We start from the raw sequence: 54608 nt of genomic DNA, 5'->3' as shown, positions 1-54608 counted from the left end.
CTAAGGTCATTTGGTCAGGGTCTGCAGGGGTGACGCTTTCACTGACAAAAGGCTTTTATTTTTGGTCCTATCCCTAGTGAAGTCCCAGCCAGTCTTTGGTAGTCACCCACTTTTCCTGCTCTGACAGAGATGGGCCAGCCCCTCCCATAGGGGCTGCTCCTGGGAAAGGCTCATCCACAGGCTAGGCCTCTGCCGGGCCTGCTGCCAGCCACTGAGCCTTTGGCAATTGAGAGCTGACTCCCCACTGAGGTGTAGGCCTCCGTCCAGCCAGCACAGAATGAGGCACATCCCTTGTAGCAGTACCCACAGCCCCTGTCACGGCAGGCTGTGGCCAGACCCTGATTGAGTGGCTCCCTCTCAGCCATCTGTTCAGTCACCCAGAAACAAGTCAAAGCTCCCAGTGAGTTCCTGCCTCAGCCATTTGGTGTCACAAGGAAAGCCAGGGCGTTGCCACTTCCTGATTTGGGACAAGATGTGTAAATACATTGAGCCTCAGACTCCTTATCTGTAGAACTTGGGGTAATAACTACTTCATGGTGTTTTAAGGATTCCATGGAATCACAGATGGAAAGAGCCTAGATGTACTATGCCTAACTCGTTGGAGACTTCACATAAAAGGGTTTTCAGCTGCTGCCACCCCAATCTTTTAAGTATTTTCACAATTCCATACACCTGGTCCTGGCAAAAAGAATTTCATTCCCTGTTCACTTACTTGAAAACCCCTCTTCTTTTTTTCGAGAGGGCCTCACTCTGTTGCCCAGGCTGGAGTGCAATGGCCAAATCTCAGCTCACTGCAGCCTCAACCTCCCAAGTAGATGGGACTACACATGTGCACCACCATGCCTGGCTAATTTTATTTTTTTGTGAGATGAGGTCTCACTGTTGCCCAAGCTGGTCTCGAATTCCTGGACTCGAGCAATCCTCAGGCCTTGGCCTCCCAAAGTGCCAGGATTAAGGCGTGAGCCACCACGGCCAGCCTGAAAACCCTTTTTCCTGAGGGAAAACTGTTCTGGAAGTCGACAGCAGAGTCCCTTGCCAGGGCCACTTCTAATACTGATGAGATTCTGGCCTGTGCTCCCCTCCCTCATATCTTGTGTAGCATTGTGACTAGAGATTGGGTAAAAAGGGAAGACCTTGCCAAATGTTGCCCACCTGCTACTCTCTCCAGCTGTCTGCTGACATTGGCCACTTGAGTCTCTTGTCACTGACTGTGCCCACCTTGGACCCTGCTAGCATCCTCCACACACCTTGCCCACAGGAGGACAGCGGGAGCAGGGCCACAGGGGAGGGCATGCAAGGGACCTATCTGACAAGGCCCTGAAACTTCCTTCCCACTGAGGACCCCAGGACCTAGTCATCCCCCACTTTGCTGCCAATACTTTGGGAGCAGGCAGATGTCCAGGAAGCGTCTGTTCCTCTGTACCCTCCCTGCCAAGGAAGGAGCTTGAGAAAAATCTCTTGAAGGTAGAGCCCCTGCTTCTGGCCTAGCTCTCCTGGAGGCGCAGGGCTGACGGGTGCCGCCAAGGTAAGGCCAGCTCTGGAGTGTGGGATATACAGGCCTCCAGTGGCAACACCTGCTCATTAATCAAGCCCTTCCTTTCCAGAACCTGCCCTGGCTTGGGATGGTGGGAAGCAAGGAGGACAGAATCTGTTCCTCCCTTCCTGGCCCTGCGGTGAGAGGCGCTGACACTAGTGTAGGTGGGTGGAGACAGGCCCATCAGAAGGCCTGAGTGAGGCACCCTCTGTACATGCAGCACAAGCAGGTGTGGAGTGTGGGGAGGAATCTGAAGATCTAGAAAAATTTGGCAGCAAAGGGATTTTACCCACACACTGGAGCCCTAGGCATTGTTTCTAAAAGTTTGTATTATTCTTTAGGAAAACTTGGGAAGCACTGGTTTATGAAAATTTTTAGAACTTCATTGCTACGTGGCCTTTCCAAACACATCCCCAGATGGTTTCTTTAAAACCATGCAGTGGGACAAGGTTGATATAAACAGTTGTTCCAGCTGAATCCAACTCACCATAATGGTGCAGGTGAGGCAAATTACTTTTGAGACTGCAAGTACTGTATATGTCCATTAACAAAAACACAGTAAAAGACTTTAAGAAATTGTAAAGGACACTGGCTTGACTGATTCATGCGGCTGCAAATCCCCGGGAGCCAAGATTCAAAGGCAGAAATGTCTGTGGTGACAGCACCACCACTGCCTTTGACCAAATTACAGATCTGTCACACTCAGAGCTTGCTGCTAGCATGGGGCTGCCATTGGCAGCAAAGGGGTCTGTGAGGAGGAACAGCTGAGTTCCTGACTGCCTTTAATTTTCTCTGAGGCTTTGCTGAGTCACCTAATCTCTTGGGGCTGTGGTTTTCTCACCTGTAGAAGGAGGGACAGGGCTGATATCCCTAGAGTGCCTTTCAGCTCTGGGATTCACGCATTCTAAGGAGGGTGGCTAGAGCACAGAACCTCTAAAGATGTTCATTTATTCCTTCAACAAAGTTTACGTGAGCACCTGCCATGTGCTAAGCACCAGGGCCCACCACTGGCCCAAAAGCACAAGCATCTGCTGGCCTGCCCACTGCAGCAGCAGCCATACCTTTGCAGGTCGGTGGAGCCCCCCTTTTACAGCCTGTGGAAAAAATGGTTCTAAATTTGCAGATCCTTTCATCAAATCAGGAAGTCATGAAACATGATAGAATAGAGGAACTGGTCTCAGTTTGCACAGCCCATCAGTTTCACAAGACAGGAATCAAATATCAACAATGGCTGATTATCACACTCAGGAATTGAAAATAATTAGAAAAAGAGGCAAAGATGCTGTGGCAACCATTGGCTCGTCCCCTTTGGTCTCCCGCACCCATTCCCCTTTGGTTTAGTAACAGCACCCTAACTTTCCTCCCTATATCGTGTGATAACAGAAGCACTGTCTCCAGGATACCCTCCCCTGAGCCAGCCAATCAGACTCCTTCCCTGCAAGGATGCACTAGGTGGACAGCATGGTGGGAGCACCTCTCATCCAGGCAGGGGCGATCTGTGGGACTGCAGTCAGTCCTGATGCTTAGAGACCCCAGGACTGCCATAGCTTCTGTTCTGGACTTGATTCTCCAGGCTGACAGAGAACCTGACTGATGCAGATCCAGGGGAGCTGGTTTGTTTAGTTCTCAGTTCCTTTCATGAAATGGCTATGATCTCTGCTAGCTACTATAGCAGAAATCTGGAAAACATGATTTTTCTTGATTTATGAAATTGTTGATGTTTCTTCAGGAATTTCCGCCTGCTTCTCATAAACTGGCAGAAACTTAGAAATGTTACATTTCTTAAAGAGAGTCATTGTAGTTATTATCTGAATAAGATGATAGTGTTTTGAATTTAATGTAATAAACTCTATCTCCTGCCTTAGTGCCTTCACATCTTCATGTTGCCCCTCCCTCTAACAACATTTCTGAAAATTTGAAAGACATGAAGGAAGAAAAAGTGTTTTCCATATCCCCACATTGCCTTAAAGTGGAATTTGCAGAGGAAAATGTTCAAATATACAAGTTTTAGGTACTCTCCACAGCTCTTGGGTTTCTATTATTAGGGTTTGTTTGTTTGTTTGTTTTGAGGCTGAGTCTCGCTCTGTTGCCCAGGCTGGAATGCAATGGTGCAATCTGCTCACTGCAATCTCCACCTCCCGGGTTCGAGCAATTCTCCTGCCTCAGCCTCCTGAGTAGCTGAGATTACAGGTGCCTGCCACCACGCCCAGCTAATTTTTATACTTTTAGTAGAGATGGGGTTCACCATGTTGGCCAGGTTGGTCTCGAACTCCTGACCTCAGGTGATCCACCCACCTTGGCCTCCCAAAGTGTTGGGATTACAGGCGTGTGCCATCGCGCCTGGCCTATTATTAGTTTTAAAAACATACGTTCCTTTATTTTTACTTTCGTATTGTTTAAATACAACAATACATGTTCACTGAAACAATGCAAGAGTGTAAAAAGTCCGAAGTGAAAGACCCCTCTCACCACCACTCCTATTTCCAAGGATAACCACATTGACAGTTTGCGGTTTAAACATACAGATATAGAAATATCTTTAAATAAAAAAACTTATATGAGATTATGCCATCTCATTTTCAAGTTAACATTGATCAACCTGGTCTTTTCGCTCAACTATCGTGGTCATCCTTCCTCATACATACATATGCACATACATACCGGTACACACATAGCTGGTACATACATACCGACTGACCAAACTCATTCATTTTAAGGCTGCAGATACTTCATTGCATGGGGATGTACCATCCTGTATAGATCTGTCACCCAATTAATCTGCCCAATTGATGCACATTTTGGTGGCTTCAAATTCTTTGCAGTTACAAACAGTGCTACCGTGAATATTCTTATACAAATATCTTCAGGCCGATGTGCAACTATTTCTTAACTTGGATTCCTAGAAGTGCATTTGCTGGATCAAGTACATACACATTTTGAAATTTTGGTCAAGGCTGTAAAATTGCCCTCCAAGAAGACTGTACCAATTCACTCTCCCACCTGCCATTTTTTTTCACTGTATAATGACAGGGAGTGTCACATCCCTTTTGTTTTAGTTTGCATTTCCTGGATCATTCATCAGTGAGACAGAGCAGAAGTGGATTATTTGTAAGTTTACACACAAAATTACATTGATATACAAAAAGAAGAAAAATACAGAGTTCCTCTCCAAAGGGAACTGATAGCCTAGTTAAAGGGAAAATGTTTCATAGTGACCACAAATTGAAATTTTTTTTTTTTTTTTTTTTGAGACAGAGTCTCACTCTGTCGCCAGGCTGGAGTACAGTGGCACAATCTTGGCTCACTGCAACCTCCGCCTCCCGGGTTCAAGCAATTCTCTTGCCTCAGCCTCCCAAGTAGCTGGGATTACAGGCACGTGCCACCACACCCAGCTAATTTTTGTATTTTTAGTAGAACGGGGTTTCACCATGTTGGCCAGGCTGGTCTCGATCTCTTGACCTCATGGTCCACCTGGCTCAGCCTCCCAAAGTGCTGGGATTACAGGCGTGAGCCACCGTGCCTGGCCACAAATTGAAATTCTTATGTTTAATGCCATGACATCTAACACTGCGTTCAATCAAAATGTCTACGCATGCAGCTTGAGACCTTGGCACAGAAGGTGCCTGGGGTCATGGTTTGGGAAGATTAATCTGCCATCAGTGGAGGGGTAGATAAAAACTAATGTTTACTGGGATCAAGATGAGCAGTCTCTGTGCCAGAAACTTTATTCACTTAATTTCCACAGCCCTGTGAGGCGGGTGAAATCATCCCCATTTTGTGGATGAGGAAATTGAAGTTCAATTGGTTCAATAACATGCCAAAGGTCACTCAACTGATGAACACGGAGCTGAGATGCGGAAGACTGAAAACTCAGAGCCTGGGCTTTTAACCAAACACAACATGGCTTTGCTACAGAAGAAAATTAGAAAGAGTTTTCAAAAATAAAATGTAGAGCCGAGTGCCACCTTGGATATAAGGGACTGAGGGACGGGAAGAGTCAAGAACTCCCAGGCTTCCCTCTGGCTGTCAATAGCCAGTGGGTCCTGGCAGTGGGAGCTGGGCCATCAGAGGTGGCGCCTGAAGTGGGGCAGGCACAAAATGGGTTTTGGGGCAAGCATTTGCCCAGGTGGTGGTCAAAGCCACAGAAAAAAGGTGTTTGGCGGAGTGGTGGCTGAGTGTGGAGAGAGATGAGCCGAAGACCAAGCCTGGAGCTTGGGCAGCCCACGATTGGACACTAGGAGAAGAAAAGGAGCCAGTGGAGGAGACACTAGGCTAGGGATGGGGAGGGCACTGTGGAAGGCTGGGATCCACCTGGTGCTCCAGGGAGCTGGCAGGGGGGCACATCAAGGAGCTCAAACTGCCTCACCAGCAAATGCCTCTGTTTCTGACCAGGGGCAGTGAAATAAAGGGACCCGGTTGAGTAACTGGTTTCTGGTCCCTGCCAGCCCAGGAAGCCAGCACCCACCCTGCCTTACCTCCCATGTGCCACTCAGCCTTCGAAGCAAAACCAGCTGAGACCAGCACCTGCCAGGTCTGAATGCGCAGCACCAAGTTCTGGGGGGTGGGGGTGGGGGTGAGCCAAGGAGGTCTGGCTTCTCTAGGGCAAGGGTAGGAAGGACAGCAGGGAGGCTCACCCTGAGCCCGGCAGGCAGCCCCTCCTCCTCCTCCCCTTCAGCAAAGAAAGGCAGAGAAAAACGTGTTTTTATAAATAGCTCCAGCCCCAGCTGATTGTAAATTCAGTGGGTTTTTTGTGTCAATGACATCACCTTCCTCCCCATGGCAACCCCCGACGATATCAAAATTGCCAAGCAACGTTGGAGCAGCTCGGCGCCCCAAAGGAGCAGGTCGATGCCTGAGGATTTAATGGAGAAATCCCAAAGTGAGCCGGGGCGCACGGTGGAGGAGGGGCGCGCCGCAGCCGGGGCCGCTGGGCCCTGATGGGCGGGAGCGGGGTGGAGCGGCCTCGCCTGCCAGGCAGCCCTGGGCGCTGGGCTGCGCGGCCACACTCTGGAGACAGCCACGGTCCAGGCAGGTGGGGGAGGGCGCTGCTCCCGTCCTGATGTGCCAGGAGCCGCCAGCAGCCATCCAGGTGACTAAGCCGGCCCACTAGCACTGAGTCACCGCCCGCCTCGAGCTGTTCTTGCTTCTTCTTTGCATCTGATTATTTTGGGAGCTGGAAACTTGGAGCTGCACCTGAGTCCCGCCCCTTCTAGCTCCCTCCTCCCTACCTTGGGCTCCAGGAAGATGGGACTTGCTGTGAGTCTGCTGCCACCCCATAAAGATATGGAAGACGCTGTGGGGGCCAGAGGTGCCCCGGGGGCTGTGGCAGCAGGCAGAGTGCAATAGCAGATATGGTGGTCAGGCTGCCCGTGTGTGTCCTCTGGAGGTGTTGGGACAGAAGGGCAGTCTTGTCCGAGCTGACTGGAGTCCTCCCGGGCTGGCTCTGAACTCATCTCCCACGGGGATGTTTCTGTAAAGGAGTGGCTTCTGGGGTCGGAGTGGCATTTGGAGAGCGAGGCTGGATTGGCTTAGGCTGGCCTGGGCAGGTAGGTGGCTCTGTGCTGGGCGTGGACCCACGTGTGTGTGAGTGCGAGAGTGTGTAAGCCAGTGTGTGTGCCGTCCCCCTGCTGGGGACAGCAGCTGGGTCCAGCAGAGAGCTGGCTGGGGGCTTGATAGGAGTTTATTTTAATTGATGCTGGGTGGGCGCAGGCCCTGAGATGGGCGTCAGGGAGAGGGGACGCCAGACACACGGCCTGAGCAGGGTGAGGAGCAGCTGCTAGCCCTGGCAGGCCCAGGCCCTGTCTGGGTGCACAGGACAGAGACACAGCAAGATGCCCAGGTAGGAAGCCGTCCGGAGGGGCTGGCCAGGGTGAGAGCCCATCACTGGGGGCTGGACAGCCCATCAGCTGCCCTTTCATTCTGGCAGGCCTGGGTACCAAGGAAACAGCTTCCTACCAAGAACCTTGTCACTCTCTTATGCAGGGCCAGGCAGCACCCATGTGCGTATCTGCTGAGCTCACAGGGACACATTCAGTGAGAAGGGTGCTAGCCAGGGCACAGCTTCCCCATGATCAGGACCCAGCGGGTGCCACCTCAAGCCCCTGGTCCCCACAGGGCATGCCCCAGTGTGTGTCAGGAGGAGGGGGGAGGTCCCTTCTCCCCCACACAGCTGGCAGCTTTGCGGGCACCAGTGAGTAAGCTGCCAGAGGGAGGGAGGCTGTGTGCCCACAGTGGCAGGACAACACCAACCAGGAGCCTTCAAGAGAAGAGGCTGGGTGAGAAAAGCACTGAGGTTTTCTTTTCCTTTTTTTTTTTTTTTTTTTTTTTTCTATTTTGCCTGAAGGGAGTGCCGCTTCCTGGGCTAGAGACAAGCACCAGCCTGCAGTGGAGAACACAGGGCCCGCTGCCCAGAAGGAGCAGCCACGGTAAGGTCCCCACTGTTGCTGCATGCTCCGGATTCCTGGGCTAGGGATGGGGGTGCCAAGGTGTCCAGGCTGCCTCCCACCTGGGACAGGGAGGCTAACTTCACAGCTGTGGGTTCCTGGGTCAAGGGGCTCCACTCCCCCCCAGACCTGCCACCTTCTTTCCAGATTGATTGTGAAACAGTCCAATCCCAGCTGGACTCTGGCTCCCTAGCTAGAGGGAGAGGTGCTTGTTTCTGCTCTTCCTGCATGTGCTTCCTGCCCTTTCTGGGCCAAGCCAGTGCCACCAGGACACCCCTATCCAAGGCCCCTCTCACTTTACCACCTCTGGGACATTTCCCTTGTGTATTCATTCCACAAATATTTAGGGAGCACTGCTGGGTCCCAGGCTTCCAGTCACACCCTTTGGCTGGGTTTTACCTGGCACAGATTCTGACTCTGAAACTCAGCATCAGGGCAGGTTCAGGGAGCTGCCTGGCCGAGCCTGGTCACTCCTCACAGGCCTCGGTCTCCCCACCCCTGCTGCAGGGTGGATGACCTGGTCAGCTTCGGGGACATCGGGCCCAGTGAGCTCGGGTTTATAAAGCACTGGGCCCCACCGGGAAGCAAGGCTAATGTCCTGCGGTCTCCAGTTGTCCTTTCCCTGGCATTGTACACCAAGAGGTTTGTGCTGTTCTGCTTGGGGTCTTCCTGAGGCTGGTTCTGGTGGGAACTGGGCTGCAGGAGGAGAGGATGAGCTTAGGAGCCGTGTGGCCCCCAGGCCTGGTGGGCCTGGGACTCAGCCCCACGGGAGCTCATCTAGCTGGGGTTGAGGCCTTTGGGGCAAGCAAGGAGTCCCCTCTAGAGGCAGGCTTCCCTGGCGGTTGTCCTGGCCCAGGCTTGGAGGTGGCACCTGGGAGCCCTAGTGACAGAGCGCCTGGTCAGGGAAGGGTCGGCACCAGAGGCAAGCCCTTCTGGGAGCAGCTGATTTAGATGGAAGCTCCGTGCACCTGAGAGGGGGAGTGTGGGGACTGCACGGCCTGTCCAGTGCCCCGAGGACAAAGTGATGCTTTGTGAGTGCTCTGGGCCCTCCCGGACTTGCCAGACACAGGGAGGGTGCAGTGGGTGGGGTCTCCAGCCAAAGAAAGCCCGCTCTGTGCACAACTCCTAAGGATGACCAAAAAGTCCCCTGCCCTGGAGGAGCACATGTGCTCAGAGTCAGGAGGAACCTATAAGTGTCTCTCATGCCAGTGAATTCCCATACCTGGCTCCTGGATGAGAATGCCCCAGCTGTGGGGGTATCTCCTGCTGCCTCACAAAAGGTGACTCTGTGCCTAGGAGTCTTCCATGCATGCAGAGCTGAGCAGGGGCTGCTGCCCAGCTGGGGGCAGAGGGGCCAAGGCTGTCGAGCACTAGGCAGACAGCAGGCCAGCAGCGGGCAGCAGGTTGGGCCAGGAGGGAGCAGACAGTAGGAGCCAGGGCAGGCTGAGCAGGAAAGGAAAAGGCTGCCTGGGGTCCTGAGGGCTCAGGGAGGACTCCAGACAGCTGGCCTTCTTATGCCAGCCCGCTTCTGTGGGAGAGGCCCTCTGCATAGGTGACTGGGCAGGGAAGAGGCTAAGACACTGAAAGATTGAATTCCTCACCCAAATGGCCCAGAGATGCCCACTGCACACAGTGTCCTGGGTGCAGAAGGCAGGAAGGACTCATGGGACGCTGTCCTGTGGACTGAAGCAGAAAGTCCTTCCCGTAAGATGCCCTCGTCGCCCTGAGCAGGAAGGCCCAGGCTGCGGAAGCAGTGCCTGAGACCTAAGCAGCAGGAAGGATGCCAGTAAAGCTTATCAGGAGGCATCTGGCCGCCTGCACCTACCGGGCCTCAAGGAGAGAGCTTATTTCTGGGAGCCTCCTTGGTAGAAAGAGGTGGACTAGCCAGCGGGTTGGGGAGGAGCATTGCAAATGGAAGCTTCTGAGGGCAGAATGAGTTCTCAACTTGCTGAAGCCAAGGCTGGCCCTCCTGCCCAGGGCGAGCAGTCTGCCTGGGCCTGGGAAGCTGTCCCCTTCTGAGGAGGCGCCCTCCATCCCACCAGAGCTCAGCCCTAGGGCCCAGGAAGGGCTAAGGCAAGAAGAGTGCGATGTGAGATAAAGGGGACCGTGTCTCTTCCTGGCAGGGTGTGGGGTCCAGGCAGCACCTTGTTCTGGCACACAGGCTGCCAAGCAGATGACAGCCATGGCCTGACTACTAGGTGCAAGGACTGGTGGCAGGAAGAGGGCGTGGACAAAGCAGGACAGAGCTCTTGCCCTGGGGATGCTCATAGTCCTGCAGCAGAGCAGTGGAGAGGAAAGCTGAGCTGAGCGTGGGGCCAACCGCGCCAGAAACAAGCAGAGCCACAAAGCCACCATCAGCCGCCGGGTGGCTTCGTCCTTTTGCCCACTCTGGGTCCGACTCATCGCTGAAGTTGGCAGCCATGACCCATCCAGCCCAGATGATTTATAAGTTTACACCAATACTGTGCAATGGTTCTTAACATAGAACTTTATAAAGATGGACAAAAAAGATAAGTTGAGAATGACAAACAAAGGAAGAAGCAGCTTCTATCTGCAGTTGCAGGAGGAGGTGAAGGCTCAGGGAGATAGACCAGGGCGGGAAGAGGCAGGATGGTGGTTGGTTAACATGAAGTCAGCAGTGTGAGCCTCAGGCCTGGTGCTGCCTCTTCCTGGTGACTCGGGCAAGTTACTTCATGTCTCTGGGTCTCAATTTCCTCTCCTGTCCAACAGAGATAATTATAGTACCTATGAGTTAGGGTTGTTGAGAGGATTAAATAAGATAATAAGTGAATGCTCTGAATGGCATGACTGGCACGTACGTACATGTTCAGCAAGAGATAACTATTATCACCATGATGATAACTGGTGTCAGAGGAACAAAGTGCCAGGAGAGACCATACCTTGTTCGGGGGAATCAGGAAAGGCTTCACGGAGGAGGTGACTTTGAAAGAACCCTCCTCTGAGGAGAAACGAAAGCTCTCAGAATGCCCAGGAAAGCTGGGAAGAAACAATAATGCCAGGTGTATTTTTTTCCCAAATAGCACATTGTTTGTCCACTGAGGCTTTCTAAGGAATAACTTGAGACTCCTCCTTCTGGGGTCTAGACTTGGAGGTCTTGAGGACTTGAAGTGGGCTGCCCCTAGTGAAGGGATCGAGAGCCGGGCTGTGGCCCTGGCCCTACTCCTTTTGAGACCTGGAAGCTTTTTTCACACGCTGGTCCTAACTGCATGAGGAACCGTGTTCTGCTAAGCCCCATCTAAAGCATACACTTGGTGATGTGGCAGGCAGAGGGGCCAGGCGGGGCCACGGCAGGCTCCTGGATCACTCTGGCAAGTGGCTTAGAAATGCCTAGTAATCGTGGGCAAGGTGCAGTGGCTCACGCCTGTAATCCCAGCACTTTGGGAGGCCGAGGTGGGCAGATCACGAGATCAAGAGATCGAGACCATCCTGGCCAACACGGTGAAACCCCGTCTCTACTAAAAAATACAAAAAATTAGCCGGACATGGTGGCGCGTGCCTGTAGTCCCAGCTACCCGGGAGGCTGAGGCAGGGGAATTGCTTGAACCCGGGAGGCGGAGGTTGTAGTGAGCTGGGATCGTGCCACTGCACTCCAGCCTGGCCACAGAGCAAGACTCTGTCTCAAAAAAAAAAAAAAAAAAAAAAAAAAAATTGCCAGTAATCGTGAGGCTCCATCTCAGAGACTTTTGTTTTTTCTTTTATTCCTTTTCTTCTTTTTTTTTCTTTTTCTTTTTTTTTCTTTTTTGAGATGGAGTTTCGCTCTTGTTGCCCAGGCTGGAGTGCAGTGGCGCAATCTTGGCTCTCTGCAACCTCCGCCTCCCGGGTTCAAGCGATTCTCCTGCCTCAGCCTCCCAAGTAGGTGGGATTACAAGCACCCACCACCATGCCCGGCTAATTTTTGTATTTTTAGTAGAGACGGGGTTTCACCATGTTGGCCAGGCTAGTCTGGAACTCCTGACCTCGGGTGATCCACTCACCTCAGCCTCCCAAAGTTCTGGGATTACAGATGTGAGCCACCACACCCGGCCTGTTTTTTCTACAAAGGATTATCTGTTCTATGAATTTAGGAAAGGTAATCCTAAAGCTTATTCACCTAAGAAAAACGAGGCAATCCCAGAGCATTACAGGCTTTCTTGGTCTGGGGGAACTCACATGTGAAAAAACAGGTTCCCTCATAACTACGTGAGAGGCCGCAACTCCCTCGGCCCCAGCAAAGGGACACCTCTGCTGGCCAGCATTTCCTACAAAACCTCATCACGACACATTAGGCAGGGCAGAGAGCCAAGTATTCACGGAGGGACAGTGATGACTTTTTTTGCAAACCTGTGGATTCTCCGTGGCAACCTATTCCCCAAAAGTGCTGCCTCGGTCAGCAAATCCCAGTGTCTCTCTGCCCAGGCAACAATCTCTTGTGCTCTGGTCCGCCCACAGCCTCCATGCACTCAGCTCCTTGGGCCTCTTGCTAAGGGGCTGGAAGCAGAGCTGTGTCCTTCAGGCTGTCAAGGACCTGGTGAGGGATCCTCTGGGTGTCCCGGGAAGCAGGTTCAGAAAGCTCAGTTCAGCTGGTGCTGTGTTTTGATCTCTGATCCCAGTGCAGCGGGGACCAGCCCACTCAACTCAGTGCAGATAGCAACAAACCAGTCACCTTGCCCAAGGCCTCCTGCTGCCTGCCTGCCTGCCTGGTGACCAGGACTCCTAAAGGCTGCTGCAGCAGCAGCAGCAGGGTTAAAACTTTAAAACCGGGAGGACTGGTTCTGTGGCTCAGCTTCCTGGCCTGGAGAGGCTCCAGCCTCCATTTTCTTTCTTTCAGCTTATGGAATTATGCAAGAAAGCACAGAGGGTGGAGGGAGCAAGGGGACCAGTTATGCCACAGCCTCCTGCACCACCAGAGCACAGTCCCAGGTCAGCAAAGAGGAGCTCTGAGGAGGAAAAGGCTGCCCCAGGAAAGAGCTGGCCATCTCAGATTGCTGTAGCACATTCAAGCCAAAGGGAGTCCCCGGAGAATGTTTCATCCAGCCCCCATAATTTTAGAGTGGGAAACAGAGGTCCAGAGAAGGAAAGTGGGTCCTGAGGCCACACAGCTAACTAATGGCAGAGTCAGTTTCCAGCCCAGGGATCCCCAGCTGCCTGCCCAGCACTCTTGCTACCCAGGCTGCCCCTCCACCCCCGTGCTACCAAGGGGCCCATGCAGGAGCAGACAGCACCACTGGGTAACTTGATGGCTTGGGAGAGGCAGACTGGCCTGACACATTGGGAGGCTGGGCAGGTCCCCCCTTTGCTTCTATTGTGCTATTTGGGTGCCTCCTGCCATCCCCCCTGCATTCTGCTAGACCTGAAACCACAGCCCAGCCTACGCTTGTCAGTCAAGTGCTTCCCGAGGATAAACTTTGCACATGGCACCCAGGCCACTCTTGGGGACCAGGCCACTCCCTGATGAAGAGATCTAACTAATTTATAAATTGATTGATTCAAGTTCTTTTTGTCCCAGGTAACTTCATGTCTTAAGCCAAAGAAGGGAGTCATGATGAGTATCAGAGATGGAACGGAGATTCTGGGGCAGAGGGTAGGGGAGGCACCTGGGAGGCCCTGTTCTTCAGGTGATCTTCTTATCAGTGTAGACTTTTGACCCCAGGCAGGCATTTACATGTCCAATAGCGACCATCAGAGGTCAGTTCCCAGAAGCAGGAGGCCTGTCACTTGTCACCGGTCACCAGGCCCAAGCTAGACAAGAAGACTTTTTCTATTCCACTAGAGTGGATCTTGATGATGATGTGTCTGGGACCCAGAAAGGTGGGGAGAGGTAGAGGTCTCAGATCCTGGGGAGGGATGGAGCCGGCCCCAGGGGGAAAGAATGCAAGGCCGCCAGTGAGCAGGCATTCAGGGCTCCTGTCGAGGAGAGGGTGGTCGGGACAGGAGGAGGGGCTGCCTCATGGATGATGAGGTCCATCATCCTAGCAGAGGCTGTTGTACCAGCCATTGACGAGGGTGTGGCAGTGGTGTTACCAGAACCCTCCTATGTCAGCGTTCAAATAAATGTTCCAGCAGGCCAACCACCCCTGCAGCAGTCAAGGGGTTCTGTCCGGTGTGTTCCAGAATGCTGGGGAAGGGAGGACCCTGAGAAGGATGGCAGCATGGCACAGACACGCCATGTGGCAGTTAGACAGGTCATGCCTTCTGACCCAGGGCACATGCAGAGGTCCATAGACTCTGGGGCCAGCTAGTTAGTATTCCTAGGGGGCTGCACAGCCCAGAGCCTGTGAGTTTTGTGCATCTGGAGCTAAGGTGTCCTGCCCAAAGTTTTGGAGGTGGGCCTCAGGCAACAAATACCTTGCGTCCTCACACCCCCTTTTCTTCCTTGGAGCTTGGGCCTGGGCCCTCCCCTAGTCAGGCACAGGCCTCTGCTCCCCCACACTCACCTGTCCTTCCTGAAAATCAGCCACTGGGCTCCACGCAGGGGTGTCACAGTCACAGCCCTGCTCCAGCCTCAGACCTGGGGCAGTCACTGGAAGCTCAGAAGAGAGAAGACAAGACAATGAAAGTTTCCCATTCAAGGAGGCATTCAGCTGTTAGTTCTTCCAGCAAAAATGCCAGCCAGAGAGCTAAACTGCCAGCAAAAGATATTTAGATGGAACTTTGGAGGCCATTAAGAGCAGGCGCTACAAAGCAATTGTAGCGAGAAGATATTAAATGAATCCATCATGTCTCTAAAATGAGTGTCCTTACCACGGATCTGGCTCTTGCTGTTCCCCAGCCCTTCCCAGGGTAGCCCAGGATGCACCTGGGACGGGCACCGCAGGCTGCAATGGTCCCTCCATCTGAGGGGCTCCTCCCGGGGTCACCAGGCCCCTTTGGGACTGTCAAGCTGGTTTAGCCCCCAGTGTCAGGTTGTGTTTGGGGAGGATGGTTTTATATATTCTCATTGGCACAGGAAGCCTAGTGCAGATGCAGAACCTGAGGGAAAGGCAGGCAGAGAGAGAGAGGCTCGAGGTTCTGCTGAGGCCCAGGGTATCAGCAGGACACATCTGTCCGGCAGCCGGGTGGGGACCCATGGACTTTTCCAAAACACCTAACCAGGCCCCAGACAGTGCTGCTCCCTGGCGCTGGGCTGTCTTTCTGGAACCCGGGTGAACAGACCTGTTGGGTTGATTTAGTAGCAAGTGGCAGCCTTGTTTTCTGGACGAATCCTGGGATTCTACTCCGTGACACAGCAAACCGAGCTCCAGTGTGCACGCCCGGGGCCGGGGAGGGGAGCTTTCTCCTTGGTCCCTTCCGCAGCTGTGAGGGCTGAGGGTTAAGAACCTCTCACCCCATTTGGGGGTGCTGCTCCTCCATAGCCCTGTACCCCAATGCTCTAGACCTTATTATTCCACCACCTTCCCCAGGGAGGGAGGTACTCTTTCCATTACACGCCTCAGGAAACTGAGGCCAGAGATATGCTTTAAGTCTTGAGAGGCAAGAGGGCTCCCATCCGCAGGACTCCATGGCTCTGCAGCCAGACTCCGTCAACTTCCCTCCTGCCTGGGGACCCCAAGGTCCTGGCAGTGTCAGCTCCCTCGGCTCACACTTCCAGATGCTCGGAGGTTCAGAGGTTTGCACCTCCCTCTTGGTCCCATCAGCAGAGAGAGATGGGTAGTCCCATCAGGGTGAGGAGCAGGAAGAAGCAGGTGCTGGGCAGGCTGGAGGAGAGGGGGAGGAAGGGATTTTCTCCCAAGAGTGCCTCTCTCCCAGGCTTCGGGCTCCAGGGTGAGTGGGCAGCGACCCCTCTAGGAGCCCCAGCTCCGCAGGGCTCCTCCTGCCAAGAATCCAGCACACGTGCCCCCACCTCCCCGGCAGGTCCTGCTTGAGGGCCTGAGGTGACTGGGCCATCTGGGTCTGTGAAGGGCAGATGTGGGATGCAGGAACTTCAGGCAGGGTGCTGGCTTGTGGCCAGGAAAGCCTAGCACCTGATTCCTAGCAGGGAACTCAGTGACAGAGTGGGGGAATCTGAGGACCCCTCTGCCCCTCACACCCAGTGCCATGTGGGGGTCCTCATGTGTTACACAGAAATAGGGAGGGACCGTCCTCCTACCCCCGCCCCCAGCCCTCTTGTGTCTCATGTGACAGCCTTCCTGGGCAGAGATTTTTTAAAATACAAATGCCTTATATTAAGGTCTGAGTTGGTCTCTCCCCACTGCCTGTTCAAACATTCCATGGCACCAGCAGCCTCTAAGCAGCAGAGTTGAGAGCACCACCTTTGGGGTCAAATACACTTCCATTCAAATTCCAGCTCCTCCACTCAGTAACTGGCTTACTTAGTCTTTCTGGACTGGATAACAAAATACTATGGACTGGTGGCTTATAAACAACAGAAATTTATTTCTCACAGTTCTGGAAGCTGAGAAGCCCAAGAGCAAGGTGCTGGCAGATCTGGTGTCTGGTGAGGGCCTGCTTCCAGGTTCAGAGCTGGCTGTCTTTTTGCTATAACCTCACATGATGGAAAGGGCCAGGGATCTCTCTGGGGGCCTCTTTCATAAAGGCATGAATCCCATTCATGAGGGCTCTGCTTTCGTGACTTAATCACCTGCCAACAACCCCACCTCCTAATACCCTCGTATTAGTGATTAGGTTTAAACAGATGAATCTTGGGGGGACATAGTTTCAACAGATGAATCTTGGGGGGACACAGTCTATAGCAGTAATTATGAGACCTTCAGCTGTTCTTTAACCACTCTGAGCCTCAGTTTCCTCATTTGTAAAATGCGAATAATAATTGTACAGGACTTCCATCCCAGGGTTCTTGTGAAGACTGAGGGAGGTAGCACAGGTACATAGCTTTGTACGGGGCCTGGCCCATGGGAAGCATGCCATCATTGGCAGCCATTATTATTTCTATTATTAGGGGAGGGCAGAGTCGCCCAGAGGAAGGAGTCTGAATGGAGTAAAAGAGCTTGTTAGTCGCCTTCCTCAACCCCAGGAAACTTTTCAAGTCATGGAGCAGAAAGATGCAGGGAAGGGATAATGTGTTTGTCTTTCTAAACCACAAGCTGATCCCTATCTTTCCTCTTTGGCCCTAGCCCGAGCACTCAGCCCTGGCTGTTGGCGCTCAGATGTTACAACAGGCCCCGACAGCCACAGGCTGAGGGATAACCGGGAAGCGCCTGCCCCACCCGATGTGCCCACCTTGCTGCCCTCCCAAACCATACTGGCCTGCCAGTGCCTCTGAGATGGCACCACTCCAAGAGCCATGTCCCCTGGTGAAATGTGTTTTGGGTGTCTCTTCCAGAGATCCTACCCAATTTGTAGAATGCGAGTGCCTGGACAATTCCTTCAACCAGAAGGTCTGTGCCAGTAGCCAAGGCTCCTCAAAGGAGGATGTGCCTGGAGCCCCCTGTGCTCAGCACAGCAACCTGGGAACAAGGCCAGAGGGTGGCACATGGATGCTGCAGGAGACACTGTCCCCAGACTGCTCCTGATACTTCCTGTGCTGTTGTTCTGCCCTTTCCTCCTGGGCAGGGCTGAGCTGGGCATGGATCAGAGGAGAATAGAGAAGGGGGAGAGTCACACACAGGAATTAATCACTCAGGACCTACCCTGAATGGATGATTCAGTGTGTATCCCCAGCTGTCTCAATGTGTGGGGAGGGGCGTGGCAACGGGGCGGATCGTGCAACCCAGTGCAGCTGAACCTCGTGTAGATGAGACTGTAAGTGCAGAAAACTGGCGTTGTGATGGACCTGAGGGATTCCCTAGTCTAGTCTTGTATCCAGTTCTCTGGCCTACCCAACTGACAGTTATTCTTGAATACCTCCAGTGATGGGGGACTCATCACCTCCTTGGTCAGTCTAACTTGACCCTCTGCCTCTCTCAAGGCCCAAACCCACTGTAGCTCCCAAGGGGTGGGAGGAACCCAAGGTTTCCTAGAGTTATTCTCTATAGGGTGAGGATGGGACTTGGCTAGTCGCCATTCTAGGGTACCTAAGCCTGGATTCAAACCAAATTAAATACCAGTTCGTTTCTGGTAATAATCTAACATTCATACTTTATTGTAGTTCTGTTCAAAAGCACTTCTCGGAGCTGTGGTTTGGGTATATAAGGCATTTGTAGCAAAAGAAAATAATTCACATGTGTATTCATGAATCAGTAAAAATAATTTAGGGTGTCGATTCTAGGTTAGACAATATAATGCATTTCATTCTAGCTTTGGTTCATGGTTCATTTCAAATCCTCGGCAACCAATCTCTCCCACCTCCACGCAGCACATTCTGCTTCTGCAGCCAGCATTCGACCAGTGCACCCATGTCCTTGGGTAACGAATCTGTGGGGGGAGCCATTCTGGTATCACCTGGTCCCCCTCCCACTGCCCCCTCATCCGAGGCCTAGCAGTCAGCTTCCTGGGTGACCACAGGCGGTCAGAGTTTGTCTAAGCGGGTCAGGCCTATAGTATTGTCCAGTCAGAGGAAAGAGAAAGAATCTGCGTGGGAAAGACACAAAGAGGAGGAGGAGGAGACGACAGAGTAAGGGGAGGAGAACAAAAACTAAATATAAATATGTGTTGGGGATGTTGGGGATGGCAGCAGGGTATGGTTAGCTGGCTGGCTCCCACACCACTGTCCCACAGCACACAGGGCCAGCATCTGCACCTGGCACCATGCTTTCCCTAGGAAAGCTGAGGGCATTGGGTTTGTGGTGCAGCTACACAGGGGACAGACCTGTTTGGGACTGGCAGGTTCCCACGGGTTGCCTGAGCTCTATTTGGTGGGCGCCTTAGAGCGAACTGTGTGAAACCAGTACAACTTGTAATGCAAAAGATTGGGCCGTGAGTAGACTGATGCGTCTAAAGAATCAGTGAACAAAAATAAGTGGCCATAGTGACCTCAGTTAATCACTGAAGTCTGAGGTGCCCAACAATGATTTTTAAAATCCCTGCACTGTCCTTGGTCCCCGCTCTGTGACACTGGCAGTCACCCAGCCACCACTTGAGGGCAGCCATTTGGAGTCCACATGTACTGAGTTTCCAAGCCAGAACCTCCTCAGCTCTCAGCCAGCACACAGCCTCTCTCTGGGGCCCCAAGACAAGGAGAGCAAAGGCCTTCTCACTTCTTTATCTGGGGAAGAGACAGGTGATCCCTGTCCCTTCCCCCAGTATAGAAAACACCCTGTACCCCAAAAGAAACATGGCACAGGGGCAGCCAGGAGTGAGCCCCTTGGAATGGCCATTCTGATCTTAGGCAGGGACTGCTGAGGACAAGCAGAGGATGCCGACTCTGGAACAAAATCACAGGCGGAGGGGCTCCGGAACAGGCCCTAGCCGCTCTGGGGGTGCGGGTCTCCTGCCCTAGGACTCTCAGGCTAGAAAGTCCTCAGGACTTAGGACTGAGCAAGGTCTGACAAGGGAACTGGAATCCCTTAAATCCTGCTTTCCTGCCTGTGCAAGGGGCTACCCCAGCACAGTCTTGGGGCCCTGTCCACATGGGACAGATCATCCAAGGTGACAGGTTTTCCGGCTCCCGCGTGGGCTCTCCAGGATGTGTGGGTGGGCACACGCGGCCCCGCTCAGGCCCGGGAGAGTCGGCCCGCGGCTTTGGAGCGTGCATCTGCGATGCCAGCGAACGAGGTGATTATACACAGCCGGCGCCCAGCTGGTTCTCCAGGATGGGTCTTCGCGAGGCGGCCACTGGGCCGTGGAGCCGCAGGCAGGTCCCCGCGGCTGTGGCCAGGCCAGGGCCTGGAGGCGAAGGGCGGGCGGGAGCTGGGGACAAGCTGGTGGAGAGAAAGAGTTGAGCAGCAGGGCGCCCCTCGGGCAGAGGGGCTCCTGGCCAAGGCCCCAGCGACCATCGGCAACTTCTCCCGCGCTCTGGGTTCGCCGCCGCGTCCTACCTGAGGCCACACCCTGAAATCAAAATCGCTGTCAGGTGAAGCCGGCGCTGCACCAACGTGTAAGCGCGGCCCCTCCTCGGCGTTCCCGCGCCGAGGTCCCTCCCGCGGAGGGCGGGCCCGGCTCCCAAGACCTCTTCGAGCGTTCCCGGGCTCCCCGCTCCGCAGGTGGGTTCCCCGGCTGCCCTGGAGGGTCGCGGCGAGAGGAAGGGCCTCCCAACACGCGCGGCCCCCTTCCTGGGTGCCCATGCCCCGAAGTTTGGGACCAGCCGGCGCCAGGCGAGGGGCCTTGGGCGCAGGCATCTGGAGCTCCGCGCCCCTGGAGCGGGACCTCCCTCCGCGGGCGCCCGCCCAGCGCGGGGCATTCGCGTCCCCGAGAGGGCGCAGCAGTGGGGCCTGCGAGCTGGGGCCGGGTGGCCGCGCCGGGTCGGAGTGCGGCTGGAGAGGGGCCGCCCCGGAAGCGGTGCTGCGCCCAACGTCCCCTTCTCCCCGTAAGCCCCGCAAAGAGCCTGCCGCCTCTTGCACCTGAGCCAGGAGTTCCGTCGGGAGGCGGGCGCGGGGCGGTTCCCAGCACCTGGACGCCAGCCAGTCGCAACACCCGCGGGAACACTTGCTACATTTGCCATAATGCATTTCTGATCTGTTTCCGCGCAGGCCTGCGGAGGACTGGCCCAGCAAGGTCCCAGGTCTTCCCTCTCCTCAGCGCCTAAGAGAGCGGCCCAGTGCGGGTGAGGAGTCGCGAGGAAGAGGCGGAAGGCGCCGGAAGGTGAGTGAGCGAGCGGCCCCCGGCCCTAGAGCCTTCTGCACCCATTTTGAAGAGCAGGCAGGGAGGGACAGTGGGCAGGCAGGTGGCCCTCCTGGGCTGGCTCCTTCCTGGTACTGCTAGGCAGCGGAGGTGGTCCCTTCCAGGTGCCGTCTCTCGATCCTTAGTGGGTGCATGTTAAGTCACTTCCACCACTTTGCCCCGTGGCCCCACCGTAGGCTGGTAGACGTCAAGACCTCAAATGGCCCGCCCTGCCCCCGGGCCCATCTTCAGGTCTGATGCCTGTCCTGGGTGAGGGTGTCACCGCAGCAGAGTGCAGGGAATTCATGCCGGGGAAGAGGTTCCCAAACAGAAAGGGTGGTGGCAGGCCCAGTGGCTGTGCAGGGCAGGGTGGGAGGCAGCCGCGGGAGACTCCTGCAGGAGTCACAGGTGAAGCTGCGGCTCCACACATCCCAGCCCACCGCTCATTCCCAGATCTCCAGACCTGCTCAGGTCGCATCAGATCTGGAGTGTGAGTGCTGCTAGGAGCACTGGAGGCTAAGCCATGAAGAGCTCCCAGGGTGTAGGTTGCGTTTTCTGTATCCTGCCCCATTCTGGTGGTTTTTTGGGGGCTTTTCTGCCTTGTTTTTCTTGGGTGAAGGGGGCAGAGGGGCTCAGGTCTGTGTCCACGCTCGTTTTTGGTGGCCGGTGTGGCACCGGTTGCCACACTGGGTAAAAAAATGCCTGGTTCCATGCAAGGTGAGGTTGAGCCTGCAATGCCATGAATTCTCCTCCATAGTATATCGGACAGTGGCAGAAGACACATTTGGAACCGAAGAGAGTGGGGTTTGAATTCATCCAGACTTTGCCTTTGACTCCTTAGACAAGTTGCTTCACTTCTCTACAAACTTATAAATGGCCTCATCTGTAAAATGGGAATGCGAATGCCTTCCTCCTCATAAGGCGGTTGTGGGGAGTAACTGCCTCATCAGCCTCCAGCTGCTATGTTGGGAAGGGCTAAACCACTCCGAGTTCTCCCATCCTGGAGAGCTTTGAGGGCAGTCTGGCTGTTTGGCAAGCTATTGTCAGAGGGTATTAGAGCAAAGCAGTAGGAATAAAGTAAAGGTAGGGGTCCTTGGAGGGTGAGTAGTGAGAGACCCTAATTCAGGGTCTCTGGACCTCGTGGTGACCCAGGGAAGGGGCCATTTCTGGAAGAGGATCTGGCTTGGGCATCAGAAACAGCAGCATCCCCTGCACATCACACATGTTCATGTGTTCATGGGTGACCCAGGAACCTCAACTGTTGCCTGGGACAGAGGGAGCCTCTGGCTTGAGTTTCCAGTCCCATCTCTGCTCTGCACAGCTGTGTGATCCAGGGCAGGTCATTTGACTTCTCTGGGCACGGCATTGTGGATAAGCCTGGAGTTTGGAGTTGGAGAGATCTGACTTTGAATCCCAGCTCCACACTTACTGTCTTGGACAATTACTTCTCTCTGAGCCTCAGTTTCTTCATCTGTAAAACAGAGCTTGCAGTAGCTACAATTAGCCATTAGATGCACTAATAAAAAGCACCTAGCACAGTCTCTCCATGTGGTGGGCACTTTATAAGCATACCTTTCTTTTCTCACCTCCTCCTTCTCTCTCCAGCTCCCTGCTGTCTTTAAAATGGGCCCAGCAAAGCAGGTTCAGCCCAACTCACAGTGGTGTTGTAAGTGTAAAGTAAGGAGGTGAAATAGAGGTCTGGAAAGTTAAGAGCTGTAGAAAAAAAGGCAATCTTGTGATTAGGGATGCCAGAGGTTCCTTCTAGCTAGGCACTGAGGACCCTATGCTAAGGACTCAGACCTCTGTGTGCAGAGACTGTTGAGAATCTAGGGTAGGCCAGGCGCGGTGGCTCATGCCTGTAATCCCAGCACTTTGGGAGGCCGAGGTGGGCGGATCACGAGGTCAGGAGATCGAGACCACGGTGAAACCCCGTCTCTAATAAAAACACACAAAAAATTAGCTGGGCACAGTGGCAGGCGCCTGTAGTCCCAGCTACTCAGGAGGCTGAGGCAGGAGAATGGCGTGAACCTGGGAGGCGGAGCTTGCAGTGAGCCGAGATTGCACCACTGCACTCCAGCCTGAGCAACAGAGCAAGACTATGTCTCAAAAAAAAAAAAAAGAATCTAGGATAGTGAGAGGGTCCCTGGCTTGCAGCCCTCCCAGGAAGCCATTCTTCAGGTCTTGCCTTAGAAATAACCGTACGCCCAGGAAAGCCCAGTGCTGTGCAGCAGGAGGGGATAGGCAAGGGTTGGGATTCGAGGTACAATAAACGGAGGTCAGAGGGCTGTTCTAGCCTGAGCTGCTGCTGGACCGCAGCAGTGTCCATGCAGGCTGAAGCTGGGCCCAGAAGGAGGGCCTGAGTCAATATTGACCTTCCTTGGCTGGGCGGCCTGCTTTTCAGCCTGTCATTCAGCTGGAGTGTTGACACAAGCGACTGAACGAGCTGTATTATTGTATTCTTTTAAACAGCAGCCCATTATCTCTCCCCTGGGGATTCACTGGGGCCAGTGGTGTGGGAATGGTGACAAAGGCAGGGAGCCCAAACATTTTGGCAGGTTGCGTGTCATGCTGTCCGCCCTGGCCCGTGCTGCATCTCTCTGGGTCCCTCAAGTGGGACAGCAGAGCTTCAGGGTCCTGCTCATCCTCCTGGGGCCTCTCCGCACTTCAGCACACTGACCCTGAGCAGGTTGTCTGAATGTTGTGGGCATCCACATGAGGGCCACAACCTGCGTCTAGGACCTTCCTCCCCTGCAGGTGACGGCTGAGCAGAAAAGCAGATGAAATTTCCTTCCCCCGTGTATTTTGGGGGCCAGGATAGGGTGCTGGGGTGCCACCTCTCCTGACTCTTGAGTCACGTGAAGAGGAGCAGATGGCAGACTCAGACCCCAGTAGGGGCTGAGGTGAGACGGTTCAGCTCCACACAAGGATCAGCGAGGGGACAGAGGGGACAGAAGGCAGGGGCTGCAGGGGGAGCTTTTCATCGCTGAATGAGTTCTAGCAGAGTGCGGGCAGCCTCCTGTTGGGAATGCCAGAGGGACTGAAATTTGGGCCAAGGGGAAGGTCAGACCCCGTCAGGAGTCCCACAGATCCTGCATTACCATCTCTTCTGGCTGCAGAAGGTTGGCCTAGAGCAACACCTGTTTGGAAGAAGCAAACTAAACCACACAAGAGTGAGGATTTCCTCTTGTTTACCATGGCCCCCAGAGCCTGGAGTAGAGTAGGTCCATAATAGATACTTTCTGAATAAAGGAATAGTATAATTTCCCAGCTGGGCACGGTGGTATGCTCCTCTAGTCCTAACCACTCAAGCGACTGAGGTGCGAGGGTGGGTTGAGGCCAGAAGTTCGAGGCTGCAGTAAGCTCTAATCGCGCCACTGCATTTCAGCCTGGGCGACTGAGCGAGACTCTGTCTCTAAAAAAAATTTTTTTTTGAAACAAACTTCTGAAAGTAAAGTTTCAGAAAAATCCTTCTGGCCAATGAGAATATTCCAGTGAAAGGCTGTCTTCTGTTCACAGTGATTCTCAGCCAAGGGGTCGGGTGAAGCCTGTCACCTGTCAGAATGTGTGTGGGATGACAGTTCCCAAAGGGGGTTACAAAGAGGTCAAGAAACCCTGCTGCAGGTCTCAGCGTGTCAGGGCCCAGCCCTGGAGGTGACAGGGTCCTCTGGAGGCCACTCTGACAGGTTGGTGATGGTAGTAGAGTACTTTCCTAAGTTTTGTAGCACTCAGGGGGCTCACCTCTGTCTTGGGGCTGTGATTCTAGGATAGACCCTTCCCCAAAATGTCTTGGCTGGGCCTGAGAATAACAGAGGGTGGTAGTAGGAGCAGATGGCCACTGCAGCCAAGTTCACATCAGGTCCTGGGTCAGACTCGTGTCTGCCCCTTCTTTGCCTCTCGGCTTGAACGAGTCACTTAGTCTCTCCTTCTCTGCATAATGGAGACAGTACTAGTGCTACCTCACAGGCTTGTGGCGAGGAGATCACATGTGTGAAATGCTCAGCCCGGAGCCTGCTACTTACGACTTATGCTAGGCTCTTCCTGAGTGACAACCATGAGAAATATCCAAAGCTCCTCCGTGAGCAGGAACAGATGCTCCCCCTCACTGTGCCTGGAGAAGCTGGCAGCGGTGAATTAATCCATCCCTTGTCACCTACAAAAATGCCGAGGAGGCCTACAGAAGGCGAGTAGGCCAAGGTCACAAGCCGGGACTTAGGAACACCAAGCCCAAGGTCCACGCTGAGCCAGCACTCGGCCTTGTGGCCCAGGACTTGAGCCCTGATAAGCAGACCCTGAGCCTCACTGTGAGAAAGCCTGGGCATGCCACCCCCTCTCACTCCCTGGCACCTTGAGCAACCCAGGAGCTGGCCCACTGGGCAGCGGCCTCCTCTCTTCCCAGTCACCCGGAAATGGCAGGGAATTCCACCAGCTTCATTTCTAACAGCTTCCCAGCAATCCCAGCGCTTACACAGCCAACCCAATGCTGACCCCTCCAGGTGGCTGCAAACCCCTTTAGACTCACTTTCTGGAAGCCAGCTTCCCAGCCTCAGCTCGTTCTTGTGAATCCGTTCCGTAGGCTGTGTCCTTTCCTTGAAAGGGACTCAATATGTGCAAACAGCCCAAACTCACTCTAGGCCAGGTCTGGAGGGTCAGGTGGGTGACCACGTGGGATACCACCACTTCTGGTGAAAAGCGGGGTGACGGGTTAGGAGGACAGCTGAGGTGGGCTCACAATGACCCCAAAGGCAGTTCCCAAAGACGAGTTCTGGAAATACCAGAGCATGTTTGAAACAGGCAGGTGCATTCCAAGGGGTCTGCCTTGCACAGCAATGCTCATTTGAATGCCTGCGCTCTGGCTTGAGGTTTAAAGGCAGACTCATCCTCTGTAGTGCCACCCTGCATTTGTGGGGCCCTGATGGCTCTGGTGGCCCTGGCATCCCAGGCCCCGGCCCATGGATGTCTCCTCTCCAAGGAGGAGACGTTGTTGGGGAGGGTGGCCCACCCACAGTGCAGCTGCTTTTCTCAGCTGTGGACACTAGACCAGCCAAGCCTCATTGCCATGCTCTGGGAATCCCCTTGTCTCTGTGGAACAGTAGCATCCGCCACAATACTTACTCACCCCCTCCTCAAGCCAAGCCTATGGGTTGCCTGGCTTCAGGCTGAGCTCCTACAGAGGGGCTGTGGACACATCCTGTGCTGGACAGAACACACACCTGCTGTTTCTGTAGCTTTTCCTAGATGCCAGGCCCTGACCATCACAGCCCCCACCATGACCTCTTGGAAACATTTCACTCACCCCTTGCTGGGTGGAAAAACACCTGCTTCCTTGCAAGGTAATGGTCAGCCCGCAAGTTAGGACAGCCCCAGGCCCGCTGGCCTCTGACTCACAGGCCAGCCCAGGAAAGAATTTAGCAGGCTTCTTCCCTGGAGGGGTCAGCCCTGTCCTACACACCTCATGCATATCCTGCCTGTTTCTGTTCATAAAGACCTCCAGGGAGGGAGAAGAACCACAGCCGACTCAGTCCGGGGTAAGCATGGTGGATGGAGCAGGGGCTCTGGAATCAGATCTGGGTTCAAACCTCAACTCAGTCATTTCCTGGTTCTGCAGCCTCAGGCAAGCTGTTGAACCTCTTTGAGCCTCATCTGGATTTGTGGATAACAATTCCTTCTCTCAGGGTTGCTGTGAGGGTTAAATGAGCTAACCCTCAGAAGGGGCTTAGCACATAATAGGTGCTCAAGAAAAGTTTCTTCCCTTTCTGTGTCTGAGACTGCTGCTCCTCCGACACCACTGTCCCACTCCTCAGTGACCCCAGGTACATAGCTCTCTGAACTGTCCACCAGCTCCGCCCTCAGGTTTACTGGGGGTAGCGGCATTTCCTCCAGAAAGCCTGTGCCAGGAACTGTCGGCCCCCCCTGGCCAGGCTCCAGCCGGAGGAAGCCCCACAGCAGGGGAGCTTCCTTCTTGAACTGGTTTGGGCTGGACCCTTCCCTCCCAGCCCTGGGCATCCCCCCAATGCAGTCATGGGTCAGCCAGCAGGAAGATGTCTGCAGACATCCAGAAGAGAAGAGTTCAAAGCAGTCCTCATACACGGCAGTGCCTTTCCAGCCTGAGGTGGAATCTTCAGTGTGGCCTCCCTCCCCTGTATTAAGGCGAAGTGTCAGCCAGGAGGGGCTGGGGCTGTGCCCGAGCTGGCCACCCCATTCTGCTTGTTTCCACGTCAGGGTCGTAGGCTCACATCACTTCTTTCAAGTGAGGCAGGAGAAACGGCAGGGTCTGGCCCTCTGAGGGGGAGTCCCCCTCCTTCCTCCTCCTGGTGTCTTCTTGGAGGAAAGCTCCTCCTGTAGATGAATTGCATGCAGATGGAGATGCTAGAGGGGCGACAGTAACGGCTGGCATGGCCTGTTTGACTTAACCTTGGGGCCCCATGGCTGGTGCAGCACCCACCTCCCTCAGCCCAGTGGCCTTGGAGACATGGATGGGAAAAGGACCCCTGGAAATGGCAAGCAGAGGCCCTGGCTGACCTGGTGGGCATGCTCTGAGGACACAGCCTGATGCTGGGGAGAGGCAGGGCATGTTTTGTCCTGGGTGATTCACTCACGATGACCGGGGCAACACTGGTCCCATTCAGGTGGGCGAACGTCTCTTAGGCACTCAGTCTCCATGGATCACTCTTCTCTGTATTTAAAAATATTTTGTTTTTGGCCAGACGCGGTGGCTCACGCCTGTAATCCCAGCACTTTGGGAGGCTGAAGGCGGGTGGATCACCTGAGGTCAGGAGTTCAATACCAGCCTAGCCAATGTGGTGAAACCCCATCTCTACTAAAAATACAAAAATTAGCCAGACGTGGTGGTACGCACCTGTAGTCCCAGCTACTTGGGAGGCTGAGGCAGGAGAATCACTTGACCCTGGAAGGCAGAGGTTGCAGTGAGCCAAGATCGCACCACTGTACTCCAGCCTGGGCAACAGAGTGAAACTCTGTCTCAAAAAAAAAAGAAAAAATTGTTTTTTTTAGAGAAGCAATCCGTCGTCTTTAAGGAAAACTTAGAAGAATAGTAGAAAGATAGAATAGAAGGAGATCACCTGTAGCCCCACTAGGTAAATGGGACAACAAATATTTTGATGTATTTCCTTCAAATAGCCATTGTATTCACACTGCGCTGACAAATTACCATAGGCAAAATCTTTAAAAATCCCCACTAATCTGTATCATCAAGAATTCCACTTTGGGCAAAGTAAACGTTGATAGTTTAATTTGTGTCTGGGACCCATGAGTGTGGACAGGTTTAGGCCCCAGCAGGTCGTGGGCTCCAGGAGAGCCCACCAAACCGGGCCCCTCATAATGACCACACTGGACCTGAGGGAGGTGACAGCCAGGCTACGGGTGCCCGCCGTCACTCCCACCAGCTTTAGTATTTTACCTTTCACATTGAGGTCTGTGATCTGTCTGCGTAATTTTGGAGTATGATATGAGCTCATTCTTCCGGGTTCATTTTTTTTCCATGCAGAGATCAAATTACTTCAGCTACATTTATTAAAAAGATCATCCATTCCCCCAGCATGTTGTAGGGGATCTCTATCTCCTGACCTTGTGATCCGCCCGCCTTGGCCTCCCAAAGTGCTGGGATTACAGGCGTGAGCCACTGCACCCGGCCCTTTTTAAAAATTTCGTGTTGTTACTGGTATGTAGAAATCCAGTTGATTTTTAAAAATATTGACCTTGAGGCTGGGCACGGTGGCTTATGCCTGTAATCCCAGCACTTTGGGAGGCTGAGGCAGGTGGATCACAAAGTCAAGAGATTGAGACCATCCTGGCCAACATGGTGAAACCCTTTCTCTACTAAAAATACAAAAATTAGCTGGGCGTGATGGCGCGCACCTGTAGTCCCAGCTACTTGGGAGGCTGAGGCAGGAGAATCACTTGAACCCGGGAGGCGGAGATTGCAGTGAGCTGAGATCGCACCACTGCACTCCAGCATGGGCAAGACAGCGAGACTCCATCTCAAAAAAAAAAAAAAAAATACATATATATATATAGAGAGAGAGAGAGACCTTGAATCAGGGACCTTTTAAATTCACTCCCTTAATCCCAGTTTTATGTAGATTCTCTCGCATTTTCTACTTACACAGTCATGTTGTCCCACACAGTGTTGGCCTCACCACATTTCAGATGAGTCCTAGCTGCCTCCCTTTAGGTGGTTGATTGGTTGATTTTCCAGAGCTAAGTGATGGCCTGTGGTTTCTAAAGCTCTACTCCCTAGCCCCCAAAGCCTGAGCTCAGCTGATTGCTTCTGCCAACTCCCACCCTCACCATCACCACTCCTGGCCCTGGGACACCCTCTGGGCTGTCCTTCTTTCTTCTCCAGCCTCCCTGCCGCCTCTGGGAAGAACTTGTTCTGGAATGGCTCGCTATTAGAATGGACTCAGGAAAGGCTCCCAGAGTCAGAGACCAGTTGCTAAAGATGCTCTCCCTGTGCATCCCCACAGCAAAAGCTGAGCGCTTGGGTGGGGCAGGGGAGTTGGGGAGAGGGGTGTTCTGGGGTGGGTGGTGGGGGGCGGATTCACCAGATCTTCTTCAGCTGCAGTCTGTGTCCCTGCACCTCCAGAAGACTTCACAGAGCTAGGGAGGAGGGCGAAGCAGGCAGCTCAACTAATCCAGGGATAGCAGGTCTATCCAAGAGACTGGGGGAATAGACCTGCTGAATAAAGACTCTTCTGTACCAAAAGGCGAAGGCTGTAATCCCAGCACTTTGGGAGACCAAGGCGGGTGGATCATTTGAAGTCAGAAGTTCGAGACCAGCCTGGCCAACATGGTGAAATCCCGTCTCTACTAAAAATACAAAAATTAGCCGGGTATGTTGGTGGGCGCCTGTAATCTCAGCTATTCAGGAGGCTGAGGCAAGAGAATCACTTGAATGCGGGAGGTGGAGGTTGCAGTGAGCCCAGATGGTGCCACTACACTCCAGTCTGGGCGACAGGGTGGCAAGATTCCTTCTCAAAAAAAAAAAGGCAAAGGCCAAAAGGGAGGAGGACACATTTTACCAAACCATGATGTATATATGGCAAGATCCCCAGGTCCCAGACCCCTGACATCAGGCATGACCCCTTTGACTGGTAAGTCTGAGCAGAAAGTGGTTTGGTGCTACTCCCAGACTTGTATCTGCCGAAGTGCCAGTGTCTGGAGGGCCTGAGCTTCAAGACAGGGATACAAAGAGAGGTGACATCACAAGAGAAACAGCCTTCATGTATGGGGACTGTGCTTACTTCACACACCCTAAACCCTATGAGCTGTCTTTCATTAACCCCACTGGCTCAGATCATTTCAGTAACTTGTTCAAAATCTCTCCAAATTAGTGGGAGACTCCCTACAACTCATCTGCAACTCACACAGGTTATTTTATTCCAAAGGGCTTGGTCTGTAAGGGTCCCGCACATGTGGCTCTGCCTCTAGGGAGTGTTTGGTGGACTCCCGAACCTCAAGACCCAGAAGCATGGCTGACATTGAGATGTGACGTGGGCCCTGATTGAGTCATGCATGGTGAATTCCTAGTGGGGAACCACTGGCTGTCCAGGGTCTCTGCCTTTCTGCCAGCTGCCTCCCAGATCTGCGACCTCCTTCAGAACCTGCCAAAATGACTAGGAAAATGCTGTTTCCAGAGCAAGAGCCAAAAGAGAACATGACGGCCCTGCACTCCAGATCTTCAGGCAGATGAGTAATCCAAGCTTTCAGTTCAAGAATCATGTTTCAGTTTGTTTCCTGAAGCCTGGAAGTGACCTTTTCAGATACATAAGAACCCAGTGAGCTGTTCTGAGCCTCTTCAGATCCAAAAGCATTCAAGCGGCAGCCCTGGCCCTGTCTGCCATCAACATGTGATCCCAGGTCCCGGGCTCCCCTGAAGGCGAAACTAGAGCAACCCTTTGGAAGTGTCCCTCCCCTTCCCAGGCCCCCAGTTCCCCCCTCTCAGATCTACCCATGCTATCCATTGCAAGCCTGTGTCACTTCTGTAGATGGAGCTCAGCACGACCTTAGGCAAAGCCAGAATCAGCAAGGCACGGGACACAGGCTTGATTGCAGGTTAAGTGTTTTATTGTTTGTTTGTTTTTTGAGACACAGTCTCACTCTATTGCCCAGGCTGGAGCGCAGTGGTGCAATCTCGGCTCACTGCAGCCTCAGCCTCCTAGGTTCAAGCGATTCTCCTCCCTCAACCCCATGGGTATCCAGGACTACAGGCATGTGCCACCAGGCCCAGCTAATTTCTTTGTATTTTTAGTCAAGACAGGTTTTCACCATGTTGGCCAAGCTGGTCTCAAACTCCTGACCTCAGGTGATCCACCCGCCTCGGCCTCTCAGAGTGCTAGGATTACAGGCATGAGCCACCATGCCCGGCCCAGGTGATGTTTTACATAGAGCTCCAACACCAGAGAGAAGAGTGTCAAGGGGAGGTGGTGCTCTCTGCCTTCTCTGGAGAGCTTTACCCCTAAGTTAGCTGCCCCTCACCCACCCCAGGCTATCCTCTTGGCTCAGGGCCTTTCTGGAATTGAGGTAAAGCACCTGGTAACCATGAAGGCCTTTTGGGGGCTCCCTGATACATAATAGTCCCAGACTGGGCAGCATGTCTGTGATCAGCTGGTTGGCTTTTTATTAATGTGTCATATTAACAGGTTCAACCACCCTGGGACAAAGCTGAGTTGTAATAAAAAAAAAAAACAAGCCAACAAAAAAATAACTTTACTGTTGGATTCGATAGTTTTAAGATTTTCATAGTTATGTTCCTAAATGATATTGAGTCAAATTTTCCTTTTCTTGTACTCTCCTTATCTGGTTTTAAGAATCAAGGTCATACTCGTTTCATAAGCTTGCTAACTTTCCTCCCTCTTTCCCCATTTTTAAAATTCATTGACAGACAGTGGAATGATACTTGTAATGGGCTTTGGATTTTATAAAAACACACCCCCAGAGTCTGCCTGCTCCGCAGGGGACTTGGCACAGACAAGAAGACACCTCTTTTCCTTGTTTATAGTCTGCATTGGCTTATTTATGGCACGTTTGTTGTTTCTGGGACTGTTCTGCTGGGAGCCAGCCATTTCCCCGAGGAAGCAGAGAAAGAGGTGGAGGGAAGCCCTAGGCTTCTAGGGGAGCTGTGCTGGGGGAGGGGAGGGAGCCCTGAACCTGGTGCCCCAGCCCCTGCTGCAGCCACCCCTCTTTCCCAGGCAGCAGCTCAACCTGACTCTGCCCTTACAGGCACCATGTTCCGCAAGAAAAAGAAGAAACGCCCTGAGATCTCGGCGCCACAGAACTTCCAGCACCGTGTCCACACCTCCTTCGACCCCAAAGAAGGCAAGTTTGTGGGCCTCCCCCCACAATGGCAGAACATCCTGGACACACTGCGGCGCCCCAAGCCCGTGGTGGACCCTTCGCGAATCACAAGGGTGCAGCTCCAGCCCATGAAGGTAAGAGGGGCAGGCAGGGATGAGGTTCAGCCTGTCCCAGTACTCAGACAACCATGCCTGGCTAAACCTCAGAAAGACCCCCGGAGGAAGCACCTACCTCACAGCTATCAATGAACCAGCTGTTTTAACTCCCTCCCTGTCAGCCTGCCATTCTCTCCCCGGGTAAGCCAGGGCGAAGGAGGCTGGGGAGACCCTCTCTGCGGGGTGGTGGGGTTGCCAGATTCAGCACGTGAAAATGTAAGATGCTCAATTGCATTTGTATTTCAGATAACAACGAATAGTCTTTTAGGACCTGTCCCATTCAATATTTGGACCTGCAGCCCCATAGGGACTGAGGACTCTCCCAGACCAGGAGAATTTTAGTTGTGAGGGTCAGGACTAGTAGACCCAAGAGCGTGGTAGAAGTTGGGGTCAGGGGCCCTATCAGGGTTTGGAGGCTGTGGAGGCTCCAGCGTGTGTGGAGGAGCCCCCGGCCTGGTCTCTTTTCCTCAGAGGGCTGGGCACATCTCTGCCAGACACCCGTGGAGCTAGAGAATAGAGCCCCGCCCCCTGAGCTCCAGCTCCCTGGCCCAGCCGACCACACCCCTGGGCATGCTGGATGCAGCCCCATGGCACTCGCCATCTGCTCTGCTGACGCTGGGCCTTCTCCCCGCATCCCTGCATCCAGCACAGGCGGGACCCAGGATGGGCCCTGATAAATTATGGAAAAATTAATGGGTGGATGACACAGCAGGGAAGGTCCTTAGGTGGCCTCCCCAGGGCCCCCAAGGACATTCTGGGACCCTGATCTCCCGGCCACCCCTCCCTGCCACAGTCAGGCAGCTCCCACACACTCTTTTCTCTCCCCCCTACAGACAGTGGTGCGGGGCAGCGCGGTGCCTGTGGATGGCTACATCTCAGGGCTGCTCAACGACATCCAGAAGTTGTCAGTCATCAGCTCCAACACCCTGCGTGGCCGCAGCCCCACCAGCCGGCGGCGGGCACAGTCCCTGGGGCTGCTAGGGGATGAGCACTGGGCCACCGACCCAGACATGTACCTCCAGAGCCCCCAGTCTGAGCGCACTGACCCCCACGGCCTCTACCTCAGCTGCAACGGGGGCACACCAGCAGGCCACAAGCAGATGCCGCGGCCCGAGCCACAGAGCCCACGGGTCCTGCCCAATGGGCTGGCTGCAAAGGCACAGTCCCTGGGCCCCACCGAGTTTCAGGGTGCCTCGCAGCGCTGTCTGCAGCTGGGTGCCTGCCTGCAGAGCTCCCCACCAGGAGCCTCGCCCCCCACGGCCACCAATAGGCGTGGAATGAAGGCTGCCAAGCATGGCTCTGAGGAGGCCCGGCCACAGTCCTGCCTGGTGGGCTCAGCCACGGGCAGGCCAGGTGGGGAAGGCAGCCCTAGCCCTAAGACCCGGGAGAGCAGCCTGAAGCGCAGGCTATTCCGAAGCATGTTCCTGTCCACTGCTGCCACGGCCCCTCCAAGCAGCAGCAAGCCAGGCCCTCCACCACAGAGCAAGGTAAGTCAGGAGTCTGGCCTGCAGGTGTCCACTGGGGAGTGGGTGTAGGGACACAGGCCTTGCCTAGCTTTCCCCTTGGAGGACTTTGAAAGAGGCTCCCTGGACTGCTTCCGCCTACGGCGGCAGAAATGTGCACAGTAACCTCTTCCCTAAGGAGGGTGGCTCGCCTCCTCCTTCCCTCCCTTCCTTTCCTTCTTTTCTCTGTGGCTGTTGTGTTGTTTCCCATTTCTGTCATTATTTGTTCCCGAGTGTGTGGCCATAGAAAAAGCTGGATTTGCCTAGTCCAGGGGAAGCAGGAGGCCGACTTGTGGCATGTGTGAACTGCTTCAGACGCACATTTTTCTTGTGAGAAAGGAGAGGATGAAGGGAGCCCCCGTGGTGACATTTCTTGGCAGGCAGAGTGGAGCACGTTTTTGCTTCTTCCAGGCCCTCCAGCATCCTGTTGATAGTGACAGTAACCTCTTTTCCCATTTGGCAGAGGAGGAGACTGACAGAGAGAGGGTGAGACACCCCCAGGCATGATGGAGAGTGAGTCAGAGAAGGAAGGTGGGGAGTGCTCTGGGGCTGCCTCTCCGGCCCGGGCCCTGTTGCCTCATGACTCTTGCGTATGAAGGCTTTACAAGCACAGCAGCCACTTGTTCTTTAGCTCCTTCCTGGGAGGGTCAAAGGCAGGCCTAAGAAACGGCTGCTGACAGTGGCATGGGTAATGGAGCCTCCCCTCCCTCCTGGGAGGGCTTTAAGACAAGCCTGGGTACTCCCCTGTCATCAGTGGGGTGAGTGTGGCCCAGCCTGCACCGGGTGTGGGTTTGGGGATGACCTAGACTACAAACTTTCTGGGTCACTGCCTGCCAGCTGAGGTACTCAGAGAAAGTTCTGGGCGGCCACGCACGGTGGCTCACATCTGTAGTCTCAGCACTTTGGGAGGCCGAGGTGGACGGATCACGAGGTCAGGAGATCGAGACCATCCTGGCTAACACGGTGAAACCCCGTCTCTACTAAAAATACAAAAAAAATTAGCCAGGCGCGGTGGCGGGCGCCTGTAATCCCAGCTACTCAGGAGGCTGAGGCAGGAGAATGGCGTGAACCCGGGAGGCGGAGCTTGCAGCGAGCCGAGATTGTGCCACTGCACTCCAGCCTGGGTGACAGAGCGAGACTCCGTCTCAAAAAAAAAAGAGAGAGAAAGTTCTGGGCTTTGTGCACTCCAGTCCCCTACTAGGTTAAAGGACAGTGGGTTGGGATCCCCATGGGTTGTGGCTTGATGTATCTGTGAGAGGAGCATGAGCATCTGTGAGCTGCAGGGTGTCTGGAAGGCTGTGCCCCTGGGGAGACTCAGCCAGAAAACCAACGTAAGATCAAGACAGTGCACCCTGCTGGGAAGGTGAGAATCGGAGCCTGACCTCCCTCTGTCTCTCAGGAGTCCTGCTGGGAGGCCTCAGGGATTTGGAGAAAGGGGTTGTCAACACTGGGCTGGGCACTCATTTGCATCTTTCTGGGCTCCTGCCAGCACCCCACAGCAGGGGGAGAGGCCTGTCCATCCCTGCACAATGTACTGAGTACTCACCATGGGCCACTGCTGCTGGGTATGCTGGGATGTCTCCCATACTTGTGGGAGCAGGCGGTAGTTATCTTGAGCTCGGCAACACCATACTTCCAAATTCAGGGGAGTGGTTTCCTTCTGGGCAACTCAGACACATCTTTCAAGATTTCTACTCTGAAACCAAGCCTCTCAACGGCAAAGCTGAGACCCCCCAAGCTGCTCTGGGCCGGGGCTTCTCAGCGTCCTCACTGCTGACCCTCAGGTCAGTCCATCCTTTGTGGTGGGCTCTCCTTGCACTGTAGCAGCCTCCCTGGCCTCTACTCGCTAGAAGCTGGTGGTACCCCTGGTTGGAATAACCAAAAATGCCTCCAGACATTGCCAAATGTCACTTGAGCACCCTGATTAAGAACGCCTTAAGCAAATTCAATAACACAGATGGGGAGCATCAGCCTTCCTCCTCCTCCTCCACCACCTACCCCAGGAGCCCCCAGATCAAGCCAGCAGCCCTTGGCACTGGGGCTGACTCTGGACACTCGCAGCAGCTTCTATAACAGCAGTTAGGCCACAGAGGCCATGCGGTGTGCCAGGCATGGCTATGGGAGGGTCTGAGTATAGACTCCAGGGCTCCTGTACCTAGCCCCAGGCAATGAGGCCTGGAGTCACTCTAGCTAAAGAGCACAGGAAGACAGGGCGTGGGGGCACAGAGGCCAAAGAGGCAAGATAGTTTGTTAGGAGCTTGCAGGGATTAGACATGTTCCACTTAGAGTCAGAAGGGCAAACATTGGTTAAGCACCTACTGTGTACTCCGATATATGTCAAGGATACATGGCACCAGTGGGATTGCAGCATGGGAGTCAGCAGCCATGGGCGTCCTGTGGGTTCCAGTGCCTACAGGACAACCAAACAACCCATAGGGTTATGAGGATTACATGAGATAGTACATTGAAGGCACTTGTCAAAGTGGTAAGCCCTCAAAAAATGGCTTTAGTAGTAGTATTTGAGATGGCGTCTCCCTCTGTCACCCAGGCTGGAGTGCAGTGGCACAACCTTGGCTCACTGCAACCTCCACCTCCTGGGTTCAAGTGATCCGCCCACCTCAGCCTCCCAAGTAGCTGGGATTACAGGCGCGCTCCACCATACCCAGCTAATTTTTGTATTTTTAGAAGAGATGGTTTCACCATGTTGGCCAGGCTGGTCTCGAACTCCTGACCTCAAGTGATCCACCTGTCTTGGCCTCCCGAAGTGCTGGGATTACAGGCGCCCGAGCCACCATGCCAGGCCGGCTTTATTATTTGTAAAAATACTATGCCATGGCCTCTCCCCTTTAGGATACTTATGGTACAGCCCCCTAAGCCCACAGCTGGGGAGCCATGGCTCAGGGCGGGAAATGAGGCATTGCTGTAAATGTATGCATGACTCTTCTAGTGGCTTTCTTCCCAAGAGGTCTATCACGTGAGTAACTTCAGAATTAATCCAGAGCCTGTAACAATTAATTAATTCCATTGTCATGTCCCCCTTTCCCTTTCTTGTGTGGCCTCACAAGTTTCATCTGGTCCTTGCTTGTGATTACATTGATAAAAGCTCCCTCCCTGTGGAGACAGGCAGTGAAGCCAACAAAAGGACGCTAGGAACCAGACCTTGCCAGGCTGAAGACCAAGCCAGCTCCCCAGACTGTGTCCCAGACTCTGCTTGTGCTGGGCTCCTGGCTGGGCCATTCCTCCCCCAGCCTCCAGACGCAGGCTCCGCCCTGAGCCCAGCCAGCACCTACAGCAGCACCAGCAGCAGCAGCAGCACAGGGACCTGGCCCGTGGAGACAGGGAAGAAACCCCTACCTCGGCCTGTCCACGTGGTGCCCACACATCCTCAGAGTAGAGCTGGCCCATGCAGAAGCCCTAGAGGCCAGGAGGGGAATGATCTCATTTTACAGCCTTTCTTAGGAGCTTCAGGACGAGAGGTCATCAGAGCCACCTCAAGAGCAGCTTTAGGTGGTCCCCAAGCTTCTGCCCCGACCCACATGGATGGGGGCCTGGAGAGCATGTTTTCTGAGTTAAGTCCACACTCAGGTCAGCAGGCAGCCTCCTTAGAGCCCCGAGCTTTTCTACAGGCTGACTGTGTGATGCAGCGAGCCCTGCCCCACTTCCCTCCCTGTCCCTGCCTGGTGACGTCTCATGGAATCTCTGTTCCCAGGACCTGGCATCACAGCCTCAGTCATGGCCATGCTCCCTCTACCCCCCTCACAGCCCTCCCAGAGGCTCCCTGAGGCTATAAGATCATACTGCCCACTCATGCAGAGCTTCTCAAAGTATGTTCCATGGGCCTCCTAGGACCCAGGGACCTTCTTCAAATGCAGAGTCTCTGCTCTCGGCTCCCACCGAATCAGGCCCTGAGGCGGGAAGTCTGCAGTTTATCTAGCTCCCCAGATCACTGCGCACATCCCTGCATTGTAGTGGAGACTGGGGCTCAGAGAGGATGACTTGCCTAAGGCTCATCACAGGGCAGAGCAGCCCAGGGCTGGGCCCCAGGTCCTGACAGCCCAGTCCAGGGGTCCCACTGCTCCACCACACAGTGGATGGTGACAATGTCACAGTGTCACAGTGGATGATGACAGTCAGATGCTGGCAAGGACATGGGAGAATGTTTACTGTCCAAATGCACTCATCAGGGATGGAGTGAGTCCAGGCAGTCCTGGGAGGATTTCTAGCTGCTTTCCTGTGAAGGTCAAGCACACACTCGGGTGGGCAGGCAGGTGTGGGGGTGGCAGAAGTCTGCCCCAGCATGGCTGTCAGCCAGCAGGAGTGCCTATTCCACCCTAAGCAGGCCAGGGACTTGGCTGGAGAGTGGAAGCCCTGAAGCTGCAGGGGGTTGGGGAAGGAAGGGAGTGGGGGTTGCTAAAGACAGTAAAAAGACTCTGGTGGGGCCTAAGGCCCAGATTTGGGGTTTGGGGTCCCTGTGCAAGCATCCCAGCCCAAACTTACTGCTTGAGATCTCCTGTAAGTTGTTTCAGCTCTGGGATCAGGACCAGGACCCATTGGGCACCTAAGACAATGGCTTACATGATGGGTTTGGAGAAGTTCCTCGAAGGCTTTTTCTGCAGCCCCTGAAGCATCCCTCTCCAGGTGCCCTTTAAAAACACGGAAAACCTGGGAGGGGTCATGGTGTATATCACCGCTCCTTGGGGAGAACCCAAAGATGGGCGGGCACCCTTCCTGTCAGAAACAGCAGGAGGGCTTGGGCTCGGAAAAGCAAGAAGCCTCGCAGGCTTCCAGGGCTGGGCCTGAGCAGGGCTCACTGGGGGCCCAGGCTGCCCCTCAGCTCCACCGTCCCTCCCTCCCTCCCTCCCTCCCCGCCAGAGCCAGTGAGGATAGGCCCCCTACCTTCTCCTCCCTCCCGTGGGCTCCTTAGCCAGGAGTTTCACACCAGGGAGGAAGTGGAAGGACTCCTTTGGGGGTCCTTAAGACATCTCCCCATCCCTGGCCTCAAGGCTTGGGTTTGGCTGGACCTACCCTCCTAACTCCAGATCTTTCTGGCAACAGATTCCCAGCCCAGGGGAGACACCTGAGAACCCCCCAGGTGGTGACATACCTCTGTGGTCCTCTGTCCGGGACATAACCTCCCAGCACAGATTCACAAACTCCCTGCTGCAGGCACAAGCAGGGCTATCGGGCCCCAGATGTGGCTCCCCTGCCTTGGTTCAAGGAGTAACCCTGAACCTCGCCCACTGCTCACCACCCCACTGCCAGGCCTCTTCTGCCCCCATGGGTCCTGGGGTGGGGGCGCCTTGGGAGTGAAGAATGCCTCTGACCCAGATTCTTCAAGCAGCCTCTGAGCACAGAGGAAGAGTCTGCCTTATGGCAGCCTCCCGGGGGTCTAGCTGTCAATCGCCCAGGAAGAAATACCCAGTACAGGACCCAGCGGGGAGTTGGCCTTCTCTGTCTTCCCAGGTGCGGCAGAGCGAGTGTAAGGAGCTGTCTTGGGCCTGCCCAGCTTGGTGCCCTGTGGGGGGCTGCTGGCACAGGACGGTGGCTGGGCTTCAGCTCTGTCTGAAAATCTTTGCTCAGAGCACCTCCCTAGTTTGATACCCTGCCTGACCCTGCCAGAGTCCAGAGGTCATGGCGGCCAGCCCCTGCCTCCAGGAAGGTTATTCCAAATGCTCCCACAGCCCTGCCCCTTCCTGTTGCTTTGTCCCTGCAGCCCAACTCCTCTTTCCGACCGCCGCAGAAAGACAACCCCCCAAGCCTGGTGGCCAAGGCCCAGTCCTTGCCCTCGGACCAGCCGGTGGGGACCTTCAGCCCTCTGACCACTTCGGATACCAGCAGCCCCCAGAAGTCCCTCCGCACAGCCCCGGCCACAGGCCAGCTTCCAGGCCGGTCTTCCCCAGCGGGTTCCCCCCGCACCTGGCACGCCCAGATCAGCACCAGCAACCTGTACCTGCCCCAGGACCCCACGGTTGCCAAGGGCGCCCTGGCTGGTGAGGACACAGGTGTTGTGACACATGAGCAATTCAAGGCTGCGCTCAGGATGGTGGTGGACCAGGGTGACCCCCGGCTGCTGCTGGACAGCTACGTGAAGATTGGCGAGGGCTCCACCGGCATCGTCTGCTTGGCCCGGGAGAAGCACTCGGGCCGCCAGGTGGCCATCAAGATGATGGACCTCAGGAAGCAGCAGCGCAGGGAGCTGCTCTTCAACGAGGTGGGAGGACAGGGTGGGACACAGATGGGGGCGTTGGGGATGGGCAGTCAGCAGCCAGCCAGGCTGGACATCTGTGAGCAGGGGCAGTGGGTGGCCATGCGTCTGGGCACTGTGCCTGGCACTCAGGCCCCCGCCTGCCCCCAGGTGGTGATCATGCGGGACTACCAGCACTTCAACGTGGTGGAGATGTACAAGAGCTACCTGGTGGGCGAGGAGCTGTGGGTGCTCATGGAGTTCCTGCAGGGAGGAGCCCTCACAGACATCGTCTCCCAAGTCAGGTAGGCAGCTGGGAGGGCTGGGCCTTGAGTGCAGGCTGCCCTCACCATGGCCCTGCCAAGACAACGTGGTCTTTGCCTGCGGCCCAGAAGACTTCGGATGCCTGGGCTCCCCTGCCTGCTGGGGTAACTGAGACCCAGGGGTCTTGGGAGTGAAGAAGAGAAGGATGGCTTCTAGCCAAGGCTCAAGCCCCAGTTTTCACCAGGGCTATGGCCTGTGCTGCCAGATTGCCTGGGAGCCGTGGGGCCGAGCAGCAGGGACTCCTACTCTGCTCAGCAACCCGATGACCTGCCACAGCTAACATTCTCTTCCATCGGGCGGCCCCACCTTCCTGTGCAGGCTGAATGAGGAGCAGATCGCCACTGTGTGTGAGGCCGTGCTGCAGGCCCTGGCCTACCTGCACGCCCAGGGCGTCATCCACCGGGACATCAAGAGTGACTCCATCTTGCTGACCCTCGATGGCAGGGTAGGTCCCATCCTGTCCCTGGCACAGCCACGCTCCCACTTCCTCCTGGTCCACCACTCACTCCCCTTTCAACCCCAGGTGAAGCTCTCGGACTTCGGATTCTGTGCTCAGATCAGCAAAGACGTCCCTAAGAGGAAGTCCCTGGTGGGAACCCCCTACTGGATGGCTCCTGAAGTGATCTCCAGGTCTTTGTATGCCACTGAGGTAACCGTTCCCTCCACCCCCTAGACCTCCCAAAAGCAACTTGGCAACTGGCACCTCTTCTGCTGTGGCCCCTCCAGTGATCTCACCAAAAGCAGCCCTGGTTTTCAGAGTCCCACCTAGTCAACACCCTCCCCCCTTTCGATGGGGCTGCTCTCACCCAGTGACTTTGCTGCCAGGAAGGAGTCCTGCAAGTGCTTTCCTCAGCTCAAGGGCAGAATGGGGTATGGCCGGGCCTCGCATGGATGATGGCCTTTCTCTGAGTGACTGACAGCTGTGTCCCTATAGACAGTGGTCACTCATGCAGGCAGTAACTGGCCACAGGGCAGGTGACCAGGGGAGGAAGGAGACAAACCCACCAAGGAGAGCTGGGGCCAGCTGTCCCCCCTTCACCACTGCTGCCACCAGAACGCGGCTACCAAGGGGCCAGGCTCTGGCCATGGGGTCAGGGACATTTTCCTCCTGCAGGTGGATATCTGGTCTCTGGGCATCATGGTGATTGAGATGGTGGATGGGGAGCCACCGTACTTCAGTGACTCCCCAGTGCAAGCCATGAAGAGGCTCCGGGACAGCCCCCCGCCCAAGCTGAAAAACTCTCACAAGGTCAGTTGGCACACAAGGGTGCGACCTCGCAGACCCCATTCCTCCTGAGGCAAGAGGACCAGAACCTGGACTCCCAGCACCTCCCTTCAGGGTCTGGGCTCCTGGAAAAGGCTCCTCTTTCTCTACACAAAACCCGCACCTGGGTGTGGAGCTGCATCTATGCACAAGTTCGCATGTGCGCTCCAACAAGTCGCCTCCCACAGCTGTGGCAGGAGGGTTGCTGCTTGGCAGGCACTGGTCGGAAGCCCAGTGGGGCCCATGAGCAGGGAAAGCCAGGACACCAGCAATCCCTGCTGTGCAGGGAGGAATTCGGAGAAGCTTCACTGAGCACAAACCCTTCTAACCCGTGTCGGGAGATCCATACCATGATTCGATGTCCCCGTCCGTCACGGCGAGTCGGCTCATGCTTCATCGTTGCACACCCCGACACAGCTAAGCCACAGCGTTCCCCTTAAAGCCAGTATAAGTGCATGGAAGTGTATACATGTAACCCTTTTTGCCAAATCCGCCCCAACCCCGCAGGCCTTACTGTGGACGCCCCCTGCTGGCAGGTCAGCACGGGGCTGCTAAGTAGCACCGCCATCTGGTGGCCAAAGCAAGAAATGTCTCAGAGGGCTGAAGCCTCTCCTCTAAAATAGCAAAAATAATAATAATAAAAAAATAAAAGTTCTGTGGCCCCAACACAAAGCTGCATGGGAGGACCAACAGGAAACATCTTCCAAGACAACTGGTCCTTAGAGCCCGCACCGCTAACCCCAAAATTAGCATATAAAGATGTCCAGTTGGCTAATTCCTCAGAGGATGTAGCCTTTTGCCCAAGACTGAGCCTCATCCCAAGATACTGGCTCAAAATGAACCAAGACAAGCCCTTGCCTTAGACTCTAAGGCCTACAGCAACAAAGAAATCTTCCTTTTCAGGTCTCACTTTATTTTCTATTTTTCAGAGCACTTCCTCATCCTTGACCTGTTTGTTTCTGTTGTTGTTTTTTGTTTTTTTTTTGAGATGGAGTCTCTCTCTGTTGCTCAGGCTGGAATGCAGTGGTGCGATCTTGGCTCACTGCAACCTCCACCTCCTGGGTTCAAGCAATTCTCCTGCCTCAGCCTCCTGAGTAGCTGGGATTATAGGCACGCGCCACCATGCCCGGCTAATTTTTGTATTTTTAGTAGAGACGGGGTTTCGCCATGTTGGTCAGGCTGGTCTACGAACTCCTGACCGTGTAATCTGCCCAACTTGGCCTCCCAAAGTGCTGGGATTACAGGCATGAGCCACCGCGCCCAGCAACCTGTTTTTAAAATTTCGAAAGCCCTACGTGGCAGACAGGGCAAGCATACTTTATCACTAGCCCATTTTACAGATGAGAAAACTGAGGCCTAGAGAAAACTGTGACTTGCCTGAGATCAGGGATAGAGCCAGGCCTGGATCACTGACGCCAATTCTCTGCCCCTTCCACAGAGCTATAGCATCTGAATGCTGAGAGCCTTGGGGGGGTGGGGAGGGACAAGGGGACAGGAAGTTGAAAAACCAGCGAATTCAAGACTTCAAACAATGATAAGGCCAGGCAATCAGGTCACCCCAAAGTGACTGCAAATTGTGGCTTCATCTCACTGCCCTGTCTCTACAGGTCTCCCCGGTGCTGCGAGACTTCCTGGAGCGGATGCTGGTGCGGGACCCCCAAGAGAGAGCCACAGCCCAGGAGCTCCTAGACCACCCCTTCCTGCTGCAGACAGGGCTACCTGAGTGCCTGGTGCCCCTGATCCAGCTCTACCGAAAGCAGACCTCCACCTGCTGAGCCTACCCCGAGTATGCCTGCCACCTATGCCCACAGGCAGGGCACACTGGGCAGCCAGCCTGCCGGCAGGACTTGCCTGCCTCCTCCTCCTCAGTATTCTCTCCAAAGATTGAAATGTGAAGCCCCAGCCCCACCCTCTGCCCTTCAGCCTACTGGGCCAGGCCGGACCTGCCCCCTCAGTGTCTCTCCCTCCTGAGTCCCCAGATGGAGACCCCTTCTACAGGATGACCCCTTGATATTTGCACAGGGATATTTCTAAGAAACGCAGAGGCCAGCGTTCCTGGCCTCTGCAGCCAACACAGTAGAAAAGGCTGCTGTGGTTTTTTAAAGGTAGTTGTACACTAGCATCCTAGGCCACTGCAGAGGGCAGACTGCTGGTCTCCACAGATACTTGCTGTTCTCAGCTCCAGCTTCAAACCTCGGGTCTCGAGAGGGCCACGGGGTGGTTTTTATGACCGGAATCCCGCTTCCTCTCTCACATCTGATGTCCTGAAGGTGCAGTCCCACCTGTACGGCCCCTCCCCGCCCAGAACTGTGAATGGCCTGCTCCAGGCCATGGCTGGGGGCAGGGAGTGAGGGGACAATTTCTGAGTGAAAGAGAAAGAATGGGGTCGGTGGTGAAGGTGCTCTCACTTTACAGAATGGAGAGAACATCGTGTGTGTGTGTGTGTGTGTGTGTGTGTGTGTGTGTGTGTGTGTGTGTGTGTGTGTGTGTGTGTGTGTGTGTGTGTGTGTGTGTGTGTGTGTGTAAGGGGAGGAAAGCCACCTTGACAGCCCAGGTCCCTCCAGGTCACCCACAGCCAGCTTCAGGAAGGCTGCCCCATCCTCTCTCCCACTAAGTTCTGGCCTGAAGGGACCTGCTTTCTTGGCCTGGCTTCCACCTCTCCACTCCTGTGTCTACCTGGCCAGTGGAGTGGTCCATGCTAAGTCTAACACATCCTGGGAGCTCAGGAGGCTTCTGAGCTTCTCCTGTACTGTGCATCGTGAGGGCCAGAGACAGGAATGTAAGGAATGGCAACTGTGTTACCTTTCAAGTTTATCTCAGTAACCAGGTCATCAGGGACCCATTGTTCTCTTCAGAACCCTATCTGGGAGAGAAGGCGAACCACCTCTGGGTTTCCGTCATGTCGAGGTCACAGGCATCCATGTGTGCAAACCATCTGCCCCGGCTGCCTCCACAGACAGCTATCTCCTTGTCCTCCTCGGCCCCGCCCCACTTCAGGGCTGCTGTGAGATGGAATTCCAGGAAAGAACTTCAGGTGTCTGGACCCTTTCTATCTAGATAATATTTTTAGATTTTTCTGCTCCCTAGTGACCTACCTGGGGGCAAAGAAATTGCAAGGACTTTTTTTAAGGGTCAGAGTTTTCAAAACAAAAGCATCTTCCCTAGAAATTTTTGTGAATTGTTTGCACTTGTGCCTGTTTTAAATTAAATTGAGTGTTCAAAGCCATTGGGCTTCCTGTGTCTCTGGGAGTGGAGACTGGCCGTCTTGGAGGGGGGTCTTCTGTGGTGGGTGAATCTCCTGTAGCCTCCCCTCCTCCCCATGTGAGCTCTTCAGCAGCCACACCACAGAACACCCAACTTCCCTGGTGGCCTGTGGACCCGAAAGGAGGGCAGAGAGGAAGGGAAACAGGAAGTGAAAGGCCCTTGGGAATGGAGGCGATGAAAAATAGACGGGGCTACTTCCCCAGGGGAGAAGAGCCCACCAGGAAAGCCAGGACCTTGCGCTGCATTTGCTGGGGGTGGCCACAGTGGCTGACGACCACCCTGCATGTCAGCTTCTCCCGTCCTCTGCCTCTGCGTGCTCCTCGCCCCCGCCCCGCACCTCCAGCTGTCCATAGGAAGTGGTCTGAAACTGCTTCCAGTGGGAGAGCAGTCCCTGCCTCATTCCTCAGGACTGGGGGAGATGGTGTGGAGTTCAGAAAGAACAGAGCAGAGCCTGGAAACCAGGGAGCCTGGGCTCTCGTCCTGGGGGTGGGGAGGTGGATGAAATTATCTTGCAACTTCCAGCTCCCACACGGATTCCCGCACGTCCTTCCTGAGATCTCCCACTGCCCAGGGTTCAGGAGCAAGGAACCATGCAACCTTTCTTTCACTCCCCAGTGCATTCACACCCTGACAGGTGCCCTGGTGCTGAGGCTGGCCCAGCCCGTCCCCCCAGCTCAGCAGAAGCAGCACCTGTGACTTACCTTCAGGAGCCAGCACAGTGGGACGGGCAGGGCGGAGGTTCACTAAGGCAGGGGCCTTCACAGGAGGCAAGGGCTCCGTCCATCTCTCCAAAGGGAGCCGAGGGTCAGGAGTGCTTGATAAGGCAAAGAGAGGCCAGTTCTCGCAACGGAATACTGGATTTATTAACTATTCTTTGAGTTCTAACAGTCCTTCCACCACACAATATCACTCTGAAAGGGTGTGCGTATGTCCCACAGCTCACACACAGACCACTTCTGATCTTAGGGTACCCGAGCACCAGCATCCTGGGTGACTCTTCACAATGACAAAAGCAACAAGAATTGGAAAAGCAAAATATTTAGAAAAGTCTCTTCTGAAGGTAGAGATTGCTAGAGAGGACCCAGCCTCAACACCCTGGGGCTGACAAAGGGAGTTCAGGGGAGAAAAATGTGGTAAAACATGGAAGTTCTGCACGGAGCCGGGCCTGGGAAGGAGTCTGTATGTATGGACAGCAAGGCAGTCAGACACACGGTGCAGTTCAGACAGGAAAGAGCCGCTGCAGTTGTTTAGAAACATCGCTTTCTACCACCAAACTCTTGGCAGCTTCACAGAGAAGAGCCCTCATGGTTGTTTATCCAGTCAAGAGGGCCCAGGGTGACATTCAACCAGAAAGCCGCATATCAGAGATACTGGAAAGATTACAGCACCTCTGATACAATGTGCAACCCAGACTTCATGCTGTTAAGCCAAAATACTTGCATTCCTACACCACTAAAAACGTCATTAATATTCAACACAGTTGAAAAGGGAGTACACGAGCAAGCAAGGGTCAGAAAGCAGCAGTTTGCACTTGGGGTGTCCAGTGGTCTCCACCCTACCCCAGACCCTCTCCCTCAGGCTTTTCAGGCACTTGGTATTGTGCACCCACCACCCAGACGGGGGGACTGAGGAGAGGCAGATGTTTTGGGAGAAGAGGGGAGGGAGAGGGCAGAATACCTCAGAAACCAAAGCAAATATCAGAAGAAAACTGCATAATCGGCAGGTGCCAAGAGAAGGGTTGGCAGCTCCAGCTTTTCGGAAGAGAGCAGTAGCTCTCAGGACACACAGCCTTAACTTGGAAGATTTAACTTGGGGTCCTTAGTGAAGGGTCTGGGCTCCTGCTACTCTCAATGCAAGTTTTTTGTTCATTGTCCCTCACTTCACTGCTGTGAAGTGACTTCAAGTATCCGGATTTAATATTCTACAAGAGGAAGAGGATTCCACGATAAATGCACATGGAGGACGAAGTACACACGGGTGATCCCAAAGAAAACCGGGTGTCTTTGAGCTCCGAGCCGGGGCGCAGCGGGGAGGGCCCAGCGCTGCCACCAGGGGGCACCAGAGATCACGTCCAGTGCGCCGGCCTGCGTGGCCTAGCGGATGGGGGCCGCGGGGGGCAAGGACTGGATAGGTGTCCTGACACCTGCACGAGGCCCACTCCTGGCCGCCCACCCCTCACCGCCAGGCCCAGCAGTATCTCGGCACAGTCATTCTCGCTCTGGGCAGTTCCCTGGGAGTTGCTGGCGAGAAGCCTTCCGTACCGCAAAGGCAAACAGATCGACGTCTTGCAAAGACCTTACTGCAGGCAGGTGAAAGGCTTCAAATTCCACCCTCAGGGTTCACAAAAGAGCCCCACCTGCCGCCTCCCCGCGGGCCAGGCGCACTGACACACGTGCTAGCGCTTCCGCAGGGTCCTAGCGCACGCGCCCCGCCGGACCCCCGCCCCCAACCCCGCTGCCTAGCTAGGCCAGCACAGGGCAGGAGGATGGGGGCGAGCAGGCAGGGGACAAAGGACAATGTCAGCAAAGGGCCTCTGACTCACTCATCTGCCCAGTAATAAAACTGGGCCGGGCCTGCGTCCCACGCGGTAGGACCAAGGCAGGAGTCCCGGGTCTCGACCTCTAGCATCCATCATCCGCCCTGCCCCCCCATTAACGGCCCAGCGAGAAGCAGGAGCCGTTTAACAGGCTCCTTCCAGCTCTCGCCAGAGTTTGATATAATTTAAACCTGGACCTGCAGCTCGTGTGGGCTCCCGACTCCCGCGCGCCGCCGTTTCACGTCGCAAACACTTCAGTCAATTATCCCCCTCGCGGAGCTTCTATTTAAAGAGATATTGTCAGGCTCTTAAGCCTCGGAATCAGACCCGCTGCTTTCTGCTTCATATACAAAGGCTTAAAACACGAGTTCTTTGAGGATTGGAAGAAATACAATTAAGCACAGCCTTCGCAACTGTTCCACCCCGCGGGAGCACCCACGTGCGGGACCGGGGAGCTGGGAGGCGTGGAGGCGGGGAAGCGCTCAGTCCTTTCCATTTCAGGCCTCTGTGAGCCAGCAGAAATAGGGCTTGGGCCTCCAGGGGTGAGGTGTTGAACCTCGATGATGGAATTCAAATGCATTTGGGCTGAAGAGCGGGCTGGCTCAGGAGCCCGGAGTTGGCCTGGGTAGGGGTTGTGTGGAGCAGTGACCCCACATTATCAATGAAGCTGAATCCTGGGGCAGAGACAGAGGGAGCTGGAGTTACCCAGGAGCTGAATCAAGGGACAATTGGTGTTCACACTAGGGACTCTCCCACTCCCAAAATATGCTTTCATTGCCTTGAGACAGGAGTTTCTACCCTGGAAAATCACAACAGCCAGACCCCTTCCTCCTCAGCCCTCCAGTCCTGAAAGGCTCTAGGGCCCCCTCGGTTTTCGTTCTCCCACACTTCAAGGGAAAGGAGACTTTGGTAGTTTGTGGGATTATTGTCAGCATCAGTAGGCAGTGAGTGGGGAGGCTGGGTCTTTATTCTCCAACGTGGACCCTTCTATTTGCCTGGCTGCCCAGTTATTGGGAAACCCAGCGAGGGGAGGGGGACCGGACAGGAGCGACAGGTGGCTAGGCCGACCCAGGACTGAGCCTGAGGGCTGGGGAGGGGGAATCCACCTTCCTGGCTGTAGCCTACGGAACCAGTCAATCGATACCTCTAGACCTAGGCAGGGAATACCGAGGAGCACAAAAAAGAAGATGGAGGTCCCTTATTTCTGGTGGAGGGCTGGTGGAGGTCTCGCCTTGGCAGGGAGGCAGGTTCCAAAATGGACTGCGGGGGGCGGCTGCCGAAAAGGTGAGGGACCTAGAAGGGAGAAATACCAGTGGAGTAGAAACGGGAGGGTGGGGGAAGCAGGCCTCGGGCCTTGGCGCCGTTTACCGCTGAGCACGCAGCACCACAGCCTCGGTGCCCGCCTGCCAAGGGTTCGGCCCAGGCACCGAGACAGGCAGAGCGTTGGCCTCTAACTCCAGGCCACTCTCGGGCCCTGGCGCCTCCCCGACCAGGCTGGGGATATCTGGGGCTGTGGAGCGTCGGCGCAAACCCAGGCGGCTAGAGCCGGGGCCGCCCTCCGGGTGGGGACTGAGGCCAATGGGGGCTTGCACTAAGGTTGGGGGCGCTCCCTCCAGCACCTCCTGTGAGCGCCACCGCCCAGTCCCCGAAGACTGGGGCGAGTTTGGTAGGGCCATCAGGGCCCCAGCCCGCAGGCGGGCCGCCTCCTCCTCGGTTACCGCACCCAGAGCCAGGCTCATGCTCCGACCCAGCTCGGGCCGTTCGCTGCCCTGCGCCCGGTGCCGGCCCGAATTCTTGCCCGCTGAGCCAGCCTCGCCGCCGTGGCCGTGGCCGCCCGCCGCTCGCGCAAAGCGCGCCAGGAGAGGCCGCGGGAGGCGGCGGGGGCTGGGTCGTCGACGCTCGGGGCTGGCCGCGGGGGCCGGGTGGCCAGGGGGACTATCGGAGTTGGAGCCCCGAGCCGCAGCAGCGGCGGCGGCGCGGCCCCAGGGCCCGGTGAGGGCCTGCACACAGGTCCCGTGGCCGCGGGAGGCAGCCAGTTGCAGCGCGGTGAGCCCCGCACGGTTAGTGCGGTCGAGGCGCAGGCCTAGGCGGCGGAAGGACCGCACCAGGAACTCGAGCACCGCCCCGTGGCCGCAGGCCGCCGCCCACATCACCGGGCTGTTGCCCGCAGAGTCGGCCGCCTCGGGGTCACCGCTGAACTGCACCAGCAGCTGCACGGCGTCCAGGTGGCCTCGCTCGCACGCCAGGCTGAGTGCGGTGCGGCCGCGCTCGTCCCGCAGGTTCACGGCAGCACCCTGCTCGAGCAGCAGCCGCACGAAGCGCGCGCGCAGCGCGGGGTCGGGCAGCCCCACTGCCACCATGAGCGGCGTACGGCCCTGCTCCGCGCGGCAGTCGATGATGCTGCGGTCCAGCGCATCCAACACGAAGCGGGCCAAGTGCACTTTGCCCGCCTGCATGGCCTCCAGGAAGGTGCGCGTCCCCGCTCGGGGGCACAGGTCCTTGGGTTTGAGCATGGCCTCGGCCGCCTCGCCCGGGCAGCCTGGCAGTTCCGCACGGGGGCGCCCCTGTTCTCGCGCCCCGCGGGGCTCCGGCCTCCGCCGGCGCTCTGATACCTCTCACTCCGCGCGTGGGCGGCTGCAGCCGAGGGTCCCGAGGTTCCTACTCCGGTGTCTGGGAGGCTCCGACTGCCCCGCCGCTCCCGAGCCGCACGCCTGGCGTCTAGCCGCTCCTTCCCCGGGCCTCCCGCCTGGAGGTGTTGATAGCTCGCTACTCCAGGCTCCGCTCCTGGCCCGCCACCAGACGTCGGGAGCCGAGGCTCGACCCTCTCCCGAGTCTCCAGCCGCTTTCCCCGTGTCCGGCGCCCCTCAGTCCTCGTGGTTTGGAGCCGCCGTGCCACTCACCCGCACCCCGGGCAGCCCCCGCTCCCCCGCAGCGACGGTGGCGCCCGCCGTGCACGCCTGCCTCCAGCCCTGGCGGGGCGCGCCGCTCCTCAAGCTGCTGGCGCCGTTCCTCCGCCTCCTCCCCTCTCGCGGGGGCCGGGCCACGCCAGGGCGCTTGCTCCTTCCTTGGGGGGCTCAGCGGCGCGGGAGCTGCCGCCCGCCTAGATACCTGACTTTATAGCCTCGGGGGTCTCCATGGCAATGGCTGTCCTGGAAGCGGACTGCGCCGTCAGGGCAGAGACGGACGGGGTGGGGGAGACCGCTCCTGACCCCCACCCCTTCGTGGGCCACGAAGTCGGGGAGCGGTTCCTCCTCCGCGCTCCCCTGGGAATGCGGCGGCGGTTGCGGGGCGGGGGCGGGGGCTGCTCGCCCGGGGGCCACATGCACCCGACCGGGCCAATCCCAAAGTCGCAGTCTTCTCTCCCCGCCCTCCGCCCCCACCCGAGTCGGTGCCCTGGGCTCGTCGGGGAAGACAGAAAGCTGCCCCCAGCGGTCCAGGGTGAAAGGAAGTGGGACCCCATGAGCGCAGAACTGGACCACGCGCGAGCTAGGGGTGGCAGCGAAAGGCGGATGAGGAGTAATCTGGGGGAGGGGGTATACGTGCCGCGGGTTGGGGGCGCTCAGTCTGGCTGGGAACTGCCACTTGAAGTGCAGAGAATCACGCACTAACACATAATTGTTCCTCCCGCACACGCTCCCTGGGAACGAGGGTTGGGGGCCGAGTGCGCTCTCCAATTTCAGACGTCTCCAACCCCGACAACGCGCCCGCGTGCCAGCTCCCGGTGGCTGCCTAGCGGGGAGTGTAGAGGCCCAGACCGGGAAGGGGCTCCTTAGGACCCGGGACTGCCGCGGGCATGGTAGGAGTTCCCTGGCGCCGCCACCCTGGAAAGAGCTAGGGACCCACGCGAGGCTCCCTACCCCTCGCTTCTCCCTTGAGCACAAAACAACCCCCAGGCCACAGGGTTCTGGCTCTGACCACTGGCTGACCCCTAAAGAGAGGAGGCGAGCACAAGTTCCATTTTCCGTAAGATGCTTGGAGAAACCACTACATCTCCTCTCCCTCCGGCCAGCAGGTCCCCCTCGGTCCTGGAGGAGGGGGGATGATACACAGGCCTGGGCAGAGCGGAGTTAGGGCGCCTCAGAGCCTGGGTGTGGGTGGTGGGGAGGGAGTGAGTAGGGTTGGAATGGATATTTGTAAAGTAAGGAGTGAAGCAGGTATCAGCTGCAGAATTTACTGAGACTTTTCATGAGCCGCACATTTTGTTGCCGGCAGCGGGTAAGAGAGAGACAGAGGCTCGGTTCTGGATGCGAGACGTTCCCCCTCTTAAGAAGACAACACTGGGACTTAAAAAATGGACGTTGTCACCTGAGGGCTGAATACATCTGCTAAATACGTACCAACACAGTCCTTGGATGAAAAGATGGACCTTTTAAAGATAGGACTTCAACGATGTGCGGGATCTAGCTGCAAAAGAAAGAAGGAAGGAATCCCAGGCCGGGTGCAGTGGCTCACGCCTGTAATCCCAGCACTTTGGGAGGCCGAGATGGGCGGATCACGAGATCAAGAGATCGAGACCATCCTGGCCAACATGGTAAAACCCCGTCTCTACTAAAAATACAAAAATTAGCTGGGTGTGGTGGCACGTGCCTGTAGTCCCTGCTACTTGGGAGGCTGAGGCAAGAGAATTGCTTGAACCTGGGAGGCGGAGGTTGCAGTGAGCTGAGATCACGCCACTGCACTCCAGCCTGGAGACAGAGTAAGACTCCGTCTCAAAAAAAAAAAAAAAAAAGAAGTAATTCCAGACAGGTTCTAGAGGCAAAGGCTTGGAAGCAGGATAAACCTTCAGGGGACACTACTGAGGGCTGCTTTAAGGGGTCCCTTCCTATCAGAGACAGGAAATAAGGGAAGAATGATGGTGTTCTCAGCCTGAGCAGATGCTTTGCAGTAGGAGATGCCTGGGGAAAGGTACTGGGCATAGATAGGCATGGCAAAGTGGGCTCATGGCCCTGCACCCCTGAACCTCTTGCCTCTCTCCAGCTCCCAGGCTCCAGGGATGTCCGTCTTGAATTTGGCGCCCAGGCCATGGAGCAGAGGCTCCCACTCCCCTCTGTCACGTGAGGAGCATGTGATGTGTACCTGCATCCACTATGAAGCCCCCCCTTTTCTCTTTTTGCATTTGTTAAGCCTTTGGTCAGGGCTCTGCCAATTTTCTTTCCTGGTGTCATGTAAAGGCCACAGATCTGACATCAGCGTTAAGTCCCAGCTTGAAGGCATTTACTAGCAGTGTGGCTCCAAGCCTGCATATTCTCAGCTGCAAAATGAAACTGATAAATACCAGCCCTGCCTGCTTTACACAAGAACAAGTTAGAGAGTGTCAGGGAAAGAGCTACATAGTTATTTCATTTTTTTTGTTTTGTTTTGTTTTCTAGAGCTGCATAGTTATTTAGAGTGCAGCCCTCAAAGCTGCTCCCACCCCCCTCTGGGGTGGCCCCCAGGAATGGGTAGAGACTCTCCACCCCCAGTAACTGGGCAGGAATGCTCTCCTTCTTTACTCAGCAGAAGAAAGGCTCTTCTTCGCTTTATGACTCAACTTCTCTTTTCAGCAGTGTGAGGGAAATTGCTTTCTTCCCTTCTATTTCCAAGGTCAGAGGAGGGTGTACCCCTGGAACCTGTGTGTAGCCCACCAGCCTGACAAGCCATGACTCACACCCCCCAGGTGGAGGAGAGAAGCAGTAGAAACCCAGAATGGGCACTTTCTTGGTCCTGAAGAGCCCCTCCTCCCTGAGACAACTGAGCTTCATTTCTGTCCCTGTTCCCCCGTAGTGGATTGAGACAGTTCCAGGGAAGAAGAGTTGGGGCAGAAAGTGCTGTGCTGGGTACCCTTTGGAAGGAGCAGTTGGTTCCCATGGCAGGAAGGGGGTGGTGGTGCCAGGTCTCGAGCCCTGGAGCCTTTGCTCTGACTTCCCTATGGGCTCAGTATGTTCTGAACAGAAAAGAAACAGCAAAGCTGAAAAAAAGCTGAGACTCTGCTGCAGAGCACAGAGGCACCAACAGCCGGAATTAGAAGCTGTCGCTTAGGGAGCTGAAGGCTGACAGGAGATGGAGCCCGGGCAGGCAGGCACATCATACTCACCTCCGCTCCTCTCCCCTCCCATCCCACCTGCTGGGCCTGTCCCCCCAGCAGGCCCCAGGCTGGCCAAAGGGCTCCCTCCCCAAGATGCCTCAGTGTGGTCTGCCACTCTGTCTGCAACTGCCTCCCTCCCAGGCCCCTTCTTTCCTCAAGTGTCACCAGCCCCCTCACGCTGTCACGTTGCACCAGCTTGGCAGGGTTGGGCCTGGTGGCATGTGTCTGGGAGATCCAGAGGGCTGCTCAGGGGATGCAGGGGGCGGGGTGAGTCAGCAGGGGACTCGAGTCTGAGTCAGCAATGGAATTGGGAAAGGGGTAGGGACCCTTCTCTTTGTGCAAAAGGTGAAACTGAGGCATGATGGGTGAAGGGAGCCTTGCCCCAGTCCCATAGATACACAGCAGTGATGGAACCCAGGTGTCCTTCACCTGCCCCAGTACCCCAAGGGAGGGCGTCAACTCTTCCTCTATACATCCCCTGCAGCCAGAGACTAATTCATCTCCAGGGCCCAGAGATGGCATTTGCCTAAGGGACACCTTGCCTTTTGGGGAGGAAAGCAGGGAGGCGGGTATCCAGGCCTGGCCACATGGGAAGGCCCCAGTCTGCTATGCAGAGGCCTCTCCAGGGGCAGGATTGCATCGCCTTCCCCATTCCTGGGCTACCCAGCTCCAGACTGGGAGCCCAGAGACTCTGCGTGACCTGGCCCAGAGGCAAGGGCAAGACAGCTTTTCCTTCTCCTGTACAGTCATCAGCAAAATCTGGGGGCTGCCCAGTGGGCTCCACTGGGCTCTGGCTCTGGCTTACGTGCACATGCCTGGGTCAGTGAGTTCCTCTAGGCCCGAATCCTCACCTTTACAGCCCAGTGCCTGGCAGAAAGGTTGAAGATAGGGCACCGCCCTGGGGTATAGGTGGTCTGCCCCAGTGTATCCAGTGTGTAGTGATGTAGGGAGCAGGATGATCAATGCTAGGCCTTAGCCCAGTAAATGATCAGGCCCCCTCACCTCACCCTACAGCCAGGGCCTGGTAGAATCCCAGAGGTCAGACTCCCAGAGGGATGGATGGCAGGGTGGGGGCAGGAGGACCTGTTTACTTTCCAAAGGAACAGGTGCTCACGACTAATGGCATCTGCTGTAACTCTCTAATAAGAAAACAACCTCTTCCCAGAATCAACCCCCCTCTGCCTCTCCTAAGCCAGTGCCTGTCCCTATTTGGGATTTGGGATCATGTCATCGGTGCAGTGAGTGGCTGCCCACAAGCCCCTCCACAGCAAGTTTTGAGGTCAACCATAGCTGCCATAGGGGCCTCAGCATCCAACCACTCTGTCTTCTTAAAGGGGCCTAGATTGCCTAAAAGTTTGGAATTCCCCCCAA

At 55.4% G+C, this 54608-nt stretch overlaps 2 protein-coding genes and 1 long non-coding RNA gene across 8 annotated transcripts; 1 reads left to right on the top strand and 2 right to left on the bottom strand.

Moving 5' to 3' along the window:
- Positions 1–6390: 6390 nt before the first annotated feature.
- On the top strand, positions 6391–44599 carry PAK6 (p21 (RAC1) activated kinase 6). Of its 6 annotated transcripts, none has more exons than XM_058427786.1 (12): positions 6391–6413; positions 7878–7959; positions 20502–20613; positions 31870–32078; positions 32933–33586; positions 39315–39812; positions 39957–40090; positions 40428–40554; positions 40633–40758; positions 41224–41358; positions 42981–43855; positions 43906–44599. In XM_058427786.1, the coding sequence occupies exons 4-11, from the start codon at positions 31875–31877 to the stop codon at positions 43146–43148; spliced, it is 2046 nt and encodes a 681-aa protein (XP_058283769.1). In that variant the 5' UTR covers positions 6391–6413; positions 7878–7959; positions 20502–20613; positions 31870–31874; the 3' UTR covers positions 43149–43855; positions 43906–44599. The 6 variants fall into 6 exon arrangements, with proteins under 6 accessions (XP_058283769.1, XP_058283768.1, XP_058283770.1 ...); XM_058427785.1 differs by lacking the exon at positions 6391–6413 and adding an exon at positions 6461–7080; XM_058427787.1 differs by lacking the exons at positions 6391–6413; positions 7878–7959 and adding an exon at positions 19874–20015.
- Positions 17999–20218, bottom strand: PAK6-AS1 (PAK6 antisense RNA 1). The gene is made up of 2 exons (XR_009209777.1): positions 19982–20218; positions 17999–19863 (listed from the first exon to the last, which is right to left on the bottom strand). It is a non-coding gene; the product is annotated as a PAK6 antisense RNA 1 (long non-coding RNA).
- Positions 44600–45478: 879 nt separating the features above from the next.
- ANKRD63 (ankyrin repeat domain 63) lies at positions 45479–50164 on the bottom strand. Its single transcript, XM_032175047.2, has one exon. It carries the CDS (start codon positions 49684–49686, stop codon positions 48538–48540), a length of 1149 nt encoding a protein of 382 aa, XP_032030938.1. The 5' UTR covers positions 49687–50164; the 3' UTR covers positions 45479–48537.
- Positions 50165–54608: the final 4444 nt, after the last annotated feature.

Source organism: Hylobates moloch, unplaced genomic scaffold, assembly GCF_009828535.3.
Source record: "Hylobates moloch isolate HMO894 unplaced genomic scaffold, HMol_V3 SCAFFOLD_14, whole genome shotgun sequence".
Classification (NCBI taxonomy): domain Eukaryota; kingdom Metazoa; phylum Chordata; class Mammalia; order Primates; family Hylobatidae; genus Hylobates; species Hylobates moloch.
The sequence above is the reverse complement of the archived record's forward strand: the minus strand, read 5'-3'. Positions and strand labels throughout refer to the sequence as shown.

Bases quoted from the DNA above. Each gene is read 5' to 3' on its own strand.
- PAK6 (XM_058427784.1), top strand. From the start codon at position 30,636: ATGGAGCTCAGCACGACCTTAGGCAAAGCCAGAATCAGCAAGGCACGG. The intron at 30,703-31,869 runs GTTAAGTGTTTT...CTGCCCTTACAG, and splicing joins GGACACAGGCTTGATTGCAG to GCACCATGTTCCGCAAGAAA. The intron at 40,759-41,223 runs GTAACCGTTCCC...TTCCTCCTGCAG, and splicing joins GGTCTTTGTATGCCACTGAG to GTGGATATCTGGTCTCTGGG.
- ANKRD63 (XM_032175047.2), bottom strand. From the start codon at position 49,686: ATGCTCAAACCCAAGGACCTGTGCCCCCGAGCGGGGACGCGCACCTTC.